Here is a 50,482-nt window from a genome sequence, read left to right as displayed (position 1 = left end):
CGATCACCTGCCATCTATCATCTATCCCCAATCATCTATCATTGACATCATACCCCATTCGATTGCTTGCGTAACTGCAAAGTAAATTCAGGGAAAAAAGAACCAAATTGAATGAAATGACAGCAAAAAACGACTGCAATTTCCTGTGGCGCAGGTTTCGCTTTTCTCTATATATAACTATATAAAATTCTCTTTCTATTTCCTACCATCCCACTCTCTGTCTCTCCGTCTCTCCCTGCCCATGTCTCTCACTCGCTCAGACTTTTACCTATACTCTTTGATTAGCATCAAATTATGGGTCATTCATTCATTCGCATATTCGATTTGGCATTGGTTGACAATAGTCTGAGTAACCAGGACACGACTCGACTCGACTCGATTCTAGTCGACTTGCCACAACTTCATTATCAGTGCAATGATAATGAGCTTTGAACATTTTCAATGTCAAGCATAATGAAAAGTTTTGCACTTGCAATTTCTTATGGCTGCAACAAATAGAAATCGTTTCGTTTCACTCTCACTCTCTCTCACTTTCTCTCTCTCTCTCTCTCTCTCTCTTCGTCGATTTCACCTTGACGCCGTGTCGCCTGTCTGTTTGAATAGAAAGAATCTGGATTTCTTTACGACATTAGTTCGACTCAATTTTGCAGTCGAGTCAGCTGCACAGCCCACACACACACACACTCGCACACTCACACACACACACATCATACCCAAAAGCAATCCAATCGAACCGTATCGCCGCCTCGTAGCATATCGAATGGATTGAAAATTTTGGTGCCGAGCACAAAAGCTTTTGCCGTAGAACGCATGACAATGTCAGCTTCAACTATGAATGCCAGCCAGCCTGCCGTGTCTACCAGAACAGGAGCGAACTCGAATTGGACAAATGAAATTAGGTAAGCGAGTAGGGGTAGAGGATGGAGAGAGTGGGAGAGAGACCTCTTCGACTTTCAACTTTGGTTTGAGCTAAACTTCTGCTTGAACTTCTACTTCTGCTTCTGCTTCCTTGTCAAGCAATTCTTCCACGGCCCCAAAACACAAGACGCCCACTCTGAGCCGCTCCTGTGTTCAGAAGCTGCCAATGCAGAAACCATAAGTCAAGCTGCACGGCGACAGACAACGAGGACGAAAAAAGAAAAAAAAATATATATAAGAACCGAAAGACGACAAACGACAAGTCGACTCGAAATCCAATTCAATTTCTTAGCTCATGAAACGCCGCCAAATGTCGCGACATTACCGAGCAGCCCAAAAAAGAAAAAAAAAGAGCTCAAACCGCTGCAAAAACTCAGCCCAAGTTAGTCTTACCCCACAGCGTCAGCCCCTCCCACCCGCCTGCCATCGACAGTCGCAATTCAATGCAGTTCAGTTCAGTAAATATTATGCTAAATTGAGATAATTTGTTGCCTGATACTCACCACAGAAAGAGAGGGTGCAAGAGAGTGAGACATAGAGAGAGAGAGAGACTGTGAGGGGGGGAGGAGGGTAGCGTGCGGTAGAGGCAGTGAAACCCTAGCGAATTGTCGTCCTTCGCATGCTGCGTCCTTTCGCACACACACATAGACAGAGCAAGGGCGTCGCACGGATGGACGGACTGGCGGACAGACTGACGGACAGATTTGCATGTAAATTCGTTCGCGTTTTATAGTCGCAAATTTTTGCTCGATTTTGCACATTTTCTAGATTTCTATCGTAATTGGCGGCTTGTTGTGGCCCATTCACAATAATAAAAAAAAGTAAATGAAAGGAGAAGAGAGCAAAAAAAAAACTCCCCATCTCTTTGCTTCCGCCATTCTCTCTGACTCTTTCTCGCTGCCGGAAGTACGAGTATCCGTATCCGTGTCTGCATCCGCATGCCCATATGCAACATTTTGCCGTGACTATTGCTTGGAGCGCATGAATGGCGCGTGGGGGGAAAGGGGCGAAGTGGAGCGGAAAGGCCAATGCGTATATACTGTTGCATATTATTGAAGCACGAATTACGTAACGTACTTTTAAGCATATTTGGCGGAGAGGCAAAAAATGAAAATAAAAAGGTCAAATTGGGATACTCTAGTTGAGAGTCACGACTAGCAGATATCCTAACTTACCAAAACAAAGGGAGAAACAGGAGAATGTTTCTGATGTGGAAGAATGAGACAGGAGAACGGTACATAATTTGACATCTCTAGCTTTCATTGATAATATCTAAACATAATCAGCTATTTCATAGCCTATATATCGATATATTTGTCGATATAAATCGATATATATAGAACGTCCAAATGGAGAGGAAAACGTAAAGGTCTATGGATCAGTCATTTTTTCTAAGAACAATCTATCAACAATCAACTATATCTCACCTCACACACCTCTCTATGCGCTTCTCATAGGCACTTTGTTAGCTCTTAACTAGATTGGCGTGTTAAACGATTTAATCCAAATATTTATGAACAACTCAACTGACCAACAGAATTTCAATTAGTACAAAGACTTGCACATAACACACAGATGGTGGGCTAGGGGGGATGCTGTTTTGGATGCCTGTCGCTAGAGGGGACAACGTCGTTCGAATATTTTGTGCATGCCATGTAGCATAGTCAGAGCGAACGAGCAGCGCAGAGGGACGGTTGGGAGTCGAATGTAAACGTTGCATATTTTGTAGCATACTTTTGTGGGCCTTAGCAGGCTGCCGGGCGTTAAATTGTATAAACAAGTTTGACATGAGGAGCAATTCGTGGTCCAGTTTAAGGACGGGACGGGACAGGCGACCATGTCTCAAAGTCACTGACCCAAAATCGTGCCAAGCCAAAGGAGAGAGGAAGTCAGACTGAGGCAATCGACTGCAGAATGCACGCTCAAAACTCGATTTGAGCAATGGAGATTTTTGTTCTAATTCTCAGATGACCCCATAACTTGGTATGGGGTTCGGCTCTATTATTAATTTACCTTCCCTGTGTTGTTATGGTTCTATTTTTGATGTACCGGTTCTACACTTAATAAATATATAAAAAAAAAAAAAAAAAAAAAAAAAAAAAAAAAAAAAAAAAATTCTCAGATGAAATTCATTCAGGATTTGTGGATAAATCTATAATGTTGGTTAACTCCACGAAGCGAGACTTTTAACTAATATGCAACGCCGCGCTTAGGGGCGAATAAATCATTTTTAGTCAATCGTAACTGCACTGCCCCATAATATGTCAAACTTGAGAGCTCTAGATCTAAAAACTTTAAAAGATATAGGGTTTCTTTAATTTAAAACGACCTTAATACTACTTATGATATAGTAATCAAGTATCTCAAGAATAGCCCAACTGTCAATTCCTATTTCTATAGTCTAATTCATATGTCTATAACTCTCACGGTACAGAAGGTACAGTCCAATCTGATTCGCCCCGCTTACTAAGCTTGGAGACATATTAAATCTTGGAGAGTAGAGAGTAGAGTAGAGAGTATATGCCATATTTCAACTAAGCTAAGGCATTGAGTCTATAAGGAGTTTTTAGCTCTCAAATAGTGGAAGGTACAGTCCAACCCAATGGGTACACCCATACAAAATAAACATTTATTTATTTATTTCATCTTGCAGAGTATTATATATAATCCCCACTTCAACTCAGCTATTTTAATACAGGTATGAACTCATTTAGTAGGGATAGGGTATACAATGTACTTATATACCAAACATCAAGTCTCTAACAATGAGCAAATGAGAAGGTAGAGGCACAGCATTGCACAGAGTCCAGACCCAATATGCTCTCTTTGGGCTTTATGAACGGGTATGAAAAAACAACAACAAGAACACGAGCTCCGCTTGCCGAAGCGTACCCCACAATCATAATAAATTGTAGGGCAGGCGTCAGTCGTGTGTATAAAATAGTCATTAAAAAGACAAGGCTCCAAAAGGGGAGCAGACGCACACATGTGTGTGTGTGCGTGTGTGTATATGTGTATCTGTGTGTCTGTGTCATTTTGCACAATGCAATTAATTGTTTTGTTTATCAGGTTTATCAGACGCTTCACGCTTGATTTGGCCAAACAAAAAGGTTCCTTTCGGCCAGTGGCCAGGCCGCACTTTTGGCCATTAGTTGCCATTACTTATGACACCATATACAAATGCTCAGCCAAACTGCCTGCCCCACTTCAGGCCCATAGCCTCCCTCGCTCCATCCAGCTGTCAGCCACCTAGCCTAACCACCACAATATGGTCATTTGGGTTTTGGCCTTTTGGGCCTCCGGCCTGATTCGATTAAATTAGTCATCAGCAAAACGCTTCATTGATTATTCGGTTTTTCGATTTTTGATTGGGATTTCAAAAGCCACAAGACGAAGAAGAGAAAGACGATGAAGAATAGGAAATAGCAAATTAGAGCTGAAATTGATACGGTTCGTGCGTTAAGCGGAACGAACAAGTCGTTAAGAGATCTAGTAGAAAACTCCACTTTTGTTCCCGAAATCTTTTCATATACGAAATTATTACGACTCTATAGACCCAAATGATGTATTAACTTTAAAAGATCCTATAGGCGGTCCAAAAAAACAAATACCAGACACCAAATACAGCTATAAATGAGTCTTAATGGGTGTTTATAATAATTATAATAAGCATTTCCTAAGCTCTTAAGCACCTTTGTATACACCATATATTAATTCAGAACCGGATTATCATAAGCATCAGGACCCCAGGAATGAAATACATAAGTATATGATTCTTATATTTCATTCTTACCTCTATTTTAAGGGCTCCCACCACATCAGGCCCCATAGCATTGATGTGTTTGATCCAGCCCTGTTTGCATTTAATTTATAGTATTTCAGTGGAGCATTAATCACATAAAGTAAAGCTTCATCTAACTGAACTAGCACAAAAAATGAGCATCTCAACGCTTCTATTTGTATACGTAATATTTAACAGTTCAAATTACTCCAATTTATCGATAACTCTGCTCAATTTGTACGAATTCGATTGCATTTGATGTAGCATATTAAACTTTAGTCTTTGATTCTAATCAATCATACGGAATAGCGAAGCAGTTCAATCTGTGCTCCTATTAGTCCACCACTCAAAGCAAATGCATATTTCAGGGTGTCTTTAGATCGGGTATACCCAACTAGAGCACCTAGCTATAATTTCCTCTCTACTTTCAAAGTTCTTTGGGGCTGAATCTCAACTGGAGCGCCTCTCATACTGTGTTCAGTCGATCAAGAAGCACCTTCTGCCAGCTAAATTTGCTAGTCGGGCATACCCGACTCGAGCAGATTCACTTGCTTTTAATGGAGAGTCTGTGGCGAAAGAGTTTTCAATTTTGTGGTAATTCTGACATTTTTGTGGGACGCAAAGTTTCGTGCATGCAAATTTTCATGCTGGCAGCGAGTGCTGCTGCTGCAGTTGCTGCGGACAATTGTATAGCCACAATGGCAGACAATATATGTAGACATATACATATATACCCAACGCACATTCACACACAGCCGGCACACACGCGCACGTAATGCGCTTTTCAAAACTAATATCAAAATAAGGCACGTGTGTGTGTGTGTGTGTGTATAAAGGAATGCAATAATCGAGGCGAGAGATGGCATCAATGCCAACTGCCAGAACAAGAACAACTCACTATTGTAATACCCTGTACTCCTCGGAAATGTATATATAAGGGGCATGCTGGAGTCAAACTTTTTATAAAACTTAGAGTCGAGGGACAGAGAGACAGAGAGAGAGACCGAGAGAGAGAGAGAGAGAGAGGGAGAGAGACAGAGAGAGGGAGCAAAACTGCGATAGCTCTTTAAACTGCTTCGATATATTTATAGATACATATCGATTTTTGATTCGTTTTTACTTTTAAAAGAGAAAATAAATATTTTGATTTATTTACTCTTATATACCTGCCGATAAATATCGATACTCAATTATCAATCGAAATTCAGTTAAGAATTTAAATAGAAACTATCTCATATATTGTTGCAATATATTGATCGATTAAATTCCTCTTTCCGTTTATCATCGTTAAGAATTTATCGATATTTATCGCTGCTCTTTTCAAGCCGTATTGCTCCTGTCAACATCAGAATAACTTATCATATAGCATAAGCTAGGAAAACCGTGTCAATAAGTATAAACTTTCGCATACTAATCGATAAATATTGATTATCAGTTAACAGGCGCTCAAGATAACTGCAAGCCATTTCCACATGCTATTTACAGGTCATCTGCCAGTCGATCACGCCCATCTGCAGCACATTTACTTACTGGACTAATAAACAATTGCAATTGCATTATTTATGAATCGCTGACGTCAGTAAATTCATCAAGCATAATCAATATACTTAATAAATAGCTAGCGCCATTGCAGCTCCGAATCGCCGGAGCACTCGGCAAGCATTCACAATAGCCACGAATTTCGAATTATGCTAGACAAATGCTATTGCAATTGCTGAGCAGCCAGAAACACAATTGAACGACAGATTCCAATTAGATTTCGATGCCAATTAGACAAATCAAATTTGATAGATAGACAATGCTCGTTCACGCACCGAAAAGTGTTGAGAGTTCAGCTAACTGCGGCAACAATAGAAAACAGCAATATTTATGAAATCTGTTACTTATGCACTCCTCCAACAATTTGCCAAGAGTTCTCTATGCAATGCACATGGAGAGGCGTGTCTAATTGGAAATTTCCTGCCATTGTTTGCGGCATAAATGCGAAAATTGCTTGGCCAAATAAGAGCAATAACAGCTGAAATTTCAATAAAATAAACTCGATTTGATATGCAGCAGTATTGATGACTTTATTATCTAGCTGCAGCTATTGGCGTTGTGAATGCAGCTTTAGCATGCCTCTCATGGAAGCATGAATTTTGATGCCGCATTGATGCCTCGGCGACTTGTTCAAAGCTGTTGACTATGGGCTCTATTTATACTAGGGCTGGCGAATATTTTTAAAATATCGTATAGATGATATTATAAGTTTTGAAAAGAATATCAATGTGATATTTTGTAAGCTACTTTATAAATATCGATATATCAATATTTAAACTTTTTTTTTTGTCCCAAAAACAAGAATAAGTATTTTCTATTTAAATGAAAAAGACCGCTTAGCTCCATTATTCAGTACTCAAAAGCAACATAGTGCTTGTTATACCCCGAACCCATTGAAAATGGATAATCAGTGTATATTGGTTTTGTGAAAAGTATGTAACAAGCAGAAGGATTCATCGCAGACCCCATAAAGTATATATATTCTTGAGCAGGACGAGCTGAGTCGATATAGCCCTGTCCATCCGTCTGTATGAGCAAGCTGAACTCAGAAGATGTAAGAGCTAGAGAGCTGAAATTTTGCATGCATACTCGTGTATACTATACGCAGTACAAGTTTATCTTATTTTTTCGATAACTCATTTTTTATCGAGAATAATCGATAACTTGATTTCGTTTTTTTCAGCTTAATTTGAATACTTTTAGACCTGGAGACTTCAGATTTTCTGTGTATATACATTTGCTGAATACAAAGATTTTGTAATGTACAGATTTTTGGATACCACGCCCCCTTCGCCCCCTAGAGACTTGTGCTTTGAAAGCACAGTCGCTGCTTATTGTGCAGTTAGCATAATGCGGGCTCATGCATTGGGTGCATAAAAGAAGTGCAAAATGATTCGAATATCAGCTTGGAGTGTTCAGGGTATATCCTAGTCGAGCAGTCTTGGCTAGAGCCTTCTTACTTGTTTTCCATATGCAACGCCATATTTAATGTGCTAGGACTTGTTTTCATTACTTTAAGGCGCAAATTATTTTAGGATGCTCCATTATTGAAGTCAGAATAATACGTTTTCACCATACTCAATTTTTGTACATTCATAATTGGTTCACTTAATACAGAAGTCACGAATGCAAATATATAAAAAAAATCGTTAAGATATTCGACATTTGGGCAAAAAAAAAAAAAAAAAAAATTCCAATATGAATAAATTTGTTTTTTAAATATATCGATATATTGATATCTTGATGTATTTTCAACAACCCTAATTAATACTCTATTTGCTGCTGCGTGAATATATGAAACACTTCAGTTTTGTTTGAATTGAATGAATTTGCAATTAGTTGACTGCGCTCTAACGCCCCGTTGGAGACTCGTAACCTTTGACATTTGGCTGAAATCATGAATTACATATATACATATATAGTTTTGTTAAACAAGATAATTTTTACCTAAATGGAGTATTTCGCTTTACTGAACTTGAGTTAATGCAAATCACTCTAGCTGTGTCACTCTAGCTGAACTCACTGCTTGGTTTGGTGGGTGCCAAAGCCAAGTTGGAATGAAAGCAGACGTTTTTATGAGCTGAGCCAAAGGTAATGCTCGTGTTGTTAATGTGTTGCAAGTTGCCAGTTGTTGCTGTTGCAAGTTGCTGGCGAGACGAGCACAAAATTGTCAGAGGCCACACGTAGCGCAAACGTGTTGAAAATTCTACGTGTAGGAGTACATGTGCGTATGTGTGTGCGTGTGTGTGTGTGTGTGTGTGGGTTATTAGGGCAATGTTGTGGCAGGCAGCGGCGGGCCGTGAGCCGTGAGCGGGTTGTGCACGTGCGATTATCGCGCTGGCAATAAAATGATTTTCAATTGAATTTTTGCGCAGTTGCCGGACGACAACAGCTGAATTTATGATGAACTTTAATATACGAAAAATAACGCTAAATTTATATAAACTTTGTTCTTCATTGTTGCTGCTGTTGTTGTTGTTGTTGTTGTTGTTGTTGTTGTTCATCTTGGCACACAAATGTTGAAGATTTCTTTGCTGTTGTTGTTGTTGTTGCCTTGGCACCTTGTGCGTGTGCATAAAAATCAAGATTTTGTACGCGACGTTGACTTCATTTGGTTAGCATAAAAAACGCGTAAAAAGGAAGAGAAAAGGAAAGCAAAATGTGGACGGCATAATGCTAGCGCGGGTGGAGGGTGCAGGGTGGCGCGGGTAGCAGGTCGGTGCTGTGCTGGGAGGTGATTTTTCTTGTTGCTTTCGCTTCTTCGTCTTCTTTTCTTTTTTTTTTTTGGTCAGCGCCCCAAAAAGTATGCAACATAAAGTTAAAATCTTAAAAGGCGCCCCATATTGTATGCACAATACAAACACAACACACACACATACACACGCACACGCACACACCGTCACACAGTCGAGCTGAATGCGGCAAAGGAAATGAAGAAAAACTTGATTTATTTTTATGTGCTCAACGAGCCAAGGAGCGCAGGGGGCTTCGTTTTTGGGAGGCGTGGCTGAGCCTGGCAGGTGGCCATTCATACAAGTGGTACGTGCGTAATGACCAGACACACACACAAACACACCCTCATACACGCACTTTGGCGCACTTGAATGTTGAGAAGTTTTCGCATTGCGTATACGCAATCTTATTCTTGGCTCGTTGTCTTTGACTCTATCTCGCTCTTTGTCTCCCTCACACACACTCTCTCTCTCTCTCTCTCTTTGTGTTTCTCTTTTTATATGACTTTCTTCTTTTTCTGTCTGTTCGTGTCGGTTGTTGTATTTGTTATACAGCTCACACCCACATTATGACTCTGTCCTACTCTTTTCCTTCTTCTTTTCCACTTCTCTGTGTTTTACTCATTATCACAGCCCTCTATTCGTTATACAGTCCCCCTATTTCTCAGAACTGTTCTGTTTTTATCTTTATTTCTCTCTCAAGCGTCTGCTCCCTTTCTTTCTATTTCCCTGGCTCTATTTATATTTCTCGATCACCCTTTTCCACTCTCTTATCCTCCGTCTTCTCTTTCTCCCACTCTACTGTTTTCATCTTTTTATATCTATCTCGCAACTTTTATTCTGTACTTCTCCTTATTCTCTCTCAATATCTTACTTAATATCACTCAATATCTCACTCTAGCATTCTCACTCTATCGCTCCTAATCTCTCTCTCTCTTAATATGTCATGCACTCTCTTCTCTCTCTCTCTTTTTCTCTCCCTCTCTCTCTCTTTCTCTCTCTCTCTCTCTCTCTCTCTCTCCATCCTCACGCCCCCTCACTCCTTCTCTTTCGCTTTTCCTTGTTACGTTCTCTCTTTTTCAGTCCATATATCATTATACTCCACATATTTTACAATTTCTCTCTCTCTCTGTCTCTCCCGCCCTCTCGCTCTATCCCTCGCTGTCTCATTTGTTTTTACAATCTTGTGGCATCCGCTCTTACTTTATCCCCTGGCTTCTCACTTTGTGTACGTGGACAAGTGGCCCACGGGCAAGGCGAACAATGCGAACGTTGAACTTGAAAGCGATTGGCAAACGTAATTGATATATCAAGAGCGTAAGGGCAGCGGCATCAAAAGGCAATAAACGAATATACGAAATATTGCAAATAATTACTTAAGAAATAAGTTTGGAGCAAGCGAAAGTACTCGATCTTTGCTCTCGGCCAGTTGGATACTCAGTAGTTATATCACTATCTCAAACTACTTTGATAAATATATTTACAAGTCAGACAGACTATCGATATTTATCGATATCATACGTATGTGACATATATTCTGTTTACTACTTCAACCGAATTTTAAACAAATAGCATGGCCATAGCATATTAATCGATATACAACAATCGATAACATCAGCAGCAATAACATGCAAGAAAAGATGCACCGATACATATGCCATATATCGATATAAACGATACAAACTCTTATTGTCCCATACACTTCCTTCACAGCGATATACCCGCTCTCAAACTTATTTTTCTCGCAATTCGATTTATCGAAATGCTTCGGGCGTTGGAATTTAAATTTCTTGAATTTAAAGCCAAACTGAATTGCATAGCAATTGAGCAGCAATTCAAATTAGCAAAGCGATTCGAATATGGCAAATAGTTGTAAAACACTTTGAGCCAACATTTGCTTTTGATTTGGCCAAATATGTAAACAATTATGCAATTGAGCTTAATTGCTTAACGTTTGAGAGCTTATGAACGATTGAATGATCTAAATTAAACTAAGTGCATTCCAAAAATGCTCAAGTATCGATAAGCCTTACACTTCGTTAGTTTTTTAGTGAAATATGTTTAGTTTATGTGAAAGTAAGCTAAGATATGGGAAAAAGTTGGCAGAGATTAGGTTAGGTTTAATGGGAGCAAAAGGTTGGATTTCAAATGATAATTGGAGGTGCAAATGAAATTGAAGTTTGTTTTCTTTGCTTATATTAGATTAGGTGAAAATTAATTTTCACCTAGGTTAGGTTAGATAAATTTTAATTCAATAAGGTTATATTTCACTCAGCTAGAAAAATATTATGTGTGATAAAGTTTTGCTTGAGATAAACCTAGATAAGATAATGTTGGGCCCTAGTCTGCAGAAATTAGCTTAGATACAGATAGATGAGTTCAGACTTCGAATAAGTGAAGCGGGTTTATTTGAAGATAGGTAATGAGAATATTTGAGTTGTTTCTTAAACAAGTTTAATTCCTTTTGTGCTACACTGAGAGAAAATTGCAATAGAAAAAACAAGAAAACACGAGGTGAATGCAAAATTGATTGCCCCAACTCTGAGAAATGGCAGAAGGAAACACCACAGACAGCAGAAATGTGACGAAAGGAGTACAAGGATGTGGCGAATGCCCCGCAGCATAATAATAATATAAAATAAAAAATATATGAAAATCAAGTAAAATCATTTCCATTCAAATTCAAATGGCATGCCAAGAGGGCGCCAGGTGACAAGGGGGCGTGTCGCCAGCTGGAAAAGCTGGGAAAAAAAGGAAGAAAACGTAGAAAACGAGGAAAACTGAAAGCTGAAAACTGATATTCAATTCAATCAGTTCTAACCCACCTCAAGGGAGCAAGGAAGACAGGGAAAGAGAGTGAGAGAGCGAGAGAGAAAGGAAGGTGGAAGCCAACGGGCAACAATGCCCAGCTGTGAATGCCACTGCTGGGGGCGGTGTGTAGGAGAGGGGGTCGATTTGGGGCGCTGAATGGATTGTCAGACTTTTTGATTTTGTGGTCGCCGTCGTCGTCGACGTCTTTCGCTCTGTTGTTTCTGTGCGCTGGACGGGTGTTGAGTACTTCACGACTCGGAGGCAACAACATACATATATGTATCTCTTGGTTGATATTAAGTCAGCCCCAAAGCCCAACCCCAACCCCAGCCCCAACTCGACGCCCTAGCCACTCCGCGCATGGCCCTAACGCCCCGCCAACATTGAAAACATTTCACTTTGCCAACTCGGGGGCAACTTTACAATAAATTTCAGCAAATAAATCAAAATGTAACAGAAGCCGAGCGAAATTTTCAAGCGCCAGGTGCCGCTCCATAAAAAAATAACCCAACTGTAGGCGAACAGCATGAGGCACTCAAACATACCGCGTGAAGGCCACAGGTGAATTTGGTTAAGCTAATAGCTATATCCAGATTGTTAATAGCTTTATCCAGATCACATCCATATCAACATATTTTTCTATATGCATATGGTGATAAATACGGATATGGATTTAAATATGCATATTTCCATATCCATATCCATATCCATATTAATATCCATATCCATATCCGTATCTAGATCCATTTCCATATCCATATCAATATTCATACCATATTCATATAAGGATCCCTATCATTATTAATGTCTCAATCGTAGCTTCATATTTATACTTGCTTTTATTATTATACTTAGCATCAATTTTATTCCCTGCCATATCCCTTAAGTTATACTTGTTATTGTATACCCCTATATCAATCATTATCCGTGTTTTTGACTATTTATTTAATCATATTCCTAATCCCATCCCTATCCTTATCCGTATAGCTATATTATCCGTATTTCTATTATCTTTTATACTATGCTCAATTGCTGATCTGTTCTTTTATTCGTAGTCCTAGCCCTAGCCCAATATTTTAATTTAATCTCTCTATTTTATTTTAATCTCTGCCTACTCATAAAAGCGGTCAAGCGTAGTATAGCGACCAGCATCTAAAGTCCCACTCCTAGACTATTTAACAGGGTATAAGAAAGGCAGAAGCTGAGACACCATTGAAGCTGGAAGGCGTGGCCGCCCGACACCGAGCAAACAAAACGATCCGAACACAACAACAACAGAAAAACGAGGAATAATAAAAAACAGAACAGAAAAGTTTTTGATTTTTGTGAAAAATGTTGTTCGTTTTTCGTTTTTGTTTTCGTTGTGTGAAAAATGAAAATGTGCTGGCAATGCCAATGTGAACAGGGGGTAGCTAAGTAGGGAACGGCGGGTATGAGGGGGTAGGCGAAACGGGAGGTGGCATCCAGGTTCACAATGAATGAAATGTGATGGCTTCGTCGGGCAGTCAGTTGTGGGCGTGGTCGAGCTCTGCCCATGAAGTTTGCTTGCCCGCCAGCTGGCTACAGATGCTGTCGGAGGGGCGGGGAGGGGCGAGGAAAAGCAGACCGGAAGGTTGAGCTAAGCGATGAGGCAACGGGGAGGTGTATTTGGGGCTCCTCAGAGCCCATTTTTGGGGCCACACTAATTGACTTTTTATGCGCTGTTTCTCTCTAGCCAGGCCAGCCCAGGCCAGCCCAGACCAGGACTTCGCTAGCTGCCACCCATGCCACACTGTGATCTCTGTTGGCCAATGGCTAAAAATGAACTTGGCCCGCAAAAATGTTGGCAAAACTTCGGCTTTAAGTAAAACGCACAACAAATGCCGCCTCGAAATGTTTGAAATGCTCCCCAGAGCAGGCCAAACTTTAGATGGGGGGGGACAGGGGACGGGGGACGGGTAGGTGGTGCGCCCGCCACTTTAACTGGGGTTGAGCGTGGGGCATGCTGCGACGAGTGTGGACAATTACCTTGATGACAATTTAATTAGATACAGCGAGTACACAATGGCAATCATATTAGATGAAGTTCTCTTCGCATTAGCGCGAAGAAGACGAAGAAAGCCAACTGTGAGCTCTTAATTACAAGAGCAAGAGCTAGTAAATGGGGCTAGGAAATGGGGCTAAAGCAATAAGTATATAAGAAGATGCTTAAAACTAAGCCATAGAAAATCTGACGATACTAAGTTAAGATCTAAATATTATCTACATAAATGCATCTCTATTATCTATATAAATATTATCCATAGCTTATTTTATATGGTCACCCTTTATATACCCGAATATGAGCATCACAAATGAATAAAAACTTATGACTGAGTCAAGGTTCCCATTTAAATATCATCAAAAATAGCCATCAACAGAAACTGAATCTCATCTCAACTTTTTCTCTCACTTTAATTCACAAGTTTTAGCAGCGACGGCTAGAATTGATTTTTAGCTAGATTTGCTGAACTATTAGCATACATATTTCTCTTCTCTATGGAGTCATTTGATACAATAAAAGTTAATAAAGATGGTAATACTGAGACTGAAAGATGTAGAACCTAGAAGTATTTATTGAGCAATTTGAATTGATAGCATCGATCCGAGATAGGTAAAAGCTATGGATAATTTGTAATAGGAGGAGCTAATTCAAAATATTCAAGTCTCTGGCTGGCAGATCGGAGGATTGCTAGAGGGGAAAAACCGGCGGAAGGATAACCTAAAACACAGACGGAAGAACAGCTAATAAATGGACGAATAGATAGAAGAATGGATAAACGAAATGAACGAACGGATGGAAGGATCCATAGGTGGAGCGACGGATATATAGGTGGACAGACAAGCGAGCGGATGGATCGCCAGACAGACAGAGGAACGGACATACGAACAGAAACATAAACGTAACAACTCTAGTTGATTCTTTTTAAAATATGTATATACTATAGGTAAACTACGAGCATTCTTCTGACCATAGCACACGTATTAAGAAAACCAATATGTAGCCCATTAACCCCATTTCATTGGGTAAAAGGCACAAACAATACCTAGCAAAGGTCAATTAAGATACTTTTTATGATTTTTATTAGAGCTTGTTTTATAGCCGTCTTAAATAACGTGTTACGCATAAGAAATGATGACTACATATAGTGGATATATAAAATTGTTTATATATAGCTCTGAAAAAATCAAAGAAAGTAGTATATATGCCGCCAATGACATCATTTTATCTCTCCGTCTGCTAGTCTGTCTATCTGTAGCAGATACTCTCTAAGCTGTGGTATCGTATATTATTGTTTGACGAACTCTTTCGTTTAGTACTGTCTCTAACTATGCCGCTTTCTTTTCAAGATATCTTCACTGATTGTCATTATATAGATTATGGCTAAGCCCTGGACGTATATCTATAGTGCTCTGCTTTTGCAAATAGCTCTAGTGCTGTCATACCCTAAACACATTGAAAATGGGAGCTCGAGCCTGACAGACGCTCGTCGGTGTCTTTCTGTCTCTCTCTCTCTCTCTCTTTCTCTCTCCATCTATCTATCTATCACGCTCTCTCTATCAATCTACATATTTATCTATCATCGATTTATCTATCTATATCTGTCTCTATTCTCACTCTCAGTCTCTCTCTCTCTCTCTCTCTCCATCCATTCGTCTGTCTAACCGTCTGTCTGTTTGTCCCTGCTCATAATTGTATTAATCTCGTTATTTCTTATTAGATATTAGATTTTGGTTTTTGGATATTAGATATTATATATTGGATATACGATTGTAGCTATTGGATATTAAATATGTATAGTTTGACAAATGATATTTAATGATGATACCCGATTATTAAACTATAAGAACCATAGCACAGCTCGCTCTACTCACAGAGTAAGCAGAATTACCATATCTAACCCCATCAATTTTCAAGCAAGGAATTTCTCTCAAGAGGTGTGTCAAATCCCGAAAGACAAACATTGTTTGATATATATTAGAAGAGCTCTCCACTCATATTCAAAATTAGTCAAAGTTCATTCGAAATATGGGAAGCCTAATTGGAGAGAGCTCAAGTTGAAGGGAATGGAAGATAATTCATAATGGCTATATCAATAAAAAGTGGGGAAAGTTTGAAGAGCTTAATGCTGAAGCACTTGAGGGCACGACGGGGCAGATGGGTATGCCTGGCTGTGATGTATGGGCGGGGGGTAAGCCTTGACTCGGCTCGCCCACCTGTCCAATTGCCAATTTTCAACCATTCAGAGGCGTGGCAGTGCAAATGAAGTTAAAGCGCGCAAAGGCGAGGGCCGATGGGTTGCGGGAGGGTGGACTAGGGAGGGGGAGGGGGGCTGACTGGCACAGCGTGCGTCCAGCAAGCAGCTCCACTGACAGGCGGTGCGCAGCATGTGGTATGTGGCATGTGGCATGCGGCATGCGGCCAGCATCCACGGCTCACCTTCAGCCCCAGCCCGCCCGTCGCTCGCCTTCTCCTTCAGCCTGCCTCGGCCACCCTCTGGCCTTGTGCAACAGCCTCATTATAAATAGCGGCGACTGTTGCACAGCAGCGACGCCGACAGCGACGCCAACGCCGACGCTCTGGCTACCTGTTGGAAATGCAAACATGCGGCTTTGCCGTCAGCAGCGACGATGGCAGCGACGCCAAAGCGCACGCGCTGGAACCGACTCTCCACACGCAACAAAACGTTTCGTGCCGTTGCATGGCGTCTCAGCTCCTCTCGTCGACGCCCCCTCAAACTCCACGCACGCCCCGCCCCTGGCCGGCCGCGGCGCCCCCACTCTCTGGTCACTTCCAGGCTGAAACGTCGCGACACTTGGCGCAATTTTTGAATATTCTGGAAGCCGTTAGATGCAGTTGATGCTACGAAATAAACTTTCGCAAACAACTTTTCGCCTGAAGAATATTTAAACTCTTAACATGAATTAGCAAAAAGTTTAGACGAAACCCAAACGAAAATAATGCGGATAACTTATTTAGAGTGATTTATTTAGTTTGCATCAAATAAAAGTTTGCCTTTGTAGAGTTTCATAGGCACGCCTCCAGGCTCCTAACAGAACCATGAAAATACTTGCCTAACTAAATCATACAACCATAGAAACTATCAATCAAGTAACCATTTACTTATCCAGACAAAAACAGCTGGATAATCACAGGGAAGCCGCTAATCAGAGCGTGCAATGATGTTTACCAGAATGTATTTGAAACTAATTACTCTCTGTAATACCGGATAAAACTATTCGTATATTGATTGCATGCGGCATAATAAATAGCAGTAGATATCCAGTCGGATAATAGTTGGATAACATATTTCGGATGTATAATCGTATATTAACAGTAGAATATTGCTAATTGGATAATGTCAGTTGGATAACGCCAGTCGGATAATGACAGTCTCATAAAACCAGCCTAGCTTAACGCACACAGGGTAAAACTTCTCGGATAGCAATGACAAAATATAGTTATGTAGAACGGCAGAACATTATCATTATCATTGCGCAACAAGACTCGGATAATACTTGATAAGTATTATCCGATTATGATATTGAGCCAGTCAAATAATATCCCTGTAATGGAATTGCATACAGCTATCTGGATAATACAGACAAGCCGCCCACTAAACTTGGTAGTCAAACACAGAGTAACAGTCGGTAGTATAATGATTGCTGGATAATATGAAGAGAGATAAACTTTTTTAATAATACCAGTGTAATAATACTAGTTGCATGATGACAACTGGACAGAGACGAGTTTGATAATAACTACCAAGTATTAAGAGCCAGATATAATTATTTGGATAGCAATTGTCTGATAATTTCAATTAGATAATAGATTTATTGCCCCATGGCAAAGTCGATGTTTATAGAGCATTTCATTTATTGAGGTATATATGATATAATATAATAATGAAAAATAATAATAATAATAATATTTTTGGTACATTTGACTTTCTCTCAGCGCAGCTGTAGGATGAGAGCCAGGAGCAGGAGGCAAAAGGAAGAGGTGGACTCAATGGCAACAGACGAGCTGCGAGCATTGAGCACAATCGGCTGCAGATGGTCCAGATTGTGCGTGGTGGGCACTTGGCTGTAGTAGTTGGCCCAAATGCCAAAGGTGAGGAGATCGTTCTTTGGCTGCAGCAGCTCCAGCTGCACCTGGGTCTCGGATAGCAGCTGCGCCGACGGCATTTCGGTCCAATTGAACTGCAACACGGGCAGCGGCCTCATCGAGCCATCCAAGGTGCTGGGCATGATTAGGCGACGCCGAGCAGCCGGAAAAACAGCCTCGATGCGAATGTGCTCGAAGTAGTAGCGATTGGCCACTTCGATGTGGTCGGGAAAGATGCGTCCGCAGCTGGCGAGCTCCTCGTCTAGGCAGGCAAAGACGGCGCAGACCGCCTGCTCGCTGCGATCCACCAGTATGAAGGTCGTCTCGTTGCTGAAGTAGGCGGCCAGGCGGTAGCGATAGGCGGCGTACTCCGCGGCGCTTGGGATGGGACGACGCTCCACCTGGAAGTTGCAGCAGAAGCTGCCGTGGCATAGCCGCTGCGACTCATTCACAAAGTCCGCCGGCAGCAGAGCAGTGCGAAAGACATCCAAGTTGTAATCCCTGTAGGTGAGCAGCCCGGTGTGCCGAGCTGTGGTGGATTGTGGTTGAAATGCGGGCAACACTTCCGGATCGGCGACGCCACCCAGGGAGCGCTTCGGCAGACGCGCCTTGAGCAGCTGCACCGTCGGCTGCTGGTAGATGGCGGCGACCTGGCGACCCGAGCGACCGGCATAGATGCCGGAGCCAGTTGTCCGCTTGCCGGGATTGCTGCCGTCGGCGGCCAGGAGGTTCACGTTGTTGGCAAATGCCCAGCCCTCCTGCAGCTGGAGTGCGCTCAAGAACGGCAGCTCCGAGAACCAGTATGTCGGATAGATAATGTCCGTGATATTCTGCTCAAATATCAGCCGCATGGCCGGCTCATAGAACAACATATCGAAGCAGATGAAGTGGCCAAAGGTCACACCAAAGTCCGTCTCGAACGTGATTAGGTCGGGCTGTCGCATCACCGCCATCGAGTAGTATTCGCGTCTCCACAGATGGGTCTTCCTATAGCGCGAAATGACGCGTCCTCGTCGATCCAGGACAACGTTCGTATTGAATAGACGTACGCCTGAGGCGGGGCACGGATTCAACGCATCCGAGCCGTAGTCCTTGCCGCACAGCTCTTTCTCCACCACATTGATGACGACGTAGATGTTGCGGGCGCGAGTCGCGCAGGAGATTTCGACAAAGAACAGCTCGTAGTCGGGCGAAAAGCACGGCGTTATCTTCTCTTCCGGATCCGGCACAAATGTCGCATAGTCGCCATTGTTCAGCACATGTTCGGGAAAGACGAGAATGTCCAGATCCGAGGCATCATTCGACTCGATCAGCGTCACGAACCCAGCCGTTGCCTTTGTCACCCTCTCCTTGCTCGTGCCTGTCTCATCCGCATACTCGACAACTCCAGCACTATAATAACTGTTGTCCGTGGCCAGCGAGAGCCGCAAAGGCAGGCACATGGCCAAGCAGAATAATCGTACTCCATGCGAGTACATCTTAAGGCAGTGGCCCAGCTAAGACTGAAACTCTTCCCCAACCCATAGCCAAAACGATGGATAGTATTATATTATACGTTTCTTTCAACAACGAAAAATTGCTCGCTTTTATGTGATGTCATTGACATTATGTTATCTACTGACTTGTAAAAAATTATGGCTAGCCAATATGAACTTCAAGCTTTCACTTGATTTTTATACCCCAAGCCTTTTTATACTTCTTCCCAGGCAGAAGGGAGCTTGGCAGACCCCATAAAATATATAAATTTTTGATCAGGGCGACGAGCTGAGTCGATTTGGACCTGTCCGTATGTGTGAGCGCGTCGATTTCAGAAGATATAAGAGTTTGAGACTTCATATATTTTTATTTTCAATGTTCGTATATATAGCGCGCAAATCGACTTTATCTCCAAAATCGAAACCTCATCTTGTTATTTTGTTATCGATTAAAAACTTCTCGAAAATTAGTTATAAAATTATATCTCCCACATCTTTAAAGTTAGCGTCTCAAAATTTTAAAAATATATTTAGATGCGTTTTATACAATTTCGATTTTTGTTAAAATTTGTTAATTACTCTGGTTATTAAATGAGTAAAGCAAAAAATATATACAGCAGAGGAGAAAGTGAATAAGAACTTGTTGAATATATTTGGCCGTTATATTTTATTTGAATAAAGCATTTATACTTAAGAGCTAGAATGTGTATACGTTAATAAATATTATTTTTATTGTTAGTATTATTATCTCCTTATTTCAATTCATTAAATAAGTTGTTTGTATATTTTAGTTACTTTATTAATATTATTTAGCTGTTAAATTTGAAATTCAAACAAAATACTAGCTGGCAGTGCCGCATTCTGTGGTATTTTTTAGTAACACCATAAAACCTCGTCAGCTGCAGCTGCACATGCAGCGTGCACGTGTTTTTTTACATCTGGCAATGCTGAGCTTGGTATTTTTTAGCCACACCTTGGTCGCTGGGCGATAACACAATTTTAAAAATTCCTATCGATCCAACGATAGCTGCGCGTTTATTTCAGCTGTTCAACAACCAAAACAAAAATAATACCTACAAGCACATTGGGATTAGCATTAACTGTGGCAACGGTCAAAATAAACGCGTAGCGCAAAAAAGTAATGTTCAGAAATTAAGAAGAGCAAGTAAATAAGGAGCACGCTAGAGCAACAAATTGGCAACACATGCAAACGTATTAATTGTGAAGGTCATTCCATGCAAATGCAGTGACCAAGACAGAGCGAGTGCGAAAACGAGAGAACGGCACAGCAACTAAACAGGAAAGAGAGATAGAGAGAGAGAGAGAGAGAAGAACAATACAACTAACTCCAGGTTTGTAATCTGAGCACACGTGCGTGTGTGTGCCAATTGTTTGCCTATTAACTCAAAAATTTTTACATTTAAACAAAAAACAAAACGCGGCATGACACAACAGAATTGATAGGCTGTCAAGTTACCAACAACTTCAACTAAATAATCGGTGAGTAGCTGCCCTCCTCGGCGTATGTGTGTCTTTCTAGATCAAGCTCGTCTTATCAGCGACATGCCGCCAAACAATAGTTAATGCCGGCAACTGCTGATAAGATTCAGAACAAAGCAGCTCATCAGTAGACAACAGTTCTTTAAGCAATCAACTCACTAAACTCTACCCTCTTAATTGTTCTCTCACTCTTTCGCTCTTACAGCATCCACCATGGCGCTAAATATGAAGGCTCTGCTGGCCATGATCCTGGTCTTCGTGGGCTGCTGCAGCAACGTCGTCTTCCTGGAGCTGATTATCAAAATCGATCCGGGCGCTGGCAACCTGATCACATTCTCACAGTTCGTCTTCATTGCGCTCGAGGGTCTGATCTTCACCTCGAAGTTCTTCACGGTCAAACCAAAAATCGCCTTCAAGGATTACGTAATGCTCGTGGTGCTCTTCTTCGGGGCGAACGTGTGCAACAACTATGCGTTCAACTTCAATATACCGATGCCGCTGCACATGATCTTCCGCAGCGGGTCGCTGATGGCCAACATGATCATGGGCATCATATTGCTGAAGAAGCGCTACAACCTGAGGCAGTACAGCTCCGTGGCGATGATCACGGCGGGCATTATTCTGTGCACGCTTGTGTCGAGCGGCGATGTCAAGGACAACACGCATCCCACTCTGAAGGTGGACACCTCCTTCTCGGACTTCTTCTGGTGGAGCGTGGGCATTGCTCTGCTGACGATCGCCCTGCTGGTGACGGCCTACATGGGCATCTACCAGGAGGTGATCTACAAGCGCTACGGCAAGCATCCCAACGAGGCGCTCTTCTACACACACATGCTGCCCCTGCCCGGGTTCCTCATCATGGCCAGCAACATCGCCCAGCACTGGAGCATCGCCGTTAGCTCCGAGGCGGTGGCTGTCGCCCTGCCCGTGCCCGGAGTGAGCTGGACGCTCAGCTTTCCGCTGATGCTCTTCTACCTGCTGTGCAACGTGGTCACCCAGTACATCTGCATCAGCTCCGTCTACGTGCTGACCACGGAGTGCGCCTCCCTCACAGTCACGCTCGTGGTGACGCTGCGCAAGTTCGTCTCGCTCCTCTTCTCCATCATCTACTTCCGCAATCCGTTCACCCTCTCCCACTGGCTGGGCACCATACTCGTCTTTTTTGGCACCGTGCTCTTCGCCAATGTGATAAACCAGCTGAAGGATGCGTACCAGGCGCGCCAGGCCAAACAGGCCAAGCTGAAGACGGGCTAATCCAGACATGCCCCCCTCTAGCATAGCGCCCACCCCTTCAATTAGAGGCCATTCGTGCATGCCATTGATATTGCTGTCCCGCTCGCATTTGTGTGTTGGCCGCGCTCTTCTTTGATATTTGTATATTAGTTTCAGTTCCCTCGCTTCCGAGTCTATTGTACATATATGTTATATGTTGTATATAGATAGTTAGTTAAGCCGATACCGACTACTCGACACCCTGTAAGCCAAGTCCCCGTCACTCGTGCCCCGCACCACCGTACCCCATATACCCCCCGTGCTCATGTGACCTGCATGTCCCGCTCTATGTAAAGATTCTGTTTTTTACTCAAAATTATAAAGGTAATTTTAGCTAAATTTTTTATAATAAATAAAGAAACAAAAAACTACCCAAGATCTTTTGGCTATCTTTCAAAGCTCTATCCTATGTAGCTATCTATCTCTATCACTGATTTCTTGTCATCGTTCTTCTCTGTATATTATATCACTGTTAATCTGTCTATCTCCCCCCTTCTCATAGCTCCTATCAGATCTTATATCATATGCATAGCTTAGCTATGCAACTTTATCATACTTTTTCTCATGCTCAGTTCTCTCTCATACCCAGTCCCCCTCTTCGCTTTTCGGGCCGTTCTATCTATTTGTTACGCTCTCTGTTTGTATTTTTTCAGTCATAATTTATCTCTATGATTCTTTCTCTCCAACTCAATATCTATCTCTCTCTCTCTCTCTCTCTCTCTCTCTCTCTCTGACTCTTCTGTCCCTCTCTCTCTCTCTCTGACTCTTCTGTCTCTCTCTTGATAGCTGTCTTTCACTTCATCTATCTCATTCAATTTCTTTGATTAAGAATTTCAGCCCCTCATACCTCTCTCTCTTTCTCTCTCTCTCTCTCTCTCTCTCTCTCTCTCTCTCTCTCTCTCTCTCTGTCTCTGGTTATCTTTCCTTCCTTCCTTTCTTCTAAACATATTCGATAATGTTCTCTCATTCCTCCTCTTGACGTTTCTCACTTGTTTCCCTTCCCATTTTAAGGTTCACTCTCTCCTTTCATATCTGTATTTCTTCCTACCTCTATCTATCTATTTTCTCTCCTAGCGTTACCATATGGACTTGAGGCCATTCCGCAACGGAAACATTAGAAAACCGGGACAATTTCGTGTCAGGTCGGGAAACCGGTACATTACCTCCAAGAGCCGGACTTGTCCCGGAATTTGAGGACGGATGGCAGCTCTACTATTGCCCTTCTCTCTGTTTCCAGTTTTTGTCACCTCATAAAGTTCACCTTCTAACTTCTCTTTCGTTTCCTACGTTACTTATGATTCTTCTTCATTCTTCGTTTTCTTAAAAAACAAATAGTTTAGCTTGTCTCTCGTTCTATCGCTGTTGCTATTGTCTATTGTCTTTTTCAACAGCTGTTGAAACACAAATTTTAAGTTTATTAGATCAACCTGAGTAATCAAGCGGCTGCTCGACTAGCACATTCCCTGGGTTCGAATAGAAGCAATCACATAAATAATAAATAAAATATAAAATTATAGACAAAATATTTATTAAATTTAAAACAGATCCATATACCTAGATATATATTAGAGGTATTCTACATGGTATAAGAGAAACGACTGAAACTTTTTGTATTTCGCCCAATATTCAATATACCCTTTCCAGCTGTTCATACTGTGGCCATGCCATGTAAAGGCCTCTGGCCTTACTCTCCCGTGGGCCTGCAGATAGTCTAAGTTTTCAGTATTCGGATTCTTCGAAAGCGCCACAGATGCTAAAATTCTAAAATTACTTGAGCAAGTGCGTTTCAAACCCAAAACAAAGATTATAAAATTTAATAAATTTAATTAAATATATTTGTAAGTTATTAATTTGTGTATAAAGAAAAATTTATTATATATATGTATATATCATTTATACATATAAAAGAAAGCAATGGAACCAGTGTGCCTGAATGATAGATATACTATCTTCTCCATATACTACTTGAGTAATACGTGCCCGTTAAGCTAGTCTGAATTCTTATAACTTTCATTGATTGTCTTCGCACTTTCAGTCACATAGAGTAAGCACAATATATACCCCTGGAGAATAACTCTTGAGCTGAGGAGAAAAGTCAGTCAGATCAGTTTGGCTTACGATTGCAGAGCTCTGAGTACGTAACTTTCAAGAAACTGAGTGCATTGTGAATCTATCTCAAGTTAAAACTAACAGAAATGATGCATAGGCAATATAAACACAGACGTCAGGAATTGGAGTAAACTCATTAAAGAATTCCATTCATTAACAAAACAAGCTCAGCTTCTACTGAAACCTGATATAAAGATGGCTTTTAGCAAAGGGTGTGACATAAACAAGCGAGTTGGATCGACTATCATTAAATAATAACATGCATAAACATAAGTCCGCAAGTGTAGATTTTCAAAAGCCTAATGGCAACATATGCCCACTAAAAAACTAGAAAAGAGTATATTGACTCCATACAAATAAGAGGAAAACATAGATCTTGATATATATTATGCATGTGCATTATATAAATGTTTTTGGAGTAAACCATACCATAAATGTATAGTAAGCTTATGAAGTATGGTCCATGATATCTCCAAGTCAAGCATTCTCAAACTATACAGGCAAATATAAAAGAGTTCCATTTTCGCTTATGACCGACCCAAATCTATGGAACTATGTAAACATCGCATTAGATCTACATATCTCACCTATCTTATAAAGCTTATCTATGGCTCACCTATCTATATAGGCTTTTCCGAAATCCACGTTGAAAAGAGTACTTGTGCTCACTTTATATAGTTCGACAAGTTGTTTATAAGACATTTAAGAACTAGGCGACAGATTGCTCTGAAAAGTCTATATATATATATTTTTTTTTTATCTGATTCATCAAACATTACGATAGTTGCTTCTTCTTTTTTTATGTTGAATGATAAATTGTTTCGGTCTTTATACCCATTCACGAAAAGGAAATGAGTATATTGGGTTTGTGCAATGTCTCTCTTGCTGTCAGTCCGCCGTACTCGAATATACCCTCGAATTATAAAGTGTAAAAATTTTTCCGATCCGCCTCTACATTTTCACAAAAACATTATACCTTGATTTCCCATTTTTAATGGGGTCAGCGTATAAAAATAGAGGAGCTATTACACTGACCCGCAACGATAAGAATATGCAAGAGACGAGCGCTGAGCCTTGCAAGCTCAACGATAGGATAAGAATAGCTAATGGAAACTCAGCGGTACGATAAGAATATGCAACAGACCAATTCAGAACCTTACGAACTCAGCACTAGGCACACTGGATTTAAGGGATGAATGCATATGCATGAGTCTAGGTATAAATACCTGGACTCAAACATATAACGATCCATACGAAGCTAAACAACATCATAGTGAAGTGCATTCGTTCACCTGCAGTTTAGGAGCTAAGAGCTCCAAATTTGGTTAGTTGAGCTACTGGGAACCTCCTCGATCGATGGCCTAGAATCAATTGTTGCGTCTGTTTGAGGGCGTGGTATATCGTGGCAATTTTTACAGTTACGCGGCCAAAATTTTCTACCGTTTCAGAGCTCGAAACTCAAAAAACTAAATTAATTAAAACGATATATGTTATATATATATACATATACCAATTGAGAGCGTTGCAAATCGGATAACGGATAATGAGTATTCTGCAGTCGGTAACACCCGACTGAAACGCTCTTGCTTTTTTTTTTTTTTTTTTTTTTTTTGGTAGTTTGTTGAGAGATCTGAGAGGTAAGAAATTGATAAAGTCCTAAAACATTTTTATAATTAACTCACAGACCTTAGAAGTTGAAGAAGTGTTAAAATGTTTCGTGTCTAACTAGATATTATTTTCAATAGTTGCTTAAGACTTCAACATGGCGATCAATATAAAGGCTCTGCTGGCTACGATCTTCGTCTTCGTGGGCTGCTGCAGCAACGTCGTCTTCCTGGAGCTGATCATCAAAATCGATCCGGGCGCTGGCAACCTGATCACATTCTCGCAGTTCCTCTTCATCGCGCTCGAGGGTCTGATCTTCACCTCGAAGTTCTTCACGGTGCGGCCGAAGATCGGGCTGCGCGACTATGTGAAGCTGGTGGTGCTCTTCTTCGGGGCGAACGTGTGCAACAACTATGCGTTCAACTTCAATATACCGATGCCGCTGCACATGATCTTCCGCAGCGGGTCGCTGATGGCCAACATGATCATGGGCATCATATTGCTGAAGAAGCGCTACAACCTGAGGCAGTACAGCTCCGTGGCGATGATCACGGCGGGCATTATTCTGTGCACGCTTGTGTCGAGCGGCGATGTCAAGGACAACACGCATCCCACTCTGAAGGTGGACACCTCCTTCTCGGACTTCTTCTGGTGGAGCGTGGGCATTGCTCTGCTGACGATCGCCCTGCTGGTGACGGCCTACATGGGCATCTACCAGGAGGTGATCTACAAGCGCTACGGCAAGCATCCCAACGAGGCGCTCTTCTACACACACATGCTGCCCCTGCCCGGGTTCCTCATCATGGCCAGCAACATCGCCCAGCACTGGAGCATCGCCGTTAGCTCCGAGGCGGTGGCTGTCGCCCTGCCCGTGCCCGGAGTGAGCTGGACGCTCAGCTTTCCGCTGATGCTCTTCTACCTGCTGTGCAACGTGGTCACCCAGTACATCTGCATCAGCTCCGTCTACGTGCTGACCACGGAGTGCGCCTCCCTCACAGTCACGCTCGTGGTGACGCTGCGCAAGTTCGTCTCGCTCCTCTTCTCCATCATCTACTTCCGCAATCCGTTCACCCTCTCCCACTGGCTGGGCACCATACTCGTCTTTTTTGGCACCGTGCTCTTCGCCGACGTGCTCAACCAGCTGTGGGCGGCCTACCAGCTGCGCCGCAAGGCGGAGTCGCAAGCCGTCGAGTACAGTCGCATATGAGGCTAGGGACTAGGCTAGGCAAAGACATTTGACAATTAAAACGATTCAGTTAGGATATGAAAACAAATTGTTTTTTTTTTTTAATGGGACTCACTCAGCAAATAGTACGTGTATGTGTGTGTGTGTGTGAGTTTGTATATGTATGTATATCTTTAAATATATATATATGAGTTAATACTTATGGAAATCGGAAAAATCGTGTTATCAGTTCACACATTCGCTATAAATCGCACATAAATGTTAAAATGTAAATTTCAAAAGAACAGAACAGGTAAAAAAAAAATAGAATATATAATATATGAACATAAAGGTTATCATATAGTTGCTTTTAAGCCATATAAAATACACGATTCGTAGACAGCTGGACATGAAGTCGGAATATATATACGCGCAAATATCTACAGATATATGGGCATATATATTGCAGCCGATTAACGGTTGGCAAACAATCAAGTACAATTAGCCTATTGCTCATCCTTGTCCTTGGCACCGTGCTTCAGGATGCGCGTGAATTCCAGATAGTCGAATAGGCCATTCTTGATGGGAGCTTCCCGGTACATCTCATCCACCTGCACAGAGAGAGGGAGAGATTATGGATTATATATCCAGTATATAGTTTTTCCCTTGATGAACTCACATCCTCATCTGTGAAACGATCGCCCATTGTGGTGAGCAGCTCGCGCAGTCGATCCTCTGGCAGCACGCCCATGTTCTCCTCGTCGAAGCAGCCGAAGGCATTCTTGATCACATCCTCGGGATCGGTGCCCTGCAGGCGCTCGCCGAAGAGCGTCAGGAACATGGTGAAGTTGATGGGGCCGGGCGCCTCGTTCATCATGGCATCCAGATATTCGTCGGTGGGATTTTTGCCCAGCGATGCGAGCATATCGTGCAGATCCTCCTTCTCCACGAAGCCATCGCGATTCTGATCGATCATATTGAAGGCCTCCTTGAACTCGGCGATCTGTGCCTGATCGAACATGGCGAACACATTCGATGTGGCGCGTTGGGCGCGCTTCTTTGTCGTTGCACGACGTCCGGCGGTCTTGCGGGAGGACATCTTCTAGCTGTGTGTGAGTGCGAGCGTGCGTGTGTGTGTGAATTGGTGATGTGTGAGTGTTAGCTAGAAGATATACAGAATACAATATTAGCTGCAATCGATTCAGTTTATGTCTATATATAGCCAAAGCGTCGCGGCTGCGGCGCTAGTGCCAAAGCCAAAGCCGAACCAAACTGTGTCAACAGCAAAAATTATTGAAAACTATCTGGTGATCGACTGTTGCATACGCTGTAAACAGCAGAATGCAATTTTATGCGTACTGCATTTATTATTACTTCTTTTTATATTAATTAATATTATTATTTACAAATATTACATATGATGTGCACAACAAATGCAAGCAATATACCCCTGCTCACTGTGAATGCAGGGTATAGAAAACAGATACGCACACACACACTTCCACACACCAACACGTATGAGCGAGTTATGTGTGTGAGTCATGCAACCAAAATGGCAAAAATGACAACGTCAACGGCTGACTCCCAACTGTGTTTGTGTGTGTGTGTGAGTCGCCATGTGTGTCTATGTATGTGTGCTTATCAATGCGGTGTCATTTGCTTTCAATGAATAACAAGAAGCATACACACATACACACACATACGCACACAGCAGCTCAGCCTCGCTTAATTGAAAGCCCATAAAAGGAATAAAAACAGCGCGACTTTTGTGCATGAGTGTTTGTGTGTGTTTTATTTACACACACAGCTGCGTGCTGCAAGAGCTGCCGCGCCCCATTTTTCAGCCCAACAAATGGTCTGCTTTAACGAATTCCACGTAAAACACTTACAAAGCGCAAAACTGTGCTGCTTCTTCTTTGCATTATTTTGTTGTTTTCTTTTATATAGGGCTTCGACGCTGACTCATACACACGCAAACTCGCACAAATACAAACACACATGTTAACAGCAGAGCTCTGTGAAGCTGTATTGCGCCAACGGCTTTGTACTGATTGCTTTTCTTATTTTCTTTTCTTTTTTAAATAAATAAATTTATAACTTACCAGTTGCCGGAACGTACGTGCGTCTTGTTTTTAATACTTGTAATTAAACTGTTGCCGCTGTAGCTTATTTGTTGTGTTGTTCGCTGTTTGCACAGATGACAAATGCTTATGATATCGATATGGACGATAGCTTTTATATTCGATACGTAAAATGCACAACTAGGCCAAGTCACTGACCAGAGAACACATAGACTAGACATGTAGAACAAACTTTTTCAACACCGAAAAAATGCGCTGAACGGACCGGACAACTTCGTATTTGGTCGGCTCGGTCTTCTGAGGCTCAAGCAGTGAAAATAAGGCAAGACAAAATCAGTGTGCTGCGACTGCTGCCACGAAATGCACGCATTACAAAATGAAGCACGGCTATGCGCTCTTTTTCCCTTACTCACTCTCTCCCTCTCTTTATGCTCTCTCTCTCTCTCTCTCTCTATATGGTCTCTCAAATAGCAGCAGCGCACAGAAATTGAATATTGTTCGCGACGATCCCAGCTCTTTCCTTTTGAGTGAAGGGTATACCGAAATCATAAAAGCGTTTGTCACGCTCATGCAAGCAACATGTAAGCGTTTCGATGGTTATTCGTGGGAAGGGTATGAAAGCGTTGATACGCATAAACAATATTATTTCGCGACGGGCAAGTACACACACACTTGTAGTCCCTTGCTACATATATGAGCATTTGTGACCTGCGTTCGTTACTCTTGCTGCTTGTAGCAATTTTAAAGCCCAGCATTTGCATTTGGTCGGTCTTACGGACTGTCATAACCACTTTAAACAGATGTACTATGTATGAACATACATACATATGTACATAAGTACATTTATATATTATTATTGCTAATCATGTTTATAAATGTGTTTATATCCGTAAATAATTATATATAATTAAAATTATTTTATACACATTTTTAACCGAAAAAATTATCGTAAAACACTACTAACTTTATTAAATGCTTTGCAATATATGAAATACACATGACATATTATACTCAAGCTTTACTCATTATTGTCAAAAATTTCTAATTAAGTCATAATGGCCCATTTGATAGTCACCCTACGATTCAAATCATACAAAATTTACAAACTACTAAATCCAGAGACAATTAGCTTGCCATCCCATACAAGCATACACATACACAAATGTATGTATGCATGTGCTCACAATTTGCACAGGCTGTTGTGCACAGAAAGAATACATTTTCGTGACGAGCATGCACACACACACTTACATCCTTGCTACGTGTATGTGCTTTTGTGTGCGTGCGTCGCGAAACTCAATTCTTTCTCAGTATTTTCGTCTATCATCAGCCCAAAATTTACCGTTGGTCTGCCTTGTGAAGTGAGCACATACCCTTCCTTTCATACCCTTCCCACGAATAACCATCGAAACGCTTACATGTTGCTTGCATGAGCGTGACAAACGCTTTTATGATTTCGGTATACCCTTCACTCAAAAGGAAAGAGCTGGGATCGTCGCGAACAATATTCAATTTCTGTGCGCTGCTGCTATTTGAGAGACCATATAGAGAGAGAGAGAGAGAGAGCATAAAGAGAGGGAGAGAGTGAGTAAGGGAAAAAGAGCGCATAGCCGTGCTTCATTTTGTAATGCGTGCATTTCGTGGCAGCAGTCGCAGCACACTGATTTTGTCTTGCCTTATTTTCACTGCTTGAGCCTCAGAAGACCGAGCCGACCAAATACGAAGTTGTCCGGTCCGTTCAGCGCATTTTTTCGGTGTTGAAAAAGTTTGTTCTACATGTCTAGTCTATGTGTTCTCTGGTCAGTGGCCAAGTGCTGCTTCTAGTAGTATGATAGTATTTTTTTCGTTTGGTATTTAATCGTTAATAAATTTAAGGAGAAAAACAAACAGTTAGTACGCACAAGCTCATTTTAGATGAGTTTTAAAAGAAACTATTGAGTCTGAGCCAATTTTGTCCCTTTCTGGCAGATTTCATAAATATATTTATTTTGCGATTGCTCAAAATATCAGCCATTATATGCCAATGATGATATCGATATACATTTTATTTAAATACCGCTGCTTCAAAACCCGGCATTTTTAAAAAGCTAAAATAATTTCCATTGGTTGACCTATATCCAAATCTAAGTTCATAAAATAAGAAATAGGTATTAAATTAACTTGACCCACATATTTAATTGGCAATCCGCGTTGCCAGCTTCACCTTTATGTGGACACACTTGTTTAAAGTGGTTTGGCTTAAAGTGTGACCAGGTGCCCTCTAGTCATAAAATGCCACTCATTAACTACTTGCCAATTGTGCGGGTTACCTGTCCAATCGAGCTCAGCCACACTGACGACAGTGGCTGAAATTCGAAGCGCAGCAAATACACACGGCGACGCAAGAAGGGCCAAAATAAACAGCAACAGCAACAGGGGCAGTCGACAAAACGGATTTATTAAATGCACATGCATATTTATTTATAAACTTGTTAGCGTACGCAAACGTGTTATAAATGCGCTTCCGCTGCAGTCGGAACACCGCCGCATCTTCTCGTCCGTGTTAAGTGTGCCCAAGTGCAATTATCGAGCGCAGTCGCCTGCCGCCTCCTTCGTTTGTTGTTGTTGTTGCTGTTATTGTTTGCATTTGTTGTTTTTGGGTGCTAATATTTTGTGTGTCTGTGTGTGCGTGTGTTTCTGCCAGTTGGAAATTCTATTCAATTCTATTGCGGAAATTAATTCGTGTATCGCCGTGTCTCTGTGCATGTGTTCGTGTGTGTGAAAGAAAAAGGTGAAACAAAAAAAGGCGCAGTTGCGGCTGCCGCCGCTGGTTGCCGTCGCCGCAGCCGCAGAACCGCGCACTGTAGCATTCGTATGCAAGAATTGTCGTTGTCGTCATTATTATTGAGCGTCGGCGTCAACGTCGCCGCTGCCGCCGCCGCGTCCGGTTTAAATTCAATCAAGCGGCAAGCGAAATAAAGCAAACGATAAATTAAATAAAACATTGCCAACGTCGCATTGTTGTTATTACTATTGTTGCTGTTGTTGTTATTGCGCTGTTGTTCTACTGCTTCTTTTTCGTACTCCTCCGCTGCGCTGTTGTTATTGCCCATTGAACGAAGCTTTTACCGCCCAACTACCTCGCCCGCCTGGCGCGCCGTTAGCTTAACGAAACTCGTGCGAGTGCATTCAACTCACGCACGAGCACCGAGCACCGAGCAACAACAACATTAACATTTACGGCTACAACAACAAGAACAGCAGTCAAAATGCTGCAGTCTCTGCTGTGAATTAGCATACAGAACTGAACGAAACTTTTGTTAAGCTTAAGCCGACTGCGCCGCCGCCGCCGCCGCTAACCGCAATGCTTGCTAACGTGCCGTCAACGTCGAGTGCTGTCTCTGCCTCTGCTGCTGCCTCCGCCGCCGCCACAGCCGCTGTCACAGCAGATAGCTGTGATGAGCGCACACGTCTGCTGGGCAGCGCATCGACGCCAACGCCGCCGCCGCTGTCGCTGTCGCCGTCGCCACCAAAAACGTTGACGCTGCCGCTGGTCCATGCAGCGACGCATCCGTCCCGCAGCAGCAGCAGCAACAGCAACAACAACAATCACAGCGGCAGCAATAGCAACAACAACGACAACGATCTGGAGGCCAGCAATAACAATTACAACAACAACGACAACAATCGCAGCGACGTAGACGACCTGTCCGAGGAGACGGCCACCACGGCCGGCGCGGCCGACTCGAGCGATCAAAGTGATAAATTCAACCGCCCGCCCACCCACAATCAGAAAAAGCCCAAGCTCAGCAAGCTGGGCACCAAAAGCGTTGGACTCAAACGGTGCGTGCCCCGAAGAGCTTTTTCTAGAACCTCCAATAAGCAAACACTCGGAGAATTAATTTCCTATAATCATTCTCTTTCTTTCTTTCTTTTTTTTTCGATCCCTTGCAGCGTGTCGTTCGGCTCTTCGAAAGGCTCCATGGTTGAGACTTTGGTGTTTGAGACGCCGACGCCGCTCTCTGAGCACGTGGAGCCGAGCTTTGGTTTCGATGCGGCCGACGCCGCTGCTGCGGCCGCTGCCGGCGCTGCTGCTGGTCAGCCGCTGCTGGCAGCAACTGCAACAGCGGCGACGCATTTACCGCTAATCGGCAGCAATTACGCCACCTACGGTGACTATGCAAAACTGAATATGGACGACAGCGGCATCGAGGTGCAGGAAGAGTGAGTAGAAAATAAAACAGAATAATAAGAATTATGAAGAAGAAGAAGAAGACGATAAAGAGAGCACTAAGTACGCAATTAGTGCAAGAGAAATGCGGATCGCCAGTGCAATGACTACGCGTGACGTCACAGCTGTTTCTCCACACTGATGGGAATCTTAACGTAGTAGATAAAAGATGAAAGAGACTTTTGTGAAACGCTACGGAACGGTGTTTAATTAGCCATGAGCTGATGATGGGAACCAAAATCTTGACCAGGCTGGAAATGAGTTGAGTGTAAAGGGAAACGGAAATGGAGATTCGATGAGTGCAGGAGTTGGTAGTCTCGTTAAGATGACAGAATTATCAGCTTCATGGTAGTTGTGGGAACTTGACGAAACTGGGAATGAATGCTCAATCGACCATTAGGTGGCACAGGAAGGAGGATATGATCCGTGCAAAAGTTGATAGTTTCGTTAAGTGCAGAGAGATTGTCGTATGCAAAGTGCACAGAGCGGAAACTTGCCTCACGCGCTCATCTCTTGCACAGCAGCTGAACAAAAAGTTAATGAACCCATTTTGTATGCAGTTCGCTTTGTACAATGCGCTTTTTCCATGTGAATACAAAAGAACGTGCTCTTTTGTTTAATGGATTTGCTCTAAATTGGGATTCTACTTTTATGGGGCATTAAAAGACAAAAGATCATGAGAGGTACTTAGTATTTTTATTTATTTAGTCTTTTTTTTGTAGGCAGCTTTCGCTTGAAAATAAGCTACAGTTAAGCCTAAATCCAAGCCACACACACACACACACACACTCAGTCCAATTGGCATGCATTGAACTCTGTATGAAAAGCAAACAACCCCCCGCCAAAAAAGCAAAAGAGAGAAACAGATAAAAACCTAAAACTTTTTTAAATCGATAATTACGTTGGAAGTTTAAAAGAAGCAAATGAACTACATCTGATAAGACACACACACACACATACACAGGATGCGCCGCTCTGTTTACTTAAGCCGCTCTCTTCATCCGCTCTGTCTCTCTCGCTCTTTTACATGCTGTTACCCATGCCCAATTTGATGTACCACCACCAACAACTCCAATTGGAGTTTATCCAACTGTTTTTTGCTCTGCGCCGGCGCTGCAGTTGCACGTTCTCAGCAGTAGCAGCAGCCGTTGAATACCGTTAAACTGCGCTGCTGTCGTCGTATTCATTGCTTACATAATGTCGTGATATATGGGTATGTGTGTGTGTGTGTGTGTGTGTGTGCATTTTAAAGCATGATGTAGGTCAACTTCATTTGGTGGTTGTTGACCCACATCTTTATTTTTGGGCTCCGTTTAGGTGCCTGACTGTCTGTGTGCGCGCGTGTGTGCGTGTGTGTGTGTGTGTGCGTGTCTGTGTGTCTGTGTGTGACTTTTGTCTATTAACTGCGGCACACCCACACAACGCCTTTTATAATTAAAGCTCGCCCCATGTTAAGCTGTTTATCGATAACTGGAATCGCCCACGCCAGTGCTGTCATAATTTTTCGAGCAAATAGAGCCAGATTGGCAAAAATAAGAAGCTAAAAGAAGCTAAATTCAAGAAAAAATAAGCCAAAATAAAAGCTGGGTTTAAAAAACACTATTTTCTTAATTAAATTCATTTATGATTATTCATTTGTTTTTAATTGTTTGATTCCTTCAACTATAGACAAGGAATCTCCACTTTCAAGAGAAATATTAAAATCAGGAACGTCGAAATCATCACTCCACTCTCAACAGAGACGTATTTAATAACGACACCTAAAACCATTAACGTAGAAATTATAGATATATGTATATGCATATACATATATACAAATTATAAAGTATTCAATCTTTTAAAGAGAGATCAGGTGTTTAATAAATAATTGTTATTTACCGAGCCGCTTTGTCACTTGATTTGTCCAAAACCAAAATAAATTTAACGCTTCCAATCTTATTTCTAAGATCCTCCAGAAAATGAGGAGCCAACGAATGTTTAATTATACTGTACATTTAATACGGCGTAGTTTAAATCGCTAAACGCTCATGCTGTCGCATAATTTTTTTTGGCGGAGAGTACCTAGGTTTTTGATGATGATGTGTGATTTGCCACATAGAGGAAATGTGCTGTTGGTTGTTGCTATGGTTTTTGTTAGAGTTTTCCCAAAATCAATTTTTTCTTTCTGTGCCCATCCAATTCGTGCACGTTAGTGTTTTTTTGTTGACAAAGAAGACCTGTTGCTCATACCACGAAATGATTTCGATAGATTGTATGATATAAAATCATGTATCGATACTTGTATTCATGATTTTTAGTGTTGAGAAAGATAAAAAGCAAAATAAATCGTGAAAATTAAATAAAGCTAAAATAGAGCTAAATTAATTTTTTTTAAAGCCAGAATTCCCGCAACCCGCCGTTTTCAAATTTTTCCCGCATTGGGACTTCAAATAAAGCCAGATCTGACGGGAAAAAAGCTAAAATGACACCCCTGGCCCACGCATTGTTATTGTTATTTAAAATTTTTGGATCATTGCGTGTGGCCTCACCGATAGTTCGTCGTTGTCCGGTATTGTCGATAGCACAGAGCGCTTGGCGTTGCCAGAGTTCGCACTTATTTTTGTGACCTTTCCCGCTTGACTCGCTCTCTCTCCATCTCTCTCTTTCTCACTCCCCACCTGTCTCTCTCACGATGTGTGCGTGTGAGCTTTTATTTGCCGGTTCGTGCGCTTCAAGCGCGACCGCGTGATGTCATCGAGCGCCACTTGCTACATGGAAACATTCTTTAGCTGGCGAACTGCCGAACTACGGCTACTTAATCTCAATGGAACCGTTAACTTCTTGAAGTGCTAGAACTGAAATACCCTGTATAAGTTGACAGAGTGATCGTTGGCATGAGTGTGGCGGAATGGTGAGAGGGGGAAGGAAGTGAAAGAGACAGAGATCAAGGGCTAAAAGGAAAGAGAGGTAGCGATAGATAGAGAAAGAACGATATGGATAGATAACTAGAGAGAATGAGAACGAAAGTCACTAAAGACAGATAGGAAGGGAGAAAGAGAAAGATTAATAAATATAGAACGATAGATAGATAGGGAGATAGATGGAGGAGGAGAGAGTAAACTAGATAGAAAGACAAATTGAGAAGTTCAGATAAACTGGAGTATAGATGGATAGATATAGACATAGAGGTAGATATATAGGTTAGATTGATAACAGATACATAGATAAACACGTTAGATAAACAGAGAGGAGAGAGGGGGTGAGATAGTGGTAGAGACAGATGAAAAGTAATTCGAAGAAATGGAAATATAAAAAATCATAAACAGAACTAATGAGAGAATATATTGAGAAAAGTAAACAAAACGAGAAAAATAAGTAAATCTATTCAAAGATTCGTAAAGTCAGATCAAGAACTATTTAATAGCTCCGTCTTCTTCTATGCGTTACATCATGGCTAACAGAATGGATGTACGCACATCATCGAAGGGTATAGAACAAACGAAGCATAAGAATAGACAACACCATTTGCTGTTATTATTGATTATGTTTATGAGATCGAAGATTGAAGAGTGAGAATGAGAATGAGAATGTGAATGTGAGAATAGGAATGTGAATGAGAATGAGATGGAGATGAAATAAAAATGGGCTGTGCTTGAGGTGAGGTGAGCTGGTGTGGCTGCGGGCATTAGCACAGTTGGCCCGGATGCTGGGCCAACTGACCCCGGCCAGTGCCCACCATCCCGCCTCTCCCATCCCCTCTACTGTTGTTTTTTCTTTATCTTGATCTGGCAGCACTTGCCTTGGTAATTTTCAAGTGAATGTCTTGAAATTCGAGCACCTTGCGCATGTGAGAGTGAGTGTGTATGTGAGTGCCAGTGTGTGTGTAATCTACGTACAAGCTTTGGCTATTGTGAAAGTACATCTGCATCCGTGTCTGAGTGTGTGTGTGTGTGCGTGAGCTGTCAGTCCGTCGATTGATTTTCCGGTGACCCATACACTTGCCAAGCACGCTAGCAGGAAGAGGAGGCGGGAGAAGAAGAGACGGCAGCAAAAAGTCAGCCATTGTCACATTTTGTGTGTGTAATGTTAACGGTAATTGTGCCGCTGGTCAGTCACTCAGTCAGTCAGCCCTATTACCTACATACACACACACGCACGCTGTACGTGCGCTCTGAATAGTTTTTGTGGCGGCGTCGACAACAATAGAAGCACACACACACACAAGCACAGTGACAGACAATGTTCCCAATTGTCAGCATCAGCGCGTCCGTCCGTCTGGCAACCCTGTTTATTAACTGTCAAGCACAGCCGAAATAATAAAAAAAAATTTGAAGAATATATGGAAAACAAAACAGACGCGCGCTGCTGCGCCCGTTGCGATACACGTGTCTGTGTCCGTGTGTGGTGTCCCCACCGCCACCTCCTACCCACCCATCTGGCACCCCTGGCTTGGCCCGATTTCCATTTATCAGTCAGCTTCCCCAATGGCTCTCCAGATTACCTTTTATATAGTTACGTGTTTATGTTTCTTATGATATTATTTTTATTTTCGTTCACATTGTGTATAACATCAGCAGCAGCGGTGGCGGCGGCAGAGAGCGCCAACAGAGGGAGCAGCAGAGCGCGAGAGCGTAAAAGAGAGCGCTCTCTTGCGTTGCGGCAATCGCGCTCTCTTCACATTGCTTTGCATTTTTGTGAGTGCGCAAAAAGAAGAACAAAAACAAAAACAACAACGGGGAAAAAAGTGATGTCATGTTTGTTGGTTTAGCAGCGTTGCCAGATGTGGCACGTTGGCGTTATTGTTTGTTTGTTTGTTTTTGTTATTATTACAATGTGCGTTTATGTTGTTGTTGTTGTTCATCTTATTGCGCATCTGCGAAAACAACAATAGCAACAACAACGCAAAAACTATAAACGGGAAATTGGCGCAGTTCGGTTTGGTTCTATTGTTGTTGCCATAAAACAGCTGCCAAATCTCCGAAATTGCCGCCTTTTTGCTTCTGTTTGTTTTTGTTTGGCCAAAAGATTATTGCGCGCATTTCCCAATTCGATTTTCTTTTGTTTACGTTAACTGCGTAGCAGTCAAAAATTATTGAAAAAGGTACAGCAACTATTTAGAGATCAAAATGAATTTATTTTTGTTTGAATATAACATTCTGAACTAAAAATTAATAACAAAAAATTAGAACACATTCGAAAATAGTTTCCGGAGCTATTTACTAATGTGCCGAATCATATCATTTTCATTTTCATTACTCAATATTTTGTTTCTTATTGAAACTATATGTACTAAGCTGTGTTTTGTTTTTAAAATACATCGCAGTTAATTTCCAGTTGGAATAGGCAAAATCTTTGTTAGGTGGCAACCTTAGCGCATGAACTTCACAGTTGGAGAGCGCGCGCTGTGGCTCTCTCGCGCACTCTCTTAGTTAGTGCGGCTCAGCAACGCGCGCTCCTGCAAACATTTGTGTTCGTATGTGTGTGCGTGTGTGTTTGACTATGTGTGTGTGTATTGTATCTTTTACTTTTTAGCAGCAAGCTTGCAAGTTAGCTAGGCAAACGCAGCGACAACGCCAAACAGCCAACAACAAACGAGAATTACGTGCGGGGCGCTCGTTCGCTCATTGCTTGGAATTCGCCGTATTCTTCTGCCACTCGTTGTTATTGTAAATTTTTCAATCCTATTTTGTTAATTATTTTTTGTTGTTTTTTTGCTGTTGTTTATGTGTGTGTGTTTACTTGATTGAATTTGTATTGTCAAATCGTGTTCCGCGTTTGGTGAGTTGCCTTTAACAAACAACCCCAGCAGCCGAGCGCGAAACGGTCGAGAGAGAGAGAGAGTCGAGCAAAGGGCACAGACAGCCAACACTGTTCGGATGGACAGACGGTGGTTCGGTTCGCAAAAGTAAAACGCGCGTAGAATCGCTGGAAGAGGAAGCAGCAGCAGAACGTTGAAAACACATAGCAGCAGCATAAGAAGAGGAAGCAGCAATAGCAGCAGCAGCTGCCGAAAGTCAAGTTGTCAAGTGCGTGAATAAGTTGTTAACAAATTAAATGCCAGCTAAATGCAAAGTGACAGCAACTAAAAGTACAAGAAAAAACGAAACGACACGAAAAACAACAATTGCAAAAGTCAATCGTGCGTGCCAAAAAGGGACACATAAACACACAAACACGCATGCACACCTACACAGCTAGGCAGCAGGCAGTGCAAGTGGTTGGTGTATTAGTAAGAGAGTGTGTGAGAGAGAGTGAGAGAGCAAGAGTGGGGGAGAGAGAGTTGCTGTTTGCAGTCACAACACCCACCGCCGCAGTGTTGGTAAATGCAGGCCTTTTTCTTTTATAAATGCCCAAAACACAATTGAAATGCCATGGCAAAATAAATATAGAAAAGCAAAATAAGTAATAAAACAATGTGAAAGTAATTTACGCCATTGTTATACAGTGTAACTCGCCCCATGCCCACACACACACACACTCACCCAAACACATACACTCATGCTGTTACGCTTAGCCAGTTGCTGTTGTTGTCCATGGTGGGATGCGCACAGTGAGTTCATCGCAAAAAATAATACACACTAGCGCCCCCTTCAGTTCTCCTCGCTCAACAGCAGGCAACGTTTGCCCGCCAACGCCACTTCACCACCCCATTTGCCACTCCCCACGCTCACATACACTCTCTCACTTGCGCGCTCTCGCACACTGTAGCGCAGCTCTGCTAATGCTCTGTGAACGCAATTAAAATACACTGGCCCGACTAGCGCATATTAGTGTGTACGTATGTGCGTATGTGCGTGTGTGTGTGTGCTGCTGCCTTTAAAAGTGTGCGTTAAAATATAGTGCCTTGTTTGTACATAAATTAGACATAGCTTTAAGTTTGAACGGTGTTCGTGCCCGTTGCGGCGTTGTTATTTCTATATATACACATATGTATATATATATATATATGTATATATATATTTATGTACATGTTTGTCTGCTTATAATATAAATTCTATAATATGGCCATGTGATCGCATCTCTGTGTGCTTTGTGTTTTACAAATTTTTGTTGAAAATAAAATGCCGACAGCGGGCGCAGTTGCCGTCGACGTTGAAGCGTCGCAGCAATAGCAGCAGCAGCAGGTACGGGCGCCGCAATGCAGCGCTGCTTTAATAGCATGCAATACAGTAAAACAAACAAGTATTTTGTTTTTATTTCCAAATGGCATGCAAATAAATTGCTGCTGCTGGCGCTGCTGCTGTTTGACGTCAAGTGCAAAAATGTTCAATTAACATTTCGTTCAACTGTTAATTTCATTTTCCTTTTTAAATTTTTTTTTAAACGTTACGCGCGGGTGGGGCTCAGTCACTGACATAAATCTAACACACACACACACACACACATCTCTGTACATATGTATGTATGTGGCACAGTAATTTGTTAAATTAATTTACGCTGCTCTCAATGCTCAATGCCTGCGTATGCGTATGCATGTGTGTGTGTGTGTGTGTGTGTGTGTGTGTGTGTGTGCTGTGACGTCGTCCCAGAACTAATTGAAAGCTCTGCCGCTGCTCTGCAGCGCGGCGCTTCTTTGCCGCCTCAACTTGATGCGCTCATCGCTGTGCAAGAACTAAACGACAACAACAACAACAACAGCCGAACGCATCTGGAGAGGGGAAGAAGCAGTAGAGGAGAAGAGCGAAGATGAGCAGCGGCGCTCAAGTTCGCTGCATTTGCTTTCCAACACCTTGCACTTAGTCGCTGCTATCTCACTCTAACTCACACGCGCACTCCCACTCGCTAAAGCAACAAGTTTTTAGTTTTTATTTCCCCTTTGCTTAGGTATGCCTGTTGTTGTTGTTGTTGCCTTTTAATCTAAAGGAAGTTTATGATGAGCAGACAGCCCACTAACGTGTGCTCCCTCCTCCCCCAACTCCTCCCCAACGCCCTCCCTCTCTGTCTTGCTCGAACAGCAGCTGGCACTTGAAAAATGGGAAAAAAAAAACTTGTTTTTCGTTGCTTGTAACTTTGCTTGTTCCTTTTGTCGTGCTGCTTGTTACAGTTGTTGTTGCTGTACTTGTTTTTTTTGCTGCTGTTGTTGTTGTCGCATTCGCATATCAATTTCGGCACATGACGTAAGCTTCACATGTTCAATGAGCCGCCAACAACAACAACAAGAACATTAGTTCGTACGTTGAATTTATGAAGTGTATTTGAAAAGTAAACAGATAAAACAACTTGGCGCTGGTTGATGAAATCGTTTTAGATTCAATTCGTTTCGATTTCCATTCCCATTCGTTGGGCTACAGTCTTCAGCAATGATTGCTATGACGTATACCCTGTAATTAATATAAATGGTCTATAAATAAATGTTGCGCTAAAGTAGAAGCTATTCCAATTGATATGAATTGAAGTGAGTCTGAGAGTTTAGTGTTATGTGGCACTAGAAATACCCTGTAGTTGCCTAAATGTATATGGGAAAGAGGAGTTATATATTTTCAACTAAAAAGACATATAGAGCATTGTAAATACCCTGTAATGTACTATTTTGCAGGATATTTGTAGAGCAAAAGTGTTAACTTATTTTCGCATAAAAAATTATACAGAATACTGGAAATACCCGTTAATTTTGCCTTCGTCTAATACCCTGTAACTTATATAACAGCAAAAGCTGCAAATATTAACAAGCGACATCTTGCACCGTTATCAGACGTACATAAGTATGGTCATGATTTCTAATCAGTGTTTATATTTTTGCTTGCTTCAACTCATTCAACTCATTGACTCATTCAACTAGATGTTAACAAAAAAAAAAAAAAATAAAACAAAACTGTATATATTATATTATATTAGATTTAAATGACTAGAAAATAGTTAAGATAAATGCATTTGATGTATAAACTGAGGCAAATACCCTGTAAATAGGTGTTATGGCTGACCTTGTATTATATAGAAGAATTCCAATCTATTTCCATATATTATAGAACATTTACCGGCTCTATAAATAACCTCTACTTATCACAACCTCACAGTGTGAATTATCATGCGTAGACAGCTTATAGAATGATTCCTAATCTCCAAGAGTCCAAACACATTATCGATTCGCTTTGGAAAACAACTAAATGTGCAGAGAAATCGAGGCAAAGCTTCTATCGAGCAGATATATAGCAAGATATATGCCTCGGATATAAGAGAATTACTCTTGGTGTATAGTCAAGTCTTGAGTGTAGGGTAACTGATAGTCTAGCATGCTGTCTAGATCTCTAACCTTCAACTGCGTAACTTGTTTGGAAACAACTGGTGAGCTTCTTTTCGATGAACAAAAGGCTAAAGTGACTGAGCAAAACCTCAGAAAGAAACAGTAGACGAAGAAGAAGCTGATGGACAGCGGCGCACACAAAGAACTCCAAAACGTAGAACGTAGCTGGTTGATCGTAGATCTTAGATCACATCTGGCCAAAAAACCAGCCCGCAACAGCGTTAAATAGAGCTAAGAATATTGCTTTGCGGCTCGTTTCGGGTTTCCTGGAACACCACAAGAAACATAAACGAAACGAACTGAAGAAAATAAAGAGAGAAGTAGAAGAAGCTAAACGGCTAAAAATAGAAACGACAACTTTAGAAAGCAAATCAAACAAAGCTTCTTGGGAATTTTTTACGACTTGAACTAGTTGCGAATTATTGTGATAAAATGGGGCGACGCTTCGCTCGGTGGGAGCGCAGCTAATTTGCATGCATGTAACGGGGGTTTGCTTGACTTTAATGGGTCTCTCGTACCATTATGCAACTGCATACTTATAGGGTATACATATGTGGCAAAGGGGCGACGCCTTTGTCTCAGCTGAGTTATGAGTCATAACTTAGCTTGTTTATTGTCCCTTCGGCTCTACCCTTTGCCGTTGTTGCTCTTTAAAGTTGCTTTTCTCGAAATGAGGTCACATATCAATTAGTTGTAGTCGCGTCGTTGTGCTGGCAGGGCAGCGAGCTCTGATATCATTCAATAATACCTTCGATATTACGTTTACAACTAATAGAATTCATTAGCTGAATGCAAAGTTCTTGTTCGCTTTCAATGTCAAATCAGAGGCAGTCGCCGCGAAACTTGTCAGATCTACGTCAATTTCGATTCCCAGTCCGAATACTCAATATCAAACTGTATAACAGATTGCAAATGCAGATATATATTTTTTAAATTTTGTATAAACAAAAGTCTAGAATCGTGAATCACTGGCCTTAGAGTAAATATAAAAGAGAATCACTTGTTTATATTTTTCTAGTTTCATAATTAACTCAAGTCTATACTCTATGAATTCCGGGTAAATATATTCACAACAGAGAACATGTCATATACAGCTTTAAGTTTTTTATCATCTCATATCACATGTCATTACTTTATTAGCCGCAATCTATCTATCACTTCTGCGTCTCATCTCTCATTACTCTGTCGTCGTCTCTCCCATATTCTATTTGATGTCGTCTATCTGTCTGTGCGCTATATTTTATCATTTCTTTCATCTATCTTCTACCGTCAAACCTTTATCCTCCACCTTTCATCGTCAATCCTCTATCTTCTCTGTCCTATTATCCTCTGTCATATATTCACTATTCTCTATTGTCTAATCTCTTTTATCTGCATCATCTATTCACTACTCTCTATACTCTTCTCTTCGATTTCATCTACCTCTCTATCTTATCTCCGTATTTTCTAGCCCCGACCATCTATAGTATATCATCTCCATTTTCTCCCTTTTATTCACCATCCACTATCCTCTATTTAATATCATCTATTCTATATTCTCCAACCACTCGCTATCTGTCTTCTATTGCCCTTGTTTAATCCGCCTACCTCTGTCGCTCTTACCTTTTCCCCACTCATATTCCATCTTCTATCATATTTCATCTTAGATCATCACTCATCTAACTTCAGTCTTCGATCATCTCTAACAGTTTCTACTACAATTTCCAACTGATTTTTGGGTTTGCGCCCTTTTCGTTGTGTTTTGTGTATATAAAAACTTGTATGATGCACTACGTTGGGCATATTTCGATGCCAAGAGCAACACCTTTTAAACAAGTTGTAATTCGCAACTGGTTTAGGCCGAGACGAGGCCTTAAATTAACTTTTAAGAGTTGGTTAACCTCGGAGCTGTCATTTGTGGCGCGAAGTCACGTTCGAGTCGCGCCGTAATTCAATGAAATAGTGAAATAATGAAACACATTTAGATACCCTAGGGATTGCCATGTTTCCTGGAAAGGTAGTTCAGGGTCAACGACACTCTCTCCCTCTCGCTCTCTCTCACTTATGTCTATATTCCTGCCTCTTTTCAAGACGATTGCGACAATTTGTGGCACGCGCTTAAATAGTAAAACTAGTTGAAGCTGTCGCTGGGTTTTGCTTTTATTTGTTTCTATTTTAAAGAGCTTGTCGAGATTTTGCGGTCTTGCCATGTCAATTTCCATTTGTGGATGAAATTCAATTGGAAAAAATTTAATTGAAAAGTTCAAATCGCTGACGCGATGCGTTGCGACACAAATTGGCAAATGACTTAATTCAATTGACATTGAATTTAATTGGTGGGCAGTCGGCAACAGAATTTATGCGACAGCCCAACCAACTAAAGTATATATTATTTCGATTTCTAACTTGTAATACTTGTCGCGATTCGAATAGCGCCAGAGTTAGTCAAGTGCTTGCAGAGCTATTCGAAACTGAGCTGATGAGTTGATTGTGAGTCGATTAGATCATAAAATAGTTGATATTAGATTACAACAATAATACATCAGGGTACGAATCAGGCTATGATAATAAGAATATAAATGAGGATGAATATGATAATGATAATGATATAATGTTAATGATAATGACAATAATAATACGATAAGAAAGATAACAACAATGATAATGATAATGATAATGATAATGATAATGATAATGATAATGATAATGATAATGATAATGATAATGATAATGATAATGATAATGATAATGATAATGATGATGATGATGATGATGATGATGATGATAATAATGATAATAGTAATCACTTTGACAATGACATTGTCAATATTAATACTTTTAATGATAGTAATAATGACAATGGCAATGACAATGAAATGCATAGGAAAAATAATAATGATAAAGACAATGACAAAGACAAAGAAATAAAGGAAATTTGACGACTCTAATAATGATAGTAATGCTGACAATGCCAATGATAATGACAATGTTAAGCTAAAATAATGCTGTGACAGTCACAATGAGATTGAAATGGGTAATGACAATATTAATGACTCTGACAATGACTATGATAATGACAGTGCCAAAAATAGTAGTGATAATCACATTGCAAGCGAATATCACTGACAATTATATTATATTTTAATAGTAATAATAATAATAATAATATTTAATAATAATCAAATTCTTTCTCTCGCTTCTTCTCGCCAATTGCAGATCGGAGCGTTCGATAGTGCGCGTTTCAATTTACCAAAGCAGTCAACCGCAACAGATTTGTCCGCCAGCCGAGTATACATTAACGAGTTTTTCAGATAATTTAGATAATACGTTTAGTAGCTACAATTGTAACATAGACTTTACGCAAATTGCGGCGGCAACGATGCAGCCAACCGTTGGCCTGGGACCAGCCTATGATAGACAGCAGAGGTGCTTAACCAATCTCAGTTATGTGTGTACATTTTGCAACACTATTTTAATCAACACTATTTTATAGCACTGATTCCGGCTGGGATAATCCGTTTCGTCCGGGCGGCGATTTATCCAGAGAGGCTGATGAAATTGTTAGCATGATACGTGGTAAGACCTGCATTTGTGCCCTTCTCTGCAATTCTCACTTTAGCTAATATTTCCACTTTTCCACCACCACAGGCGGCAAGCCCATCACGCCCACAGAGGATCGTACAATAGGCAACGGCAACGCACAGCATGGCGACGACAACTGTAATGGCGCTACTGCAACAGGCGAGACAGTTACCAAAACAAATGTAAGCGAAAGCAAAGGAATTTGACTAGAGAGAGAGAGGGAGAGAGCTACAGAGGAAGACAGAGAGAGAGAGCCAGTGAGAGGAGGAGCTACATTAAGGAAAGGAGAGTAGAAACTACGGAGAGAGACAGAGAAAGACTGAAAATAGATAGAGAGAGAAGAGCTAAAGAGAGCAGGAGCTACAGAGAAGCAGAAGGACGAGAGCTGCTAATGCAGAGATAAAGAGAGCTGAGAGTAGGAGCCACAGAGAGAAAGAAAGAGATTACTGCAGATGCAGAGAATGAGTGCTACACAGATAGAGAGGGAGAGAGAGAGAAAGGGTGATATATATCTAGTGAAGCTTAGATTCCCTACATACTTAAAATATCTAAAATAGATTAATAGATGAGTAATTCAATTCGTTTTGAAAAGTTTAAATGGACTTACAAAGGATTGCTCAATATTTCTTGAGCTGCCCTAATTTATTCCATTTTGAAATCTATCATAACACTGTCGAGCCTATATAGAGGTTACGAGTATTGACAGTAAATATGAAATCAGTCTCGGTATTTGCATTTGTTGCAAGAGATTTAAATATAATATGGTGTAACTGTGAAGCAGATAAAGATCTTACAATTTCTTTCTGGTAAATAAAGATGTAGCCCGATATGAAAAAGATAAACAAATACATGTCCATATATATAGATAGACACTTCTGTGAGGGCCTTAAGTCTCTTGTGTTGCTGTGCTAAATTTGAGCTCAACTGAATCTGAGTGGAGTGTATAAGCCCATGAGATGAAGTGAAGTTCATCGTAGTAAAAAAGAATATTGGATGTCTAAATTACAATTATTATTCGATTTTATACCATATAGCAAAAGCTGTAACTTTACTCTCCGAGAATTATTTGTGGGAACAATATGTCATTCTCTAAGGAGAGACAGCAGTAAAAAAACTACACTCACTAGAAATTTAATTACCCATCTCAGACTTGTCGTCCTCTCTCTGTCTCTTTCTCCGATGATTATAATGTTCTCTCTACTCCTCCCTCTCTCTCCTTCCCAAAGAAAAACTCTTGGGAATGAATTCTAATCGTTGCTATATCCTCGCTATGTTTACTAATCTTGTCTCTTTTCCAATTGCCTTGCAGCTCTCGCAGAATCAAGCGACAGCACAAAACGGTACAAATTCCCATGGCGGCAAGGTGGTCGGCTCGACTGGAGTGGGTGGAGCAGGTGGCAATGGGGTGGCAAGCGGAGCGGTAGCTGGCAAGGGGGATAGCAATAATGGCGTCACTTCACTGGCTCAAGTCTCAAAGCAGGTGGTGCCGGGACCAACTTCGGCTAGTCACGTGGTCATCGACGAGAAGAAGAACAAGAAAAAGGGTTGCTGTGTGGTGCAATAATCAACGAGAAACGAGGAACAGCAAACAGCGAGCGAAAGCAGAAAGAGAAGCAAAACAAGAAACAGAAACACACACGCAGACACAGAGACGAAACGCCGGAGATAGACAGAGGGACAGATAGAGAGAGAGAGAGAGAGAGAGAGAGAGAGTTGGAGCCCAGCTTGGACATATGGGCATACGGGGGATACTAGGGATACTGTATGGGGCGTATCATATTTAATGTTAATGTTAAATGCTAATTTTTTGAAGGGGGGAAAAGTAAAACGAAGCTGTTGATATTTTGAATGCTGCTGCATGGAGAAATTTGCTTTGCTTCTACATTAAACACACACACACACACAAGTCAAAGCAAATTCAAACGTATAGAAATAATAAATAGCAGAACAGTAAACGAAACACACACCCACACAAACACATAAAATACCTTAAACAAATCGAAATGAGACGAAAGCTCTCTTACCAGAATGAACAGAAATGAACAGAACTTAACAGAACCAAGAACAGAATGTAATGTAAATGGCAATGTTAGCAGTTGCAGCAGCGCGAGCGACAACTGTTAGCAACTGTTGCTGTCTCACTCATAGACACTCAATGCCCGCTATAGCTGTTGCAGTCTAAGCCACGTGCAGTTGCAGCTTAAATTTAATTTAAAAAATAAATAAAATGAAACAACTATGATATATACCTATATTACATATGTATGTATATATCATATACATATATATTTATATATTTGTTAGTCTGGATATATATGTATATGTGTATATGTATATGTAAAGCCGATGCTACAGCAATTCAACAGAGCAAATGATGCTGATTCTATATATATATATAAATATATATATTTTCCTTTATATTTTTTTTTAATGTAACTCGACTTTATATACATACATACATAATATATATATGTATATTATATATTTTTTCGTATATGTAAAATTAGAGCAGCTTTTTAAAGAGTATTTAAAAAGTCGATAACAAAAAGAGAAAATAAGAACAGAAACAGTTTTTGCTTGCATGCATAACGAGAAGGAACAGAAAAGAAAAAAGAAAAAAAAAACAAAATGTATTTATTTTTTATTTATATGACGATGAAAATAATGAAATTAAATTAAATGTTAAAACCTTAAACAAAATATACAACAAAAACTAAATAAAAAGAAAACAAATATACACGCATACATACATACATACTTACATAAAATACATACATATAAACAAAACACTCAATAGTACACACACACACAGACACACTCTGTAATAAGCAGAGCGAGAAAGCGTTAAAACAGAGCTTGCAAAAGTATAACGGCACATTTTCTGCAGTTATCCCAGTTGAACTTTTACACGCATGAATTACGCACAGAATACAGCATGCATTGTAATGTCGCGCACTTATAACTATTATTTTACTGGGTTCACTCGAACTCTGTTTAAGTATATTCTAACGAAGGCCAGGCTTTTGGTGCCCCACACACACACACACTCTCTAAAACATACTGGGTGTGTGTGCGTGAGTGAAACATTTCTTTGTACTGTAGGCAAGCAAGATAACTGAAATAGATGCATATGTGTGTATGTATATCACACACAACCAACCCACCCAAATACACACGCATATACAGATACAAGTTACACACACATATATACGCACTGCAGCCTAGTGATATTTGTGCTTATGTAGCGGGACTTTTTTTCGCTAGCCAAATAGAAAGCTAAACCAAATAGTAAGACAGAAACACCGATGAGGACCGCCACCCACACTAACACATACACCAACACTATTCACACACAGCGTAAGCATTAATGTGCTGCATTTGGTAAATGTAATAATATTATTAAAAAGAAACGTAATAAAAGTAATAAAAAATTAAAATTAAAAGAAATATGAAAAAATATATGTTATAGCAAGCCCCGAAATATGTGCTAATTCAAATTTCCAATAAACAAAATCAACAACCAAAATCAAAAAACTAAGCAAACAAAAAAAAAAAATCAGAAATAAAACTAAAAAAATAAACAATGCAAAAACATGAAATCAATATTTAATATTGTATATTTCCGATTCCAAAACTCAAACAAATGTTAAGTTATTGTATAAATCCTAAATAAAAAGCAAAAAAAAAAAAAAAAAAAAAAAACATGAAAAAACAAGCAAAGAAAAGTAAAAACGAGAGATTTTTTATTTCTGTAGCACGCTCCTTGGCGCGAGCAGAAACACTGCGCAGCAGACTTCCAGGCGCGCCTAAGAATGCGTAGTTAAGCAGAAACTCTGTACAGTTGACTTCCAGGCGCTCTTGAAGCTTGCGAGACACTGAAATTGAACTGCAGCGGCTGCGGCTGGTGCGAGAGCGCATCAAAAGATTTCCGCTTTGAGAGTAGTAGAAAAAGAAGAAGCAGACAGCAGGCAATAATATCGCAGAATGACTGCGTAGTAACCTTTCCCCTTTAGCTCAATCAATTCAATTAGATAAGCAAATGCACATAAAATCGTGCTAAGCGGTCATTTGCAAAACATAAATAACGTTCATCTAATTAATCTTTAGTGGAGAAAAAGAAGAGAAGTAGAAGATTAATGAGCTCAACGGATGTTGAATGCTCTTATAAATGAATAGCTGGAATTACCTGATGCAAAGAGAAACCTAATATGTGTTTATGTACTTTAATTCTGTTGTTCTTAGGTGCGTTATGTAGGGAAATGTATTAAGTAGGGAAATTTTACACTGTTAATAGACTCGTGCAATCGTGGGCAATTTGAAGCGGGTAAGTGCGCTCATAAGCTGCACAGCTAAAATGGTACTGTGTGTTGAGGAGA

General features: G+C 41.0%; 4 protein-coding genes, 1 long non-coding RNA gene and 1 pseudogene across 10 annotated transcripts; 3 read left to right on the top strand and 3 right to left on the bottom strand.

Moving 5' to 3' along the window:
• Window positions 1–17,659: 17,659 nt before the first annotated feature.
• Window positions 17,660–19,424, bottom strand: Btnd (Biotinidase). Its single transcript, XM_018014655.2, has one exon. The coding sequence runs from the start codon at window positions 19,384–19,386 to the stop codon at window positions 17,755–17,757; it is 1,632 nt and encodes a 543-aa protein (XP_017870144.1). The 5' UTR covers window positions 19,387–19,424; the 3' UTR covers window positions 17,660–17,754.
• A 925-nt stretch (window positions 19,425–20,349) lies between these two features.
• On the top strand, window positions 20,350–22,526 carry LOC108618589 (ER GDP-fucose transporter). 2 transcript variants are annotated; one of them, XM_018014668.2, is made up of 3 exons: window positions 20,352–20,735; window positions 20,839–20,883; window positions 21,089–22,526. In XM_018014668.2, exon 3 carries the CDS (start codon window positions 21,097–21,099, stop codon window positions 22,135–22,137), a length of 1,041 nt encoding a protein of 346 aa, XP_017870157.2. In that variant the 5' UTR covers window positions 20,352–20,735; window positions 20,839–20,883; window positions 21,089–21,096; the 3' UTR covers window positions 22,138–22,526. The 2 variants fall into 2 exon arrangements, with proteins under 2 accessions (XP_089331812.1, XP_017870157.2); XM_089475686.1 differs by lacking the exon at window positions 20,839–20,883 and having other exon boundaries at window positions 20,350–20,735.
• A 141-nt stretch (window positions 22,527–22,667) lies between these two features.
• Window positions 22,668–27,076, top strand: LOC149267794 (endoplasmic reticulum GDP-fucose transporter pseudogene; annotated as a pseudogene). 3 transcript variants are annotated; one of them, XR_016271276.1, is made up of 2 exons: window positions 22,668–23,934; window positions 26,010–27,076. The product of XR_016271276.1 is annotated as an endoplasmic reticulum GDP-fucose transporter pseudogene, transcript variant X3 (transcript). The 3 variants fall into 3 exon arrangements; XR_016271274.1 differs by lacking the exon at window positions 22,668–23,934 and adding an exon at window positions 23,979–23,993; XR_016271275.1 differs by lacking the exon at window positions 22,668–23,934 and adding an exon at window positions 24,203–24,289.
• A 49-nt stretch (window positions 27,077–27,125) lies between these two features.
• Window positions 27,126–29,359, bottom strand: sqh (Myosin regulatory light chain sqh). Of its 2 annotated transcripts, none has more exons than XM_018014682.2 (3): window positions 29,137–29,359; window positions 27,714–28,196; window positions 27,126–27,645 (listed from the first exon to the last, which is right to left on the bottom strand). In XM_018014682.2, exons 2-3 carry the CDS (start codon window positions 28,131–28,133, stop codon window positions 27,541–27,543), a joined length of 525 nt encoding a protein of 174 aa, XP_017870171.1. In that variant the 5' UTR covers window positions 28,134–28,196; window positions 29,137–29,359; the 3' UTR covers window positions 27,126–27,540. The 2 variants fall into 2 exon arrangements, with proteins under 2 accessions (XP_017870171.1, XP_089331815.1); XM_089475689.1 differs by lacking the exon at window positions 29,137–29,359 and adding an exon at window positions 28,924–28,948.
• Window positions 29,360–31,431: 2,072 nt separating this feature from the next.
• Window positions 31,432–48,851, top strand: LOC108618583 (uncharacterized). The gene is made up of 6 exons (XM_018014658.2): window positions 31,432–32,937; window positions 33,049–33,318; window positions 45,741–45,950; window positions 46,018–46,100; window positions 46,173–46,288; window positions 47,416–48,851. The coding sequence occupies exons 1-6, from the start codon at window positions 32,459–32,461 to the stop codon at window positions 47,668–47,670; spliced, it is 1,413 nt and encodes a 470-aa protein (XP_017870147.2). The 5' UTR covers window positions 31,432–32,458; the 3' UTR covers window positions 47,671–48,851.
• LOC149267793 (uncharacterized) lies at window positions 34,928–41,205 on the bottom strand. Its single transcript, XR_016271277.1, has 2 exons — window positions 35,204–41,205; window positions 34,928–35,085 (listed from the first exon to the last, which is right to left on the bottom strand). It is a non-coding gene; the product is annotated as an uncharacterized LOC149267793 (long non-coding RNA).
• Window positions 48,852–50,482: the final 1,631 nt, after the last annotated feature.

The sequence above is a fragment of the Drosophila arizonae genome, chromosome X (assembly GCF_054131065.1).
Source record: "Drosophila arizonae isolate 15081-1271.41 chromosome X, UAZ_ARI_1.0, whole genome shotgun sequence".
Taxonomy (NCBI): Eukaryota; Metazoa; Arthropoda; class Insecta; order Diptera; family Drosophilidae; genus Drosophila; species Drosophila arizonae.
This window is presented reverse-complemented; position numbering and strand designations above follow the sequence as displayed.

Bases quoted from the DNA above. Each gene is read 5' to 3' on its own strand.
- Btnd (XM_018014655.2), bottom strand. From the start codon at position 19,386: ATGTACTCGCATGGAGTACGATTATTCTGCTTGGCCATGTGCCTGCCT.
- LOC108618589 (XM_089475686.1), top strand. From the start codon at position 21,097: ATGGCGCTAAATATGAAGGCTCTGCTGGCCATGATCCTGGTCTTCGTG.
- sqh (XM_018014682.2), bottom strand. From the start codon at position 28,133: ATGTCCTCCCGCAAGACCGCCGGACGTCGTGCAACGACAAAGAAGCGC. The intron at 27,646-27,713 runs GTGAGTTCATCA...CTCTCTGTGCAG, and splicing joins ATCGTTTCACAGATGAGGAT to GTGGATGAGATGTACCGGGA.
- LOC108618583 (XM_018014658.2), top strand. From the start codon at position 32,459: ATGCTTGCTAACGTGCCGTCAACGTCGAGTGCTGTCTCTGCCTCTGCT. The intron at 33,319-45,740 runs GTGAGTAGAAAA...CGCCAATTGCAG, and splicing joins GGCATCGAGGTGCAGGAAGA to ATCGGAGCGTTCGATAGTGC. The intron at 46,289-47,415 runs GTAAGCGAAAGC...ATTGCCTTGCAG, and splicing joins AGACAGTTACCAAAACAAAT to CTCTCGCAGAATCAAGCGAC.